Below are 72,089 nucleotides of genomic sequence, written 5' to 3'. Positions count from 1 at the left end.
AAAAGTGACTGCGGCGGATCCAGCTCAGAGGACCAGCAATGTGCAGATGCTCCCCGTCCCCGTCCCCGTGCTCCCCTCCCTGTCGGTCCTCAGGTAGTGAGTGGACTGCTGCCTGAGCCAATGCTCAGCAGCATGACGCTCCTCTGGAGTTCTACTGATGATGAGGATGAGGTGGGAGCGTCAGTTCTCACTAGAGAAATGGATCCCAGGGTGAGGCCCAAATCCAACTTATCGTCACCTTCTTAAAATAATGGCTTAAGTCACTTTTGAGGAAAATTATGTTTTTACCTAAATATCATATATTCTATATATGGTTCAGTTTATTCTGTGTTTTGCAAAACTTGAAAATAGGACTTAATATGAAAATATGACCTAAGTCATTATTTAGGCACTTATGAACTTGCCTATTGCCTATTAAACCATTATTTTAAGAAGGTGGCGATATATTGTACTTATAAATCAATCCGCCACACAGCAAGCTGCCATTCACAGCTCACTCTTGGTTCTTTGAATCAGTTCTCTGATGCATGTCAGGTGGCCAGTGGGCCTAGAGATGCACCACCTCCTCCTGCTGTTGTCCCAGAGGTCACAAGGCCACTTCAGCCAACCCACCGGTCTCCTCTGAAGGAGAGAGTCAGAAGGGCCAACAACCATCGGCCAAAAATGATTGGACTCTCTGATCACTCCACAGAGAACGAGGTGAGGGTTTTCTTTTCACTATCAGTCTTGTCAGACATGTGCCAGTGTTTGTGTTTGGTTGCCCCAAATCCAACTTTTCGTCACCTTCTTAAAATAATGGCTTAAGTCACTTTTGAGGAAAATTATGTTTTTACCTAAATATCATATATTCTATATATGGTTCAGTTTATTCTGTGTTTTGCAAAACTTGAAAATAGGACTTAATATGAAAATATGACCTAAGTCATTATTTAGGCACTTATGAACTTGCCTATTGCCTATTAAGCCATTATTTTAAGAAGGTGGCGATATATTGTACTTATAAATCAATCCGCCACACAGCAAGCTGCCATTCACAGCTCACTCTTGGTTCTTTGAATCAGTTCTCTGATGCATGTCCTTACCTCTTCCCTCTCTTAAGTATGCCCTGATGGTCCCAGCACCACAGCAATGCCACGGCTTTGCCTCAGATGTCTTTGAGACGCTGCAGGCCCCAGGGGACCAGGCCAGGCAGGTGGCCAGTGGGCCTAGAGATGCACCACCTCCTCCTGCTGTTGTCCCAGAGGTCACAAGGCCACTTCAGCCAACATTTAGGCAATTCTGTGAAGAGTTGAAGAGCTTGAGAGCAGAAAGGGAGCTCCGTAAGGCTGAAGCTGAGGCCAGGAAGGCGTTGTGCCTCTCTCTTGAAGAGAAGTTGGCTGAGAAAGACACACCGACCACACCAGGTACCTTGTTTGCTCTTCAGAAAGTGGGAAATGGCCTCGGTCCAAAACAGTGTCAGAAGAATGGCTTAATGAAAAGGTCCAATTAATTATTTAAATGGTGTTTTGATGGGCAGATAAAAGGAAGTTGGCCTTTGCAGGTGATTGCAAAACACATTTACCTGGAGAAGAAATTAACAGGTGTGTAAGACATAGACACTGTGAATAACCTTACCCATACAGACAAAAGTGACTGCGGCGGATCCAGCTCAGAGGACCAGCAATGTGAAGATGCTCCCCGTCCCCGTCCCCCTGCTCCCCTCCCTGTCGGTCCTCAGGTAGTGAGTGGACTGCTGCCTGAGCCAATGCTCAGCAGCATGACGCTCCTCTGGAGTTCTACTGATGATGAGGATGAGGTGGGAGCGTCAGTTCTCACTAGAGAAATGGATCCCAGGGTGAGGCCCAAATTCAACTTATCGTCACCTTCTTAAAATAATGGCTTAAGTCACTTTTGAGGAAAATTATGTTTTTACCTAAATATCATATATTCTATATATGGTTCAGTTTATTCTGTGTTTTGCAAAACTTGAAAATAGGACTTAATATGAAAATATGACTTAAGTCATTATTTAGGCACTTATGAACTTGCCTATTGCCTATTAAGCCATTATTTTAAGAAGGTGGCGATATATTGTACTTATAAATCAATCCGCCACACAGCAAGCTGCCATTCACAGCTCACTCTTGGTTCTTTGAATCAGTTCTCTGATGCATGTCCTTACCTCTTCCCTCTCTTAAGTATGCCCTGATGGTCCCAGCACCACAGCAATGCCACGGCTTTGCCTCAGATGTCTTTGAGACGCTGCAGGCCCCAGGGGACCAGGCCAGGCAGGTGGCCAGTGGGCCTAGAGATGCACCACCTCCTCCTGCTGTTGTCCCAGAGGTCACAAGGCCACTTCAGCCAACATTTAGGCAATTCTGTGAAGAGTTGAAGAGCTTGAGAGCAGAAAGGGAGCTCCGTAAGGCTGAAGCTGAGGCCAGGAAGGCGTTGTGCCTCTCTCTTGAAGAGAAGTTGGCTGAGAAAGACACACCGACCACACCAGGTACCTTGTTTGCTCTTCAGAAAGTGGGAAATGGCCTCGGTCCAAAACAGTGTCAGAAGAATGGCTTAATGAAAAGGTCCAATTAATTATTTAAATGGTGTTTTGATGGGCAGATAAAAGGAAGTTGGCCTTTGCAGGTGATTGCAAAACACATTTACCTGGAGAAGAAATTAACAGGTGTGTAAGACATAGACACTGTGAATAACCTTACCCATACAGACAAAAGTGACTGCGGCGGATCCAGCTCAGAGGACCAGCAATGTGCAGATGCTCCCCGTCCCCGTCCCCCTGCTCCCCTCCCTGTCGGTCCTCAGGTAGTGAGTGGACTGCTGCCTGAGCCAATGCTCAGCAGCATGACGCTCCTCTGGAGTTCTACTGATGATGAGGATGAGGTGGGAGCGTCAGTTCTCACTAGAGAAATGGATCCCAGGGTGAGGCCCAAATTCAACTTATCGTCACCTTCTTAAAATAATGGCTTAAGTCACTTTTGAGGAAAATTATGTTTTTACCTAAATATCATATATTCTATATATGGTTCAGTTTATTCTGTGTTTTGCAAAACTTGAAAATAGGACTTAATATGAAAATATGACTTAAGTCATTATTTAGGCACTTATGAAGTTGCCTATTGCCTATTAAGCCATTATTTTAAGAAGGTGCCGATATATTGTACTTATAAATCAATCCGCCACACAGCAAGCTGCCATTCACAGCTCACTCTTGGTTCTTTGAATCAGTTCTCTGATGCATGTCCTTACCTCTTCCCTCTCTTAAGTATGCCCTGATGGTCCCAGCACCACAGCAATGCCACGGCTTTGCCTCAGATGTCTTTGAGACGCTGCAGGCCCCAGGGGACCAGGCCAGGCAGGTGGCCAGTGGGCCTAGAGATGCACCACCTCCTCCTGCTGTTGTCCCAGAGGTCACAAGGCCACTTCAGCCAACATTTAGGCAATTCTGTGAAGAGTTGAAGAGCTTGAGAGCAGAAAGGGAGCTCCGTAAGGCTGAAGCTGAGGCCAGGAAGGCGTTGTGCCTCTCTCTTGAAGAGAAGTTGGCTGAGAAAGACACACCGACCACACCAGGTACCTTGTTTGCTCATCAGAAAGTGGGAAATGGCCTCGGTCCAAAACAGTGTCAGAAGAATGGCTTAATGAAAAGGTCCAATTAATTATTTAAATGGTGTTTTGATGGGCAGATAAAAGGAAGTTGGCCTTTGCAGGTGATTGCAAAACACATTTACCTGGAGAAGAAATTAACAGGTGTGTAAGACATAGACACTGTGAATAACCTTACCCATACAGACAAAAGTGACTGCGGCGGATCCAGCTCAGAGGACCAGCAATGTGCAGATGCTCCCCCTCCCCCTGCTCCCCTCCCTGTCGGTCCTCAGGTAGTGAGTGGACTGCTGAGCAAGACGCTCCTCTGGAGTTCTACTGATGATGAGGATGAGGTGGGAGCGTCAGTTCTCACTAGAGAAATGGATCCCAGGGTGAGGCCCAAATCTTGCCTATTGCCTATTAAGCCATTATTTTAAGAAGGTGGCGATATATTGTACTTATAAATCAATCCGCCACACAGCAAGCTGCCATTCACAGCTCACTCTTGGTTCTTTGAATCAGTTCTCTGATGCATGTCAGGTGGCCAGTGGGCCTAGAGATGCACCACCTCCTCCTGCTGTTGTCCCAGAGGTCACAAGGCCACTTCAGCCAACCCACCGGTCTCCTCTGAAGGAGAGAGTCAGAAGGGCCAACAACCATCGGCCAAAAATGATTGGACTCTCTGATCACTCCACAGAGAACGAGGTGAGGGTTTTCTTTTCACTATCAGTCTTGTCAGACATGTGCCAGTGTTTGTGTTTGGTTGCCCCAAATCCAACTTTTCGTCACCTTCTTAAAATAATGGCTTAAGTCACTTTTGAGGAAAATTATGTTTTTACCTAAATATCATATATTCTATATATGGTTCAGTTTATTCTGTGTTTTGCAAAACTTGAAAATAGGACTTAATATGAAAATATGACTTAAGTCATTATTTAGGCACTTATGAACTTGCCTATTGCCTATTAAGCCATTATTTTAAGAAGGTGCCGATATATTGTACTTATAAATCAATCCGCCACACAGCAAGCTGCCATTCACAGCTCACTCTTGGTTCTTTGAATCAGTTCTCTGATGCATGTCCTTACCTCTTCCCTCTCTTAAGTATGCCCTGATGGTCCCAGCACCACAGCAATGCCACGGCTTTGCCTCAGATGTCTTTGAGACGCTGCAGGCCCCAGGGGACCAGGCCAGGCAGGTGGCCAGTGGGCCTAGAGATGCACCACCTCCTCCTGCTGTTGTCCCAGAGGTCACAAGGCCACTTCAGCCAACATTTAGGCAATTCTGTGAAGAGTTGAAGAGCTTGAGAGCAGAAAGGGAGCTCCGTAAGGCTGAAGCTGAGGCCAGGAAGGCGTTGTGCCTCTCTCTTGAAGAGAAGTTGGCTGAGAAAGACACACCGACCACACCAGGTACCTTGTTTGCTCATCAGAAAGTGGGAAATGGCCTCGGTCCAAAACAGTGTCAGAAGAATGGCTTAATGAAAAGGTCCAATTAATTATTTAAATGGTGTTTTGATGGGCAGATAAAAGGAAGTTGGCCTTTGCAGGTGATTGCAAAACACATTTACCTGGAGAAGAAATTAACAGGTGTGTAAGACATAGACACTGTGAATAACCTTACCCATACAGACAAAAGTGACTGCGGCGGATCCAGCTCAGAGGACCAGCAATGTGCAGATGCTCCCCCTCCCCCTGCTCCCCTCCCTGTCGGTCCTCAGGTAGTGAGTGGACTGCTGAGCAAGACGCTCCTCTGGAGTTCTACTGATGATGAGGATGAGGTGGGAGCGTCAGTTCTCACTAGAGAAATGGATCCCAGGGTGAGGCCCAAATCTTGCCTATTGCCTATTAAGCCATTATTTTAAGAAGGTGGCGATATATTGTACTTATAAATCAATCCGCCACACAGCAAGCTGCCATTCACAGCTCACTCTTGGTTCTTTGAATCAGTTCTCTGATGCATGTCAGGTGGCCAGTGGGCCTAGAGATGCACCACCTCCTCCTGCTGTTGTCCCAGAGGTCACAAGGCCACTTCAGCCAACCCACCGGTCTCCTCTGAAGGAGAGAGTCAGAAGGGCCAACAACCATCGGCCAAAAATGATTGGACTCACTGATCACTCCACAGAGAACGAGGTGAGGGTTTTCTTTTCACTATCAGTCTTGTCAGACATGTGCCAGTGTTTGTGTTTGGTTGCCCCAAATCCAACTTTTCGTCACCTTCTTAAAATAATGGCTTAAGTCACTTTTGAGGAAAATTATGTTTTTACCTAAATATCATATATTCTATATATGGTTCAGTTTATTCTGTGTTTTGCAAAACTTGAAAATAGGACTTAATATGAAAATATGACCTAAGTCATTATTTAGGCACTTATGAACTTGCCTATTGCCTATTAAGCCATTATTTTAAGAAGGTGGCGATATATTGTACTTATAAATCAATCCGCCACACAGCAAGCTGCCATTCACAGCTCACTCTTGGTTCTTTGAATCAGTTCTCTGATGCATGTCCTTACCTCTTCCCTCTCTTAAGTATGCCCTGATGGTCCCAGCACCACAGCAATGCCACGGCTTTGCCTCAGATGTCTTTGAGACGCTGCAGGCCCCAGGGGACCAGGCCAGGCAGGTGGCCAGTGGGCCTAGAGATGCACCACCTCCTCCTGCTGTTGTCCCAGAGGTCACAAGGCCACTTCAGCCAACCCACCAGTCTGCTCTGAAGGAGAGAGTCAGAAGGGCCAACAACCATCGTCCAAAAATGATTGGACTCTCTGATCACTCCACAGAGAACGAGGTGAGGGTTTTCTTTTCACTATCAGTCTTGTCAGACATGTGCCAGTGTTTGTGTTTGGTTGCCCCAAATCCAACTTATCAATGGCTTAAGTCACTTTTGAGGAAAATTATGTTTTTACCTAAATATCATATATTCTATATATGGTTCAGTTTATTCTGTGTTTTGCAAAACTTGAAAATAGGACTTAATATGAAAATATGACTTCAGTCATTATTTAGGCACTTATGAACTTGCCTATTGCCTATTAAGCCATTATTTTAAGAAGGTGGCGATATATTGTACTTATAAATCAATCCGCCACACAGCAAGCTGCCATTCACAGCTCACTCTTGGTTCTTTGAATCAGTTCTCTGATGCATGTCCTTACCTCTTCCCTCTCTTAAGTATGCCCTGATGGTCCCAGCACCACAGCAATGCCACGGCTTTGCCTCAGATGTCTTTGAGACGCTGCAGGCCCCAGGGGACCAGGCCAGGCAGGTGGCCAGTGGGCCTAGAGATGCACCACCTCCTCCTGCTGTTGTCCCAGAGGTCACAAGGCCACTTCAGCCAACCCACCGGTCTCCTCTGAAGGAGGGAGTCAGAAGGGCCAACAACCATCGGCCAAAAATGATTGGACTCTCTGATCACTCCACAGAGAACGAGGTGAGGGTTTTCTTTTCACTATCAGTCTTGTCAGACATGTGCCAGTGTTTGTGTTTGGTTGCCCCAAATCCAACTTATCGTCACCTTCTTAAAATAATGGCTTAAGTCACTTTTGAGGAAAATTATGTTTTTACCTAAATATCATATATTCTATATATGGTTCAGTTTATTCTGTGTTTTGCAAAACTTGAAAATAGGACTTAATATGAAAATATGACTTCAGTCATTATTTAGGCACTTATGAACTTGCCTATTGCCTATTAAGCCATTATTTTAAGAAGGTGGCGATATATTGTACTTATAAATCAATCCGCCACACAGCAAGCTGCCATTCACAGCTCACTCTTGGTTCTTTGAATCAGTTCTCTGATGCATGTCCTTACCTCTTCCCTCTCTTAAGTATGCCCTGATGGTCCCAGCACCACAGCAATGCCACGGCTTTGCCTCAGCTGTCCTTGAGACACTGCAGGCCCCAGGGGACCAGGCCAGGCAGGTGGCCAGTGGGCCTAGAGATGAACCACCTCCTCCTGCTGTTGTCCCAGAGGTCACAAGGCCACTTCTGCCAACCCACCGGTCTCCTCCGAAGGAGAGAGTCAGAAGGGCCAACAACCATCGGCCAAAAATGATTGGACTCTCTGATCACTCCACAGAGAACGAGGTGAGGGTTTTCTTTTCACTATCAGTCTTGTCAGACATGTGCCAGTGTTTGTGTTTGGTTGGCCCAAATCCAACTTATCGTCACCTTCTTAAAATAATGGCTTAAGTAACTTTTGAGGAAAATTATGTTTTTACCTAAATATCATATATTCTATATATGGTTCAGTTTATTCTGTGTTTTGCAAAACTTGAAAATAGGACTTAATATGAAAATATGACTTAAGTCATTATTTAGGCACTTATGAACTTGCCTATTGCCTATTAAGCCATTATTTTAAGAAGGTGGCGATATATTGTACTTATAAATCAATCCGCCACACAGCAAGCTGCCATTCACAGCTCACTCTTGGTTCTTTGAATCCGTTCTCTGATGCATGTCCTTACCTCTTCCCCCTCTTAAGTATGCCCGGATGGTCCCAGCACCACAGCAATGCCACGGCTTTGCCTCAGCTGTCCTTGAGACGCTGAAGACCACCCTCCTGAAGACCACCCTCCTGCAGTCAACCCACTGGCCAGGCCAGAGGGAGAAGGGGCAGTCATGTCTCTACAACTACCAGCCACATTCCCCAGGTGAGTGTTGCCCCCTGGGCCTTGAACTGGAATGAAAGTGTCATCATTATGACTCTGACTTGATCTAACATCACTGTCATGTTTATACCACAGGGGGATCTGACACTGGCTTAGAGATTACTAAACAATATGAACAAACATGCATAACTAAGTACAGATTTGTTTTTAATAAAAAACAAAAAAACAAATTGCTTCCTGTAGAGACTTTTGTGTCATTTCAAAGTCTAATCACTAATCTATTGTAATGTTTTGTCTGAAAGTATCACAGACCCGTCAGATGGAAGACCCGACAGTGATCAAAAAGCGAAGGACATAAACCAGGTGAGTTCATACGTTTTGTAGTTTCATTTTGAGGTATTTTCATCAATCTTATTATGCCAAACAACAAGTTGCAACAACAAGTTTCCAGCGCACTGTATCAGCCCTAGATGAGTTCATTGATGTACTGATGTATTGATGTATGTCCTTACTTTGTCGTCTCTTAGGGTTGAGCTGTTTACTATGGCATCCCCAAACATGGAGAACAGCTGACTTTCAGAGTCACCAATAAACATTATATTTCAGAGTCCTTTTTGGTGAGCTGACTTGTAATGTTAAGAGTTAACACTAGAACAGCCATGAGGGGTCATTTGTGAGTAAAGAAACATTTTATATCTTTGCACTACAAATTTCAGGAACCTCCTTTCATGAATTTTCCTAGATATGTGCCTTCCACTAGCCAGTATCCTTACATTTTCAAAATCACATCAGGATAAGCTAATATAAAGCTATTTTGCCGTTTTTCTGTGTAGGAAGCAGGCTAATTTACAAACGGCCAACTAGTGGTCGTTGTGTGTAAATCGCAGCTTGAGCATTGTAAAGAGTAGGTATAGTAGGTAAAAAAGGCACGGCTGTTCTAGTTAAGAGGTAGGACACAGAAACTACAGCTGAAGATGGTTAATGTGTAAATGATATTCAGTTTATTTGGAATACATTGACCATTCACACAACAAAATGTGCAGGTAGACAAAGATTTACATACAACCATTAGATGGAAAACATGCAAACTATCAGAGGTCGATCACATTATTGTTGTTAACGCCATCTAACAAAACATATGAGTTATGATCGCATGTCTACCGTGCTGCCTTCAATCAATGTAATGATTAAGCAATGCTGCAGGAGTTTATTAGTAGTGCAAAAGTGGATCACTCCAGCAGGTACCTCCCTTTCAGACCCGACTTATACTTCAATGTGTTGCTGAATCTATCGGAAATGTCTTTGGTTTATCTACAGAACCCAAGGCACAGAACAAGATCTCATGCATCATAGACCCTTAGTCTAAAGTGTACCCTCTCACTTCAACTCACATGCTTTAAATGGAGATCCTTCATCCTGATCATGACAATATCTGGTGATAATAACGTCGCTCATGTCTGTGTTCTGTTGCCTGTCCCCGTGTCTGTGTGGCGGCCTCAAGCATGGCCTCCTTAGGGGTGTACAGGACCACACTGCCCTCTAGTGGCGATCAGTAGCAAACACGCACTAACGCGACGAGCAGGAACATGACGCTGACGATGGTCACGGCTGAGAACAAGAAGATGAGACCACCGAACACGGAGTTGGCCATGGGGAGAACGACCAGCTTGGCGTCAGCAGGAATCATGTTGGAGAGATCCAGCATGTAGCCCAGACTCCAGCCTATGGAGGTGTTGTTCACCTAGAAAGAAGGTCAAGAGGCAGTATGACGCATGGCTGGAGGTTTCACTAGGCTCTGGGCTTCCACATTTTAAAATAACATATTTTTTTCTCCAATGATGTGGCTAGGTATTGGTCAAGCAACCTTTTGATACAAAATGTTGAAACTACACAGAATTCCACAAAATACGCTTCCAAAAAGCAACCATTTCCTTCGAAGATTTCCTCATGCACACAGCCTCTGCCCAAGGATTGTGCATCTCAGCATTACTGTCCCCCCCCCACATGTAGAATCAAACCCCTGCCCGTGGTACAGTATGAGGTCACTAGAACATCCTTCCCCTACATTCCATCTTACTTTACATCAACATTACTGTACTGTGCATCTTTTGGACATCTTTACACAGTTTACAACATCAAATGAATATCAATGTGAATAGGCTACAGTGCATACAGACTACAATGCACAATGCATTTTCAAGTTGAGACAAAGTTGTAAAGAACTGTGGTTATATAATAAATAATTGAGGCAAACTGGCCCCACGGCAGTTTGAATCCGTCTTGCATGTCTTCCATGGGAGAGGCCAACTCTGAGAGCACCAGTTTGACACCAGCCACCAGGCAGATGACAGACAGTAGGTCACTTGTTGATGGTATGGACGATTCGTCGCCATGCGAGAGAAATCCCCTATTTTTCATAATTTTTAAAAGGCTAACCACAGTCTCGGTGCTTAGGAAGATCCTTTCTGTAAACCAAAATGAGTTCCATATCCTGTTGTCAGGGAGGGTTTGGCCTTTTCTGTGTTTTGATCTTGATCATTAGATCATGACTCATGAGGTCTGGCAGACTCAGAATGTGTCCATGCTCTTTTCTTTTTTCAAACAAATTTGATTTGGATGTCTTTTCCCCCTTTTTTATCATTGCAAATATGTAACTATGATACAGTCTAAATGTTATGAATCGTGATGCACTTCGATGCACCTACCTCTTTTTGGAACATTATGTTTTTCCATGTCTCATCATCGAAGTTATAGCCTTCCACAAGAATAGACTGAACATAAAGTGCTGAGTAGCAGTAAGCCTTCAAGAATTGATCACGTATCCAGGTCCTTTCTTTCTTCAGCTAAAGAAAAGAAAAAAAACATAATTGCATTAAAGGTCAGAAAATCTGCAATTCAAACAACAACAAAGCACTCTCCGCACCACAGACACAGTCTGTTGAAAAGGTCTGGATGTCGCGCAAATGAAGTGTTTTACATCTTTTTGCATAATTACGAAAGTTGAAGTGTTGAAGAGCTCACTCAATATAACAAACAACAGTTTTAGGATCACTAAATACTTATCATTTGTGAATTGGATTCACTGTATAGTCTGCCGTAGCGTAGGCTACTGGGTAAGTGATACATGGCTTGTACAAACAAACGTTTTAGGACGTGTTCAAAAGAAAGGACTGTGTGATCATCTAGTTATGTGTAGTTATGTGTTTATTGCATGTTGATGTTCTCTCAGCATGTTGTGACGTGCTAAACATGCAGTTAGATGTTGATAGCGATGTTATTTCTTAGCTCCTACTCAGCTACCAAGGTGATGATAGCAAATGCGATTCAGAGCATTTTTCTCCAGTATTTGGTTTGAGGGGTACCAACATTCAAATAAGAATATCTTCAACTATTTTCAGATTGTATCAATGTATGACTTATCATTTGAAAACTTACAATCTACACTTTTTCTCTCACTCCTAATCTGAAAACCCCCCAGAAAAATTACCTTGCCCTACTTGGGGACTTTTTCACCAGATCCTGTCTCAATTTCATTGACATAATGTATCTATGGATGGAAGGATTGACCATCCGTGAGATCAAAATGATAGTTTTAACCATGTTTTGAACCGATACAACGTTTGTTTACAATTGCATTGTTTACTAACAATGGAGTAAAACAATCTTATATTTTGAGTTCTGATAGGCTAAGAGAGTTAAACTAAGCTCATGAGGCATTTCTAAATTACATTCTTCAATAATCGATGGCTATAATTAATTTAAAGGTCCAATATGGTACCAATCCCAGATTGTCCCTTGGAAAACATGTCACTTGTCACATTTGATTGTCTTGTTGAGGTTAATCCCGAATATGAATAGATGCAATCTGTTGAAAGCATCCATGTCTAACGATGGATCTGTCTGTGTAGACTGTACATCCATTTAAAACGTGGAAGACAACACAACAGAGATCAGAGTCAGAACCTCACATCACAGTATACAGTTTACCAGTTCATATTATTTTTATATACTGTACCTGCAGATCCTATTCTTTTTATACACCTGCACTGTGTACTGTGCAGTGCCGCGTAGCCCCTGCTTCTGTGGTTAAGTAGCTGATGAGTACAGAGTGTACATCTATCTTAGCTGACATCAAATCGTGAGCTTAGAATTATACGGTTCTATCTCCGTTTAGGGGAGTTCAGAGATATTGAGCGTAAAAGTTTTTACATTCCATTATGTTTTGTGAGATGGAACCTTTGTATTTTATTAATTACTAACAAAAACATTTCAACATTTTAAAAATAACACCACACAGGCATTAATAAACACCTAATGGATCAGATTATGTAAAAAACAAAATTTTGACAAACATGGAGATAGAACCTTATAATTCTAACGTCACGAAATACTGCTGTCATCTGTTTGTGCACCAGTCTAGCTCACTGTCTGCTCACCGTTGGCCAGTCCCATGAGCAGAATTGGTCCGTGTGGTTCCTCCACTGCTGAAGGGTGGACCTGCCTTTCAGGTAGAGAGCTGCAGAGGAGTAATAGAATCCAGCGTAGGCCTGAGGGGACAACATGTGCTTTATCAGGGTTTCTGATCACAAACACACAATCACTTTATTTTGCCATGCAAGACATTGCTCAACACACGTACGTGCTTGTGTGTGTGTGTGTGTGTGTGTGTGTGTGTGTGTGTGTGTGCGTGCATGTGTAGTGTAGGTGTGTGTGTGGGTGGATGGATGAGTTGGGTGGTGTGGTGCATTACCATAAAGTCCCCAGAGACAGGTGGTTGGTGGACACAGTTAAAGGAGATGTTTCCTTTGCACGTCAGGTTAAATAAGCTGTGTACGGCGTCCCTACAGAGAGCTGCGTCTGACGTCCCCACCAGGGTGAAGGTCTTCTCAGGGTCGTAGCTGGCAGGGGTCTTTGTACACTCAGTCCCATAGATGAACTGGGCCGTCACAGTGGAGTTGAAACCACGAGGGTAGCAGGGATAAGACACCGCTGTGTGGTCCATGGATTTCTGAGAGGAGAGAGTATGTAAGATACCACATACAGTACAGGTACTGGGGCGGCTGTGGCGCAGGGGTTAGAGCCGGCGTCTAATGATCGCAAGGTTGTGTGAAGAAAATATCTAAATATAGAATCAAAAGGCAGCCTGCTTCATTTCAAATTGCATAGGAAAAGGTATTTAATAATATACGTACTCTTGCAAGAGGAGAACCGTTTTACAAGCATGTCAGAGCAAACGTAACAGTGAAAAATGTTCTCACCAGAAAGTCGAGATACCTGGTCACATCACTTTTTATCCACTTAGATTACAAATCCGCCCTTAGGTGAGGTCAAACCAATCACTAACAAGGGGTGTGGTATTGTACTTTGAGGAAGATGAAGAGGGATGAAGGAAAGAAAATCAGTTCCTAGAACTTGCTCTAGACAGTCATTTTACTGTTGTGAGTTTTTAGTCTTAAATGTAGAAAAAAATTCTTATTGAAATAATAATTTTCTCCTACAGTTGGCAGATCGGCGGTTCGAGCCCTGGCTGGCCACATGTCGAAGTGTCCTTGGGGAAGACACTGAACCCCAAATTGCACCCAATGAACGGGTCGGCGCCTCGCATGGTAGCTTGCTGCCATTGGTGTGTGAATGTGTGTGTGAATGGGTGAATGAGAGGCCATTGTAAAGCGCTTTGGAACAAGGCGCTATATAAGTCAGTCCATTTACAATATGTACCGCATACAGTACAATATATTGCATACAGTACAATATGTTCAATGATTGGGACAGTTTCTCATAAAAAAAGACAATCTGAAGGATTAATATCGGATTAGCTTGTTTAGTGACTTTAGGAGCAGGGTTGGGGAGATTTCCTTTAAAATTCCATCAATGCCATAAGTGAATTGAATTAAATTCGGCGATCAAAAAAAGGGCCTTCATTTCCAATACATTTTCAATACATTGAAACAATCACAATCTCAATCTCACAATCTTTAACTGTGTGTGTTCTTTACATTCTTCTGTAAATTGAAAAGAAACATTTTTGAATTTGGAATTGTATTGGAGTTTTAACATACTTCCTGAATTGAAGGAATTGAAAAGGAATTCACCCCAACCCAGGTTAGTTAGCATAGATATTTCAGCACCATTAGCTGTAGTTAGGCTGCAAACTTATTCTCTAGATGTCAATGCTTTTGCTACTGTTGTTTCTTTCCTAATTAATGGCATGAGTTCGAAAAGCATTTTCTACAAAGCTAGCTTAACAGTACATTTCCTACCAAGCAAAATAACTGAAATGGTTTGATCAATACGTTAATACCATTATGTACTGTATCCTGCCTAAGCTCTCAGAGCCAATCAATGAAGTTCAATCAAGTCACATTTAAAATGCAACTTTCACTTACCGTACTGTAGGTCTCAACAAATTTAACATGAAAACACAATAAAATCGCTGCACTGGCTATCGGTTAGTTGTAGAATTGATTTTAAGATTATTGGTTTACAAAGCACTAATGCTCTCGCTCCCGACTACATGTCTGACATGGTTTTAAGATAATGTACCCACTAGATCCCTCAGGTCCTCTGGTACTGGTCTCTTGGTTGTTCCAGGGGTCCGGTCTAAGACCCATGGCGAGGCGGCTTTTTGCCACTACGGCCCCAGACTATGGAACGGCTTGCCGGAGGACGTGATGGAGGCAAAGAGTGGATATCCTTAAAAGAAAGCTTTAAACACACCTAGCCTTAGCCTGGCTTTTATCTAGTGTTTATCTCAACTTGCATTTTTACTCCTATTTCTTATCTCCTATTTCCTGGTTTGATTGTGTTTTTATGTTCAGCACTTGGAGTGGCATTCAATGTATGACTTGTGCTATATAAATAAAGTTTGATTGATTGATTGAATAAACTCAATGAGGAAGTAAGCCTTGTGCCAGATCAGCCCATAAGGTAGGAGCCAGAAGGGTTAACAGGGCAGGAGTCGATCCCTGTTTTTGTGGCGTGAGGCAGCTTGATGTATTGTGTCCACTGGACAAGACGCAGCCTGTCACCTGGCCCCAAACCATCTCCTTTAATGCTATGTGATTATCAGAGAGGCATTGGGTCATGTGTTTGGTGTTACTCGGACAGGTAACGAACCCGTTAACCCTCTGATTTCAGGGACCATAAGACCAATGAGGTGGTAAATAGAACAGTTAACGAATAAAACTGGTTGAGAAGCGGAGAGGGTGAGGGAGGTGCAGGGTAGTGCAGGAGAGGGTGAGGGAGGAGCAGGGTAGTGGAGGAGAGGGTGAGGGAGGGAGGCGCAGGGTAGTGCAGGAGAGGGTGAGGGAGGTGCAGGGTAGTGGAGGAGAGGGGGAGGGAGGTGCAGGGTAGTGCAGGAGAGGGTGAGGGAGGTGCAGGGTAGTGGAGGAGAGGATGAGGGAGGTGCAGGGTAGTGCAGGAGAGGGGGAGGGAGGTGCAGGGTAGTGGAGGAGAGGGGGAGGGAGGAGCAGGGTAGTGGAGGAGAGGGGGAGGGAGGTGCAGGGTAGTGGAGGAGAGGGGGAGGGAGGTGCAGGGTAGTGGAGGAGAGGGTGAGGGAGGAGCAGGGTAGTGGAGGAGAGGGAGAGGGAGGAGCAGGGTAGTGCAGGAGAGGGTGAGGGAGGAGCAGGGTAGTGGAGGAGAGGGGGAGGGAGGTGCAGGGTAGTGGAGGAGAGGGTGAGGGAGGTGCAGGGTAGTGGAGGAGAGGGGGAGGGAGGAGCAGAGTAGTGGAGGAGAGAGGGAGGGAGGAGCAGGGTAGTGGAGGAGAGGGGGAGGGAGGAGCAGGGTAGTGCAGGAGAGGGTGAGGGAGGTGCAGAGTAGTGGAGGAGAGGGTGAGGGAGGTGCAGGGTAGTGCAGGAGAGGGTGAGGGAGGAGCAGGGTAGTGGAGGAGAGGGGGAGGGAGGTGCAGGGTAGTGCAGGAGAGGGAGAGGGAGGTGCAGGGTAGTGGAGGAGAGGGGGAGGGAGGAGCAGGGTAGTGGAGGAGAGGGGGAGGGAGGAGCAGGGTAGTGGAGGAGAGGGGGAGGGAGGAGCAGGGTAGTGCAGGAGAGGGGGAGGGAGGTGCAGGGTAGTGGAGGAGAGGGTGAGGGAGGGAGGTGCAGGGTAGTGGAGGAGAGGGGGAGGGAGGAGCAGGGTAGTGGAGGAGAGGGGGAGGGAGGTGCAGGGTAGTGGAGGAGAGGGGGAGGGAGGTGCAGGGTAGTGCAGGAGAGGGTGAGGGAGGTGCAGGGTAGTGGAGGAGAGGGGGAGGGAGGAGCAGGGTAGTGGAGGAGAGGGGGAGGGAGGAGCAGGGTAGTGGAGGAGAGGGGGAGGGAGGTGCAGGGTAGTGGAGGAGAGGGTGAGGGAGGAGCAGGGTAGTGGAGGAGAGGGTGAGGGAGGTGCAGGGTAGTGGAGGAGAGGGGGAGGGAGGTGCAGGGTAGTGGAGGAGAGGGGGAGGGAGGTGCAGGGTAGTGGAGGAGAGGGGGAGGGAGGTGCAGGGTAGTGGAGGAGAGGGTGAGGGAGGTGCAGGGTAGTGGAGGAGAGGGGGAGGGAGGAGCAGGGTAGTGGAGGAGAGGGGGAGGGAGGGAGGAGCAGGGTAGTGGAGGAGAGGGGGGGGAGGTGCAGGGTAGTGGAGGAGAGGGTGAGGGAGGTGCAGGGTAGTGGAGGAGAGGGGGAGGGAGGGAGGTGCAGGGTAGTGGAGGAGAGGGGGAGGGAGGGAGGTGCAGGGTAGTGGAGGAGAGGGGGAGGGAGGAGCAGGGTAGTGGAGGAGAGGGGGAGGGAGGAGCAGGGTAGTGGAGGAGAGGGGGAGGGAGGAGCAGGGTAGTGGAGGAGAGGGGGAGGGAGGTGCAGGGTAGTGGAGGAGAGGGGGAGGGAGGAGCAGGGTAGTGGAGGAGAGGGGGAGGGAGGAGCAGGGTAGTGGAGGAGAGGGGGAGGGAGGAGCAGGGTAGTGGAGGAGAGGGGGAGGGAGGTGCAGGGTAGTGGAGGAGAGGGAGAGGGAGGTGCAGGGTAGTGGAGGAGAGGGGGAGGGAGGAGCAGGGTAGTGGAGGAGAGGGGGAGGGAGGTGCAGGGTAGTGGAGGAGAGGGGGAGGGAGGTGCAGGGTAGTGGAGGAGAGGGTGAGGGAGGAGCAGGGTAGTGGAGGAGAGGGGGAGGGAGGTGCATGGTAGTGGAGGAGAGGGGGAGGGAGGAGCAGGGTAGTGGAGGAGAGGGGGAGGGAGGAGCAGGGTAGTGGAGGAGAGGGGGAGGGAGGTGCAGGGTAGTGGAGGAGAGGGTGAGGGAGGTGCAGGGTAGTGGAGGAGAGGGGGAGGGAGGGAGGAGCAGGGTAGTGGAGGAGAGGGGGAGGGAGGAGCAGGGTAGTGGAGGAGAGGGGGAGGGAGGGAGGAGCAGGGTAGTGGAGGAGAGGGGGAGGGAGGTGCAGGGTAGTGGAGGAGAGGGTGAGGGAGGTGCAGGGTAGTGGAGGAGAGGGGGAGGGAGGGAGGAGCAGGGTAGTGGAGGAGAGGGGGAGGGAGGAGCAGGGTAGTGGAGGAGAGGGGGAGGGAGGGAGGAGCAGGGTAGTGGAGGAGAGGGGGAGGGAGGTGCAGGGTAGTGGAGGAGAGGGTGAGGGAGGAGCAGGGTAGTGGAGGAGAGGGGGAGGGAGGAGCAGGGTAGTGGAGGAGAGGGGGAGGGAGGGAGGTGCAGGGTAGTGGAGGAGAGGGGGAGGGAGGGAGGTGCAGGGTAGTGGAGGAGAGGGGGAGGGAGGGAGGTGCAGGGTAGTGGAGGAGAGGGGGAGGGAGGGAGGAGCAGGGTAGTGGAGGAGAGGGTGAGGGAGGGAGGAGCAGGGTAGTGGAGGAGAGGGTGAGGGAGGGAGGAGCAGGGTAGTGGAGGAGAGGGGGAGGGAGGAGCAGGGTAGTGGAGGAGAGGGGGAGGGAGGTGCAGAGTAGTGGAGGAGAGGGGGAGGGAGGTGCAGAGTAGTGGAGGAGAGGGGGAGGGAGGTGCAGAGTAGTGGAGGAGAGGGGGAGGGAGGTGCAGGGTAGTGGAGGAGAGGGGGAGGGAGGTGCAGGGTAGTGGAGGAGAGGGGGAGGGAGGTGCAGGGTAGTGGAGGAGAGGGGGAGGGAGGTGCAGGGTAGTGGAGGAGAGGGGGAGGGAGGAGCAGGGTAGTGGAGGAGAGGGGGAGGGAGGAGCAGGGTAGTGGAGGAGAGGGTGAGGGAGGTGCAGAGTAGTGGAGGAGAGGGGGAGGGAGGTGCAGGGTAGTGGAGGAGAGGGGGAGGGAGGTGCAGGGTAGTGGAGGAGAGGGGGAGGGAGGTGCAGGGTAGTGGAGGAGAGGGAGAGGGAGGAGCAGGGTAGTGGAGGAGAGGGGGAGGGAGGTGCAGGGTAGTGGAGGAGAGGGGGAGGGAGGTGCAGGGTAGTGGAGGAGAGGGTGAGGGAGGAGCAGGGTAGTGGAGGAGAGGGTGAGGGAGGTGCAGGGTAGTGGAGGAGAGGGTGAGGGAGGAGCAGGGTAGTGGAGGAGAGGGGGAGGGAGGTGCAGGGTAGTGGAGGAGAGGGGGAGGGAGGAGCAGGGTAGTGGAGGAGAGGGGGAGGGAGGGAGGTGCAGGGTAGTGGAGGAGAGGGTGAGGGAGGAGCAGGGTAGTGGAGGAGAGGGGGAGGGAGGTGGAGGGTAGTGGAGGAGAGGGGGAGGGAGGTGCAGGGTAGTGGAGGAGAGGGTGAGGGAGGAGCAGGGTAGTGGAGGAGATGGGGAGGGAGGGAGGTGCAGGGTAGTGGAGGAGAGGGTGAGGGAGGAGCAGGGTAGTGGAGGAGAGGGTGAGGGAGGTGCAGGGTAGTGGAGGAGAGGGTGAGGGAGGGAGGTGCAGGGTAGTGGAGGAGAGGGGGAGGGAGGAGCAGGGTAGTGGAGGAGAGGGGGAGGGAGGTGCAGGGTAGTGGAGGAGAGGGGGAGGGAGGGAGGAGCAGGGTAGTGGAGGAGAGGGGGAGGGAGGAGCAGGGTAGTGGAGGAGAGGGAGAGGGAGGTGCAGGGTAGTGGAGGAGAGGGTGAGGGAGGTGCAGGGTAGTGGAGGAGAGGGGGAGGGAGGAGCAGGGTAGTGGAGGAGAGGGGGAGGGAGGTGCAGGGTAGTGGAGGAGAGGGGGAGGGAGGTGCAGGGTAGTGGAGGAGAGAGGGAGGGAGGAGCAGGGTAGTGGAGGAGAGGGTGAGGGAGGGAGGTGCAGGGTAGTGGAGGAGAGGGGGAGGGAGGTGCAGGGTAGTGGAGGAGAGGGGGAGGGAGGAGCAGGGTAGTGGAGGAGAGGGTGAGGGAGGGAGGTGCAAAACACACTACACTACCACAGGCTTTAATTCATATCATTCAACATATCCAGAAAAAAAAGAAAGTAGGTTGGTTGCAGTTATTATTGGCCTCCATGCAGCAGTAGTAGTAGTTCAAAGAGCAGTTGACATACAGTATGGAACCAGTTAAGGAATGTGAGACTGTAGGGACTAGGTGGAAAACAGATTATGTCTTGAAGCAGTCTTTTGACTTCCTTTCTTAACTTATATTACGTTTGCCTTAAATAAAAATGCATACCTACTGTACATAATTTCAATCAGTTTAATACTCAACTTGAAGTTCTCATAATTTCTCATCTGGTAGCAGATGGTTGATGTATTTCTTCTAGTAGTCAAGACTTTCCATTCATTCTAGTGATATCACTGTATCCCTTTGTGTGAATAGAGTAGATCAAAGTCGAATGAGGTCTTATTTGATCGCAGATCCGCGCGTTGTTGCAGATACTTAAGAGTGGAAACAATAGTGCAATTGGAAAAACAACACAGCGTGTTCAGCACAGAAAAGTGTGAATGCATCCGCAGTCTGGCTGTATTCTTTAGAAAATTCAGCACTTTCTTGTGGACGCTTGACATAAAGTTAAACTGCCCTTATCCTGCTGCGTAAAAAGTGTGAATGTTGGTTTAGAAAAAACGAGCCACACTCACCATCGTTTATCCCATTCGGGTGCATTCCACAAGGAAGCTTGACAGTTTCTTATTGTGTAAGTTTCCCGCAGATCAGACACCACGTAGGCTGATTTAGATGGTATCAGGTCCGATCAAAGACTGGACAGCAATGGTCCTGAAGAGGTGTGAACAATATGATTTGTCCTGTCACTTGCGCATTTGAATTTCTGTGACATTTAAATCCATACTTTGATGATGTATTTTGCCCCTTGATAGATAAAACTATCAAGCGCAACGATATTCTCATATATAGTAGCCTCTCTAACTTCATCCGAGGAAATAAAGTTTGCTATACCGCAAAGTAAGTAGCCTCCATCCTATGCAGCCGTCCCTCCCGAGGGACCATGCGTTTGGGAAAGTTTATTTCACAGTAAAAGTCCTCTCGTGTTGGGCTGGATGGGTATTGGGTAGTAGACCGAAGGAATGCACTGAAATAGGAGAGCAGTCGGCGCGCTTCCTAACGTGGTATACAGATGCCAAATCGTGACGTTAGAATTATAAGGTTCTATCTCCATTTTTGTCAAAATTGAGTTTTTTTACATGATCTGATCCATTAGGTGTTTATTAATGCCTGTGTGGTGTTATTTTTTTAAATGTTGACATTTTTTTGTTAGTAATTCATAAATTACAAAGGTTCCATCTCACAAAACATAATGGAATGTAAAAACTTTGACGCTCAATATCTCTGAACCTCCCTAAACGGAGATAGAACCTTATCATTCTAAGCTCACCAAATAATGAAGACACCTTGAAATGGCAGATGGATAGAACTAGTCTTCAACGGATGTTTTCTTTTCCCTTGGGTCTGGTTTAAGGTGTCCTACATCCACCCTAAGATATAGTCAATATTTTTTATTTTACCCCCTTAGTTGTCAAGTTACTCCAGATGTCCTATTCTATTGTGTTCATAGCTGAAGGCAGCGGATTTCCATAGACTATAGAACTTGCTCTGTCAATTTTTGGCTAAATTATGCGGGTCAAGACTGCCCTCTTTTGGCAGCTGTCTACACAGGCACACAGTTGAATTGTATTACAAAATTACAATAACAGTGAATCATTCTAATATAGACGAACAGACTAAACAGTTAAGAGAATCTAGATTTCATTGAATATATCCAGAGAGTATATCTTATAACCAGGCAAATGTTGTTAATGTGGAATTATTAACTTTATGAATGTACTGTATGTATTCCTTTATTTGGACTTGTATCAATTTATCAATGCTATTGTGTGTAGCTTCTACCCCAGGGTCATTCAGGCCCTGAACACAGCAAAGACCTAGGTTCTAGGCCCTGGACAATCTAGACAAATTGATGGCAGCTACTAGATTGAAATCAAGTGTAATACTGAAACACAACTGTGAACATTTCAAACCTGCAAACTGCGACACTTTAAATGAATGTGCAATAACACTATGTGCAATATGACAACCCTAGGGTACATAAGGTTCAGAGAATAGGAAATGTTAGAATAGGTATAGCATAGCATAGAGTACAGCACAGTGTTTTATTTGTATAGTATAGTATAGTGGATAGTGTACATAGCCTTTATTTATGTAAACCAGATCTTTTCCCTTCTTGTTTTTTGTTTTTTTTCCTAGCACCAGGGGAGCCCCCCCTCCCAAATTTCGTTGTTTGGTACCTGTACTATATCAATGACAATAAAGACCATTCATTCATTCATTCATTCATTCATTCATGCTACCTATGCTGCCATTTGTCATTGATTTCAGTTGTTGACTGCTACTGTATGTGGGTGTAAATAAACAAACACACAAGATAAACAGACCCTGCAAGACTTCCTGTGAGATGAGACAGAACTTTCAGAACGGTTCTCTCATGGAATGTGATGTCACAATGTTCTCCTGAAGCTGAAGATTCCATTAACCAAGGTGTTCAAGTCATTGTCAAGCGATTCTTTGAGCAGAGCAGCTGGAGAGTACATTGGAGAGTAACCAGGAGAGTAAATAAGATATACGTGATAAGTATGTGTTCTATCTCATTTACTCATATTCATTCAGTCAGTGTTTGTTAAATGACATTTAAAAATGACATTTTACTGTAAGATACAGGATGAGATATACAAGGATTGTTTTGTCTGATATTGTATTTCATACAAGGTTCTTCGGCCTCAAGGACACAGCATGGATCCTTTTTCCAGTCGTCACTGGATCGATAGCAGAAATGTAGGTCACATCAGAAATGTCTTCTTTTTCTCTTCAGATTTAATTAAGCAATATCACACGAGAGGGATGACACGGCTGTGATTCGGTCGTAGGTACGAGGCCGCAGTATAACACACGACGAGGCCGCAGTATAACACACGACCTCGAGTGTGATATTGCTTTTATACAACAGTTCTACAGCGCAATTGATTAATTAACAGTAATAAGTGACAACAGATTATTATTTGTTTGTTTATGTAATAATTTATTTTGGCTCCGTCAAGAAAAAATTGTTCCGCAACGGGACTGTTCAACTGGACTGTTGCCTAGTAACCAAACCAAACAAACTAGCTACTTTGTATCGTGTACATTTACACGACGAGGCCGCAGTATAACACATGACCTCGAGTGTGATATTGCTTTTATACAACAGTTCTACAGCGCAATTGATTAATTAACAGTAATAAGTGACAACAGATTATTATTAGTTTGTTTATTTAATCATTTATTTTGGCTCCGTCAACAAAAAATAGTTCCGCAACGGGACTGTTCAACTGGACTGTTGCCTAGTAACCAAACCAAACAAACTAGCTACTTTGTATCGTGTACATTTACACGACGAGGCCGCAGTATAACACATGACCTCGAGTGTGATATTGCTTTTATACAACAGTTCTACAGCGCAATTGATTAATTAACAGTAATAAGTGACAACAGATTATTATTAGTTTGTTTATTTAATCATTTATTTTGGCTCCGTCAACAAAAAATAGTTCCGCAACTGGACTGTTGCCTAGTAACCTGAACACAAACATCTGCAGGCTAGCTACTTTGAATTAACGGTCATTTCGGAGTGATACATATAGTTAAAAGTCCCAGTGCTGTTATACTGTATATCAGCACTCATGGAATGCCTTTTGTCCAATCAAATTACTTGGTCGGAACTAACTGTTGTATGCCACCACTGTCCTCTAGGGGCGCAATTACACACAAATCTCCCAATACCTACACATTACAATGAACAATACCAGATTTTGGTTAAATAAAACTTACCTAACCACAAAATATAAAATGAAAGGTTACAAAAATATGACTCCTTCCTTAACCTGTTACATATGCATGAGTTAAAATGTGATTCATTTAAATGTTCTATTCACGTGCTGTGATTTTATTCAGTTACCGATACAATGACTGACAGAGGTAAAATAGTAGGTTGGTATCAAAAAGACACTAGTAGAACATGATAGAATGTGTCTTACTGGGGTAAGCCTGTCCTCGTCACACAGGTAGGCTACTCTGGAGGGAGGGACAGGGGTCAAAGGTTAAAGGGGTCACCCACACAGGTAGGGTACTCTGGAGGGAGGGACAGGGGTCAAAGGTTAAAGGGGGTCACCCACACAGGTAGGGTACTCTGGAGGGAGGGACAGGGGTCAAAGGTTAAAGGGGGTCACCCACACAGGTAGGGTACTCTGGAGGGAGGGACAGGGGTCAAAGGTTAAAGGGGGTCACCCACACATATAGGGAGGGAGAGAGGTGTGTGTGTATGTGTGTGTAAGAGTGTGTGTGTGAGAGAGGTTTGTGCATGTGTGTGTGAGAGAGACTGCCTTAAAATACGAGTATTTACTTGTATTTTGGGGGAGAGAATGTCGGAATAAAGAAATGCATGACAAACTGGTTAGAGGAATCTGAATTGTTTTAAACTTTATTTGTCTGACGTCAAACGTGACGTTTAGAAATGTCCGGGTCCAAACCAGAAATTCCCTGGACCAGAGTACCAGTGTACTACAGCGGTAATGACAGTTCAATTGTTGACCAAACTGGATTATGACACATTTTAGAATTAGAATCATATTTTTGTTATATTGTAGCCTACACACATGCTGTGATCATTCTTGTGAATAACTCGAACATTCAATGTTGACTATTGCTAACAGTTTAAATAGAAAACTACTACCGTCTCATTACACAGGCCCAAGACAAGAGAGAGTATTAATGGATACCTATACACCTGTGAGTATTTAAATACCTTTTAGTTACCTAATAATAATAATAATAACTTTTTTTTTTTTTTTACAAATAACTTTTATTTGTATAGCGTTTTTCCTGCAAACGTTGCAACTCAAAGTGCTCCAATCATTATAGAATCATAATTTAATTATTTAGTCATTTAAAGGCAATATAAAAAATGCAATCATAAGAATAATAATCATAATAATACATTAGACTTAGATAGCGCTTTTCTAGACACTCAAAGATGCTTTACAAACTGTGATATCTTCCTAATATAATCATGATGAGCGGACAGCGGGTAAACATTAACTGGTTTATATTAATAAATGCAGAGCATTACAGAGCATGGCCGTTCCCCACATTAGACTAACCCGGAAGCTATACTGCCCCCCCACGGGACCTTCCTGACCCGGCAGATAACCTCTACTACACAAACTGAAAAGATCTAGTACTAATAATAAAAAGAAACAAACAAACAAAAATATTGTATCTGTCATTGTGTCAAAGGACGATGCTGCTGCGTTGGATCCCAGCACAGATGAGGGAGGCCCGAACGCAGAGCAGAACAGCTCCGTGGTAAAGTCAACTCTCTGGATCCAGCTACTACAGGAGGGCGGACATGGACATCCCACTGTACACAAGGTACGTAGCCTTGACAACCGATGATCCTTGAGCCTAATGGACCTTAGGACCTTAAAAGACTATAAAATAGTATTAATGCATTTAAACATTGAGACAAGAAGCTGTCTTTTGTACCCGCTCTCCCAATATCTCAAACTGTGACCCCCCCTCCCCAAGAAAAAGTTTCAGGCGCAGCATTTCCCCCCATTTTAAGCCCTGATGCTGGTGCTGCTGAGTAGCCAGTCAGTTTCCCTATCCCCAACCCCCCCTTGTTCCCAGTTATCCTGTGTCTCAGACACCTGACCCTCCCAGCCTGCTTATCTGGGGTTCCCCATCTCTTGCAAGTCTTTCTCCTGCTCCTATTCCTAGCCAATGTGTTCCTCCCTTAGGTGTATCACAACCAATATGGTAAGGGCATTCAACTGCAATCCTTAAGGGCCACAGTCTCTGCTGGTTTTCTTTTTTCAATTGATGTAATGAATCACTGAGAGTGTACACGTCTGGGTTTCCAGATCTAATTCGAAGTATGAAAACCAGGAGACACTGCAGCTCCTGGGGGGTGAAGTTCAAAACACCAGAGGTGTGCTGTGTGAGAACTGATATGGTACCACCAAACTATATCCACTAGAGGGCAGCGCAATACATTAGGAACAGGCATCCTATATTACAAATGTGGGATTAGAGTGTCATTTGATGTACTTATACTACTGCTATGATGGACCTCTCTGCCACGTGTTTGTATAGGGCCCTATCTAAACTCAATACAGACCCTTCCTCAAAGACTTGCGCGATGCCAGGGATATTCAGCAGTTACCTTGTCTTGCAAGTGTATACAGAACACACTCTTTTTGAGCCAGAGTTGTCCTGTCCTATAGGTTGCCACGGTGTCCGAGAAGTCCCGCATCATGGAGCTGGAGAGGGACCTCTCTCTGCGGACAAGGGAAGTGGCCGACTTGCGGCTGCGTCTGGAGTCCCAACAGGTCTCTGAGGGTGCTGACTCCACTGCCTCACCTCTTCTTGAGGAGGTGATCACACTAAGAGCTCAGCTGGCCTCTCAGGAAGCCAATCAACAGGGTGAGCTGACTGAGCTAAAGGAGAGGATGGGGGCTGAAGAGAAAGCCCACCGTGAAGCACTGGCCCAGCTTCAGGCTTCATCCGGGAGGCTCTCCGGTGACAACGAGCAGTTGCGAATGCGCCTGAGCCAAGGTGAGAAGGAAAATGCAGACATCATAGAGTTGTGGCGCTCTAAGCTGGAATCTGCCATTGCCTCTCACCAACAAGCAATGGAGGGGTTGAAGGTGTCCTTCAGCAAAGGGGAAGGTGCCCAGGCGACAGAGCTAGTAGAGACCAAGAGTGCCTTGGAGAGGCTGAAGGTGGACCACAAGTTAGCGCTGGAGGAGGCAGGGGCCAGGCACAGGGCAGGGGCTGCAGTCTTGGCACAGGAGACAGAGGAGCTAAAATCACAGCTGCTGATTGTGTCAGAAGAGAAGGAGCATCTGGATGAGTCTCTGCGGACCAGTGTGGAGAGCGCTGAGGAGCAGCACCCGGTGGAGATGGAGGATGTGCTGGGCAGGATAGTTGCTAAATTAAAGTAGGTCTCACCATATTTCTATCTTGGTTTATCAGGTCTTACTGAGGTTAATTTTGTCTCCATATGTGACATGGTCTGGTGAAAAAGTCCCCAAGTAGGGCAAGGTAATTTTTCAGTTCAGAGATTATGAAAGTGCAGATTGTAAGCTTTCAAAGGATGTGTCATACATTGAAAAATAGTTGAAGAAGATTTGCTTATTTGAATGTTGGTATCATCTCGTTGAGCTACCTAGCAGCTAAAAAGAAAACATCGCTATACTGACATGTAACTGCATGTTTAGCACATCAGAACACGCTGATAGAACATCAACATAACTACACATAATTAGATGATCACACAGTCCTTGCTTTTGAACATGAACATTTTAAAACATGTTTGTTTAAAAGCCATGTATCTCTAACCCAGTAGCCTAGGAACAGGACGGCTGGCGATACAGTGAATCCAATTCATAAATTATAAGTATTTAGTGATTCTAAAACTGTTATTTGTTATATTGAGTGGGTTTTTCAACACTTCAGACCTTCTATCTGCAAAATTCACTTTTTCACAGACAGACTTATCATGTGCAGCCTGAAGGCCGATTTAAACTTCTGCGTAAAATCGTCGCTGTAGCCTTGCGTCGGCCCGCGTGGGCCCGCCTTGCCTACGGAGAGGCTTGACGCGCACGTCTCAAAAAATTTGAGAACGCGTCAGTTTCTACGCAACCATAAGCTCTGTGATTGGTCCGCTTGGTAGCACATGATTCCGACTCTCTCGTCGGCCAAAATGCGGAAGCCATGACAGAAATGTCAATTACTTTTTCTGTAATTACTCATTAATAAAGATTTGAAAAATTATGATAACCATCGTATTATCTTAGTTTAGTGTCATTTCAATGGATCATAGAACTTTTATTTACAACAAGCATAACAACAAAAAGATCGCTATTATGCCGCTTTGAGCTTTGAGCTCCGTTGAGTTCCTAACCGGAAGAGGCACAGCACAGGGGCATAGAAAACACACTGCCACCTAGCGATGTGATGGTGTAATTGCAGCGCGGCCTACGCAGAAGTGTAAAGTGCGAGACCCCTTACGTAGATTACGTAAGCTACGCACGTAAATTCGACGCAGAACTTTAAATCGGCCTTTACTTTAATTTAAAGTGAAAACCGCAAATCAGAACATTTTGCAGATAGGAGGTTTTGCGTTTCGGCCATCGATATGATCGATATGATCAATATTCAGTCTATCATTCTTTAAAACTGTCCCATAGAATGAGCCTCTAGTTTGTAGTAGTAGTTTAGTTATCCCCCTCTCCCCCTCCTTTTCCTAGGCAGTTAGAGGAGTTACAGACCCAACTGGCAGAGGAGAAGGAACGGATGGCACGTTCTGAAGAGCAACAACAGCAGGAACTGGGCCGGAAGGTCCAGGAGCTGAAGGAGATCACAGACAAACATCAGGGTCAGCTAAACAGCCTGCAGAAGAAAATTGTTGACCTGGTGAGTGATGATCTGGATAAAACATTGAAAGTCAGGGACAATAAGAGGTTGGTGAAGACTACCGAAATGGCTTTGAATGTTATTAGAAATGCCTTTTCTTGAGTGCTGCCACATATTAACCTATAACACATAAATTATAGGGACTTGACCAGACCTTTTCCTGATCATTCTCTCCCTCCCTGTCCCTTTCCTAACAATTGGTGATGTAATTAGTTAAAATGTCTCTCTTCTTATGCATTGTATAGGAAAAGCATGTGCAGCAGTGTGAGACCCAGGCCAAGGAGCTTGAGGTCTCTCAGGAGAAGGGCCTGTCTGAGGCCTCAGAGCGCCATGCACAGGAGCTTCAGGGTCAAGCTAACAAGGCGAGGCAGGAACTGAGCATCTCCAGGGAGAAAACCCAGGAGCTGGAGAGGCTGGTATCTGACTTGCAATCTTATAAGGAGAAGGCCCAGGTAAGCACCAACTTATCATAGCATCTTGTTTGTCTCCAGTGTATTAGAATCACAGATTCTGTGGAGGTGCTGCCTTTTAGTACCAAATATCCACCAATGCAGTGTTTCCTCTATATGCATTTATTCGTAGCGGGCCGCCACGAATGAATTTCCTCCGCCACTAATTGATTCAGACAGTCCACTTTGATTCAGGCTGCGCAGAAAGGCAGCGAGTTATTATGACCGGAGAACAGAAAAAAAGCAGATTGAAGCTAGATTTAGGCCGCTTCCAGACCTACATTTCGTTACGATTTAGGGCGTAGTTAGTTACAATATGTTACAATGTTGCAATTAACCTCGTCGTTTGTGTTCGCACTGCAATCGAGACTGAATCGCTCTCAACAGGCGCGCGGCGCGAGGCGACGCGCTTTCAAAACAGTTTTGTGATTGGTCCGAATTTAGCGGGACATTTGGATTTCTCTTTTAGCCCGTCGCCGGTGCCTTTAATCCCGTATCCTAATCGAAAATGCAACATCATCAGCGACGACTGTGGGTTATTGCATTTACTGCTGTTCTCTGGTTCATGTTCTTATACCAGTGCTCAGTATAGAGTATTTTAAATGAACATTCGTAATGTATGTCTCTGATGTTCATGGTCAACTAAATCAGCCTATTTTGTGAAACAAATAATGTTCCCGCTAATGGGTTAACCGAGCATTCTCGCATCTAACGTGCAAGCACCTAGCTTCGAACTATTCATAGTAATATGCGCGGGGCAAAAATAATCTATTGCCTCTAAAATCACCACGAACAGAACGGCGGAGGTACGGGTAAGCAGGGCTCATGTTGGTGTCCTCAAAGGTAAGAGTTGGTTTTCTTTAACTCAACTGATAGCATTACCTTGCTGTTGTTGTTTACCGAATGCTCCATCTGACTGTCACACTGTGATTTTACTTGTGTAAACAGTTAATGAGTAACGTTAGCCGGTTTTGTGCGTGTACTCTCAGGTAGGCCTACTTCGTATTGATCTTTCTCTGTGTGTGTGTGTGTGTAATGCGCCTTCTGCATGTTCCGCTGCAGCTGTAGGATATATTGGTATTTGATCACCTTCTATATAAAATCACCTGCTCGGCTTTAATGACTTAACCGCTATTTAAGAAATTATAATTGTTGCCACCTTCTAGTTTTTGGTGAAATTACGTCTTTGTTTTGAGCGCCAGTGCGCACCGCGCGCGAAAAATGAGCGCTCTGCCACTAATATGAAAAATCCTCGAGGAAACACTGCAATGGCCATGTTTTGTGCTGTTAAGTGATGTTTGATTGTTGTAATGCAAACTGTGATTCCCACATGTAGTGGCTATAGACATACAGGATGTTCACATTTTGTTGCCTCAGAGCCTGGAATCTGATTTTATTGTCTTTGTTTCACTGATCTAGACAGCAATACAGAAATACAAATTCTAAATATTTGTAGTAGTAATTTATAAAAAAAAATAAAAAAAATACCTGTTTGTAAAAGACCCCCCTCGCTGTGGCTCAAATGCAAATCAATAATTGTGTTTGCAACCAGCAGTTAGATAGAGAGAAGGCTTCACTGTCCGAAGAGGTGGAGAATCTGAGAGCTGTTGTTCAGGAGGCACAGGTCAAAAACACAAGCCTGAAGAATGCTGAAGCTGAGCACCAAGCCCAAATTGAAGAGCTTCAAAAGGTCAATACAGAGAAGAATGAGGTCCTCCTGAAGTACCAGCAAGAGATTCAGCAGCAGGAGACTAAGAGGGAGGAGCTATCAAAAACTAAGAGGGAGGAGCTTGAAAAAGACAAAACCGATCTTGCAGAGGAGCACAGCAAACTAAAAGTTGAAGCTGAATCTGTAAGTTTGGAGCTTGTTCAACAGAGGAATAACCTAACAAAAGAGAGGGAGCTCCTGCTGTCCCAGCAGGCAGAGCTTCACAAGAGCCTACAGCTCCTGCAGAAGGGCAAAGATGATCTACTTCTGCAGGTTAAGGAGCTCAAAGGCCAGGCAGAATCATCTGCAGAGGCAAAGAAGCTTCTTGAATCTCAGCTGCAGGCTAAAGCCAATGAGCAAAATACACTGACCTCTGCTAAGGATGCCCTCTCTAAAGAAGTACAGGACTTACAGACAAAACTGTCAACTGTGACACATGAAAGGACTACTCTCCTGAAGTCTGAACTGAAGCAGAGAGACCAGGCAAAGGGGGACTTGGCTGGAGAAAAAGAGTGTCTGTCTACCAAGCTGGAAGAGCTTGGCAAAGAGGCCTCCTCCCTGGCTAAGGAGAAAATGGACCTCCTAGCTGTACAGTCAAGGCTGGAGCAGGACATTTCCTCTCTCCGCAGCAGCCAGGCCCTCACCTCCAGCCAGGCCCTCACCCCCAGCCAGGCCCTCACCTCCAGCCAGTGCATGCAGAGGACGGACAGCATTGACGCCGTGCCCAACCCAGTCATCAACCCCAACCAGCCTGCAGCTCTGCCATTCTGCATCCCCAAGGCCCAGACCTGTGCTGCCCCCCACCTCATGAACGGCACGCTCAATGACAAGGACGTTTTTGTTGAAAAGTTCACTAACGTCTACATCAAGAACTTTGGAGAGGACATGGACAACCGCAGGCTGGCGAAGAGGTTCGAGAAATATGGCCCGACCCTGAGAGTCAAGGTCATGACTGATGACAGCGGGAAGTCCAAAGGTTTCGGCTTTGTCGACTTCCAAAGGCACGAGGACGCCCAGAAGGCCGTTGATGACATGAATGGTAAAACAGTCAATGGGAGGCGGGTCTATGTGGGCCGCGCCCAGAAGAGAGGAGAGCGCCAGACTGAGCTGAAGCGCCAGTTTGACAGCGAGAAGCTGGACCGCATGACCAGAGACAAGGTTTGTGAATTTATTAATACTAACATAGAAGTTGATGTACTTTGTAATTATTGTCTATGTATTTGAGGGGTTGAAAAATCATCTCACTAAACAGGGTCTCTCTCTACCAGGGTGTAAATCTGTATGTGAAGAACCTGGACGACAGCATGGATGACGAGGCCCTGCGCAAGGTGTTCGCCCCCTTCGGAACAATCACCAGTGCAACGGTGGCGATGGAGGGCGGACGCAGCCAGGGCTATGGCTTTGTGTGCTTCTCCTCCCCTGAGGCGGCCACCAAAGCCATGGCTGGCATGAACGGCCGCATCGTGGCCACCAAGCCGCTGTCAGTGGCTCTGGACAATGGCAGGGAGAGAGCAAGGCCCTCACCACCAGCCAGCGCAGGGCGAGCCAGGCCCTCACCACTAGCCAGTGCATACAGAGGACGGCCAGCGCCCACGCCACGCCATTCTGCATCCCTAAGGCCCAGACACTGAGAAGTGTGTGAGGGGTTGGATTGGACTCTCATGGCCAAACACACACACACACACACACACACACACAGTCACACACACAGACAGTCACACAATACACAGAAGACACAATAAAATTATTTAAATTGAGATTCTCTCCTATTGACTTATTGTTTGCCCCAAATACACCTATCGCACTAAAGACACCTAACTTGGCTATATGACAAGCTCTTTTGGAGTCGGTGTGTGTACACAGGTGAAATAGGATGCTGACATCCTGATAGATATATTTACCTGATAGTGAGCCTGAGAGGTATTCCAAGAGCTTTCCACGGAACCTCATCGGATATGCTATCAGATATATGCTACACAATTACCATCATGGCATGGATCAAAATAAAGCTTCTGCAAAGCTTCTCTGGACTTCATGAAATGCATTTATGCAACGAAGTGTGTCTATAGGTTCTAAACTTTATGTCCACTATCGCAGCGAGTAGGACTGGGGCACTCAATACACACACACACACACACACACACACACACACACACACATGTCTGACATGGGGAATTAGCCTCCTGTGTTTGTGTGTAAAGTCTTTCTAATCTCTGATCTCTTGGATTAGAGCTCAGATGTGCCAGAGTTAACCTGTAGCGGGGCGTCCGGTGTCCTGGTGTCATTTTACGCACACATTTTCAGGTCGGTTCAAGGCGGTTGCATATTGTCCCACTCACATTTCATTTTATTGGACAGATATAGTAAAGACAGACAGGAAAGTAAGGAGAGAGGACATGTTAGCAGGGCATGGGCCAGACTCGAACCCATGCCAACATGGGCACATGTGTGCACTGTAGACAGCGGTGCCAGACCACTGGACCACCACAGGCCACGGTTGCATATTTTCTGACTTATATATCTTCTTCACTACATTTGTTTTCCCCTTTGCTTCTGGGTTTGGATATCGTGTCTGGACATGTGTGTGTGTGTGCGTGTGTGCGTGTGTCTGTGTGTGCATGTGCGCGTGTGTCTGTGTGTGTCTATGTGTGTGTGTGTGTGCGCTTTCATGTATGTATGTACTTTTTTTTACTGTCTAGCCTGGGGAGCTGTGACCAAGGTCTCTTTTACAAGGGAGCCATGCAAACAGAAGAGTAGATCATGGAGAGAGACACGGACAGTACAAACACGCAGACAATGAAGACAGTAACAGCCATGTCACAGTCAGAAACAGACAAAACACAGACAGCAAGACAAGACACAGAGTGAAAAGAGGACAGATGGAGAGAGAACAGAAGTGGGTTGATAGTACAGGGGCCTCATTTATAGAACGTGCTTGGATCAAATTTTGATCTTACCCGTGTCGTACGCAGAAATCCACGTCAACGTAGTGATTTATACAATTTCAACGTGAGTCAATTTGAACTTGGAAACAATTAAATCTCTACGTCATGTTTTCGACTTGCGTACGCACATTACCTACTGGTTATGCGGAGTTATTACAGGCATGTGAGCCGCACTGCCTAGTGTAATTCATGCAAGTGGCTCGTAATAAAATTAACGATGTTGTTATCAGCCGAGAAAATGAGTTTAATTCAAGATTTAAAAGGAACTGATGTTTATGATTGTATTTCAGTCTTTCTTTATATCCCTCCGGAGCTGTCTATCTCTCTTCAACATGCCTATATATTAGCACTATAATAATTTAATATAATATAGGATATGATATATTATATAACACTATAGTGCGCTCCACAACGGACCTTGCCCGGCCACGCGCTAAATGATACTGGATTTCGAGTTGAGTCGGGATGAGGGGGAATGGCACCCCCCCCCTGAAATAAAAACAGTCCAAATCATCCCCCTTCTAAAACTGCCATCCCCCCTTTCCATCCCTTATGTCATTGTATCAATGAACGTGGTATTACTGCCCTCTCCCGCTTCCAGGCGCACGCCTACCCTATAATATAGTATTAACGCCCTGTGATAGCGGCTCAAATAGCGGCTGAATGAAGCCAAGTGCTATAATATAATATAATACAGACAGTAGGCCTACATAATATTGTCTGTATTATATTATATTATAGCACTTGGCTTCATTCAGCCGCTATAATTGAGCCGCTATCACAGGGCGTTAATACAAACCTCATTCACCTGCATTCAATTCCAAGTATGTTTGGTATTTATAGAAGGAAGCACGTACGCAACTTTAAACCATCTCAGCCCGTTTTATAAATAATGCTTACGTCCGTTTAGAAAAATGTGCTTACGTGAAAGTCAAAGATGACGTTCAAGTACTTTTTTTTTTATAAATGAGGCCTCAGTACTCAAGTTGTAAAAGAAAATCAGGGGGGGATGGTGGATTTTATCTTATGAGGACAATTTTAGCATCCCCACAGTGACTTGGTAAAAATGTCAGTGTGTTCCCCCCTCTCCCCACAGTATTTTACTCAATATGCGCAGAACTAAATGTTGAAATAGCAGTAATACCACGTTCATTGATAAAATGACATAAGGGATGGAAAGGGGGGATGGCAGTTTTAGAAGGGGGATGATTTGGACTGTTTTTATTTCAGGGGGGATGCCATCCCCCCTCAACTTGAGTGCTGATGACAACTAACCAGCAAATGCTTATACTGTAATAATATAATGGTCTTATTCTTATCAGGTGACATTGAAAATATGGCTGCTCACTCCTAGACACCGGAGAAAAATCCAGTATAATTTAGCGCACTAGGCATGTTGAAGGGGAGATGGCGTTGCCTTGACAGCTCCGGAGGAATATAAAGGAAGACTGAAATACAATCATAAACATCAGTACTCTTGAAATCTTGAATTAAAGTCATTTTCTCGGCTGATAACAACATCGTTAATTTTATTACGAGTCACGTTCACTTGGCATGAATTACACTAGGCAACGTTTTTCCAGTGCGGCTCACATGCCTGTAATAACTCCGCATAACCAGTAGGTAATGCGCGTACGCAAGGTAATACTCGACGTAGAGCTACGATCGTTTCCACGGTCAAATTGACTCAAGTTGAAATTGTATAAATCACTACGTTGACGTGGTTTTCTACGTACGACACGGGTAAGATCAACATTTGATCTGAGTACTCTCTATAAATGAGGCCCCTGATCTCAACCCAATCGAGCATGCATTTCACTTGCTGAAGACAAAACTAAAGGCAGAAAGACCCACGAACAAACAACAACTGAAGACAGCTGCAGTAAAGGCCTGGGGCCTCATTCATAAAGAAGTACTTGAACGTCATCTTTGACTTTCACGTAAGCACAGTTTTCTAAACGGACGTAAGCATTATTTATAAAACGGGCTGAGATGGTTTAAAGTTGCGTACGTGCTTCCTTCTATAAATACCAACGCAGGTAAAAATGAACGCAGGTGAATGAGGTTTGTATTAACACCCTGTGATAGAGGCTGAATTATAGCGGCTGAATTAAGACAAGTGCTATAATATAGGGTAGGCGTTCGTCTGGAAGTGGGAGAGGGCAGAGAAGGGTGGCTTCTCTGTAAGTTGCATTTATAACGTTTGATCATGACAACTAACCAGGCACACAGGCACATGCTTATACTCTACTCAAGTTGTAAAAGAAAATCAGGGGAGGTGGTGGATTTTATAAGAGGACAATTTTAGCATCCCCTCGCCAGTGACTTCAGTGTCAGTAACTGTCATTGCATGTGTGCGTGCCCCCTCGCACCTTGAATTAGCAGTAATACCACGTTCATTGATAAAATGACATTAAGTATGGAAAGAGGGGGGTGATTTTGACTGTTTTTATTTCAGGGGGGATACCATCCCCCCTCAACTCGAGTGCTGCTTATACTGTAATAATATAATGGTCTTATTCTTATCAGGTGGTCTTATTCTTATATGGCTGCTCACTCCCTGACACCAGAGAAAATCCAGTATAATTTAGAGCTTGGCCGGGCAAGGTCCGTTGTGGAACGCACTAGGCATGTTGAAGGGGAGATAGACAGCTCCGGAGGGATATAAAGGAAGACTAAAATACAATCAGAAACATCAGTTCCTTTTAAATCTTGAATTAAACTCATTTTCTCGGCTGATAACAACATCGTTAATTTTATTACGAGCCACTTGCATGAATTACACTAGGCAGTGCGGCTCACATGCCTGTAATAACTCCGCATAACCAGTAGGTAATGTGCGTAAGCAAGTTGAATACTCGACGTCGAGCTACGATCGTTTCCACGATCAAATTGACTCACGTTGAAATTGTATAAATCACTATGTTGACGTGGTTTTCTACGTACGACACGGGTAAGATCAACATTTGATCTAAGCACCCGTTATGAATGAGGCCCCTGGCATCACAAAGGAGGAAACCCAGCATTTGGTGATGTCCATGTGTTCCAGACTTCAGGCAGTCATTGCCTGCAAAGGATTCTTGACAAAGTATTAAAAATGAACATTTTATTTATGATTATGTTAATTTGTCCAATTACTTTTGAGCTCCTGAAAATAGGGGACTGTGTATAAAAATGGTTGCAATTCCTAAACGTTTCATACAATATTTTGTTCAACCCCTTGAATTAAAGCTGAAAGTATGCACTTCAATTTCATCTTGATTGTCTCATTTCAAATCCATTGTGGTGGCATACAGAGCCAAAATTATGGAAATTGTGTCACTGTCCAAATACTTCCGGACCTAACTGTATATAAATAAATGAATGTCAATGAACCCAGGTGTGGGACTTTATTAGGTCAAACAGGTTTGAGGGGTCAGGCAAAGGACTTGGTAGAGTCAGGCAAGGGTCAGGCGATCATCGTTGTAATCCATGGAGCAGGGCAGGAACCGTGGTGCAAGGTGCTGGGCTGGAGGTGTCCATGGTGCTGAGTGCCCACTGATGAGCTAAATAAAACATTATATTTCTGATGAGTCAACAGCACTAGGGCTCCTTCACAAAACCCTTACTGGAATCTTCATACACTCTGTGAATTAGTCTTTACTTTCTGATGAGTCAACAGCACTAACCCCATCCAGTGAGAAGTGGGATTTAAATGACGAGGGAGGCCTTTCGAGTTCTTCTGCGCCGCCAACGTTACTACTAGCACTCGCCATAATACACTTGTTGCTATGGATTGTAGTGAGTAAACGGATTTAAATGTTTAAAATAAGTAAAACAAAGCACGCAACTATCGCGTCTATCTTTTCATGGCAACTCTACATTGTGATTTACAAGAGATATTAACTAATATTAAGTAATATTATTACTTGGTTAAATATTGCAATTGATACGCGGTACACATGCGTGCCGAACCGTGGAGGGTGATCCGTTACACCCCTAGTAGGGGTAGGACCCGTATCTGCCGTCCTGTGTGACGCTCCAGCGGCATGGCTTGTCACCGCAGCTTCGCCCGTGGCGTGGGGTTTTATTGACTTGCTGCAGGCAAGGCATAGGGCCATATGGATGCCCAGTAAATCTTTAAGAACCCATTCTTTGTAGATCTCTGAGCCACACATCCTGACATTTCCATTTGCCAGACATATCTGAAGGTTCATTTAAGCTAGTTACAGCTGCTTGCTGCCGTTTAACCTGCAACTTCACCGGAACTTTCTTGAGGCAAGTGGCGCGACTCAGCTGGTGGGAGACACGCAGACAGCATAACGTAGCCGTCTCAAATTCACAAACATTCAAGGATTTCAAGGACCCGTGGGAACCCTGCTATAGGTCACAATATCAGGATTTCCCGATTTATCAAATTCATCAAATGACAAATCCAGGCATGTTTGAGGGTACATTTTCTTTTTTATTACATGAAACTGGGTGGTGTTCAACCAAGCTTGGTAGCCAGCTCCTTGGCCTTCTCAAGCTTTGTGATGCGGGCTGTGGACTTGGGGCCCATGATACCACCTCCCTAGTGACGACGGGTCTGGAAGATAAAGTCAGGAGTCAATACAGTGGAAAATGGGACATTAGGAGAAGTCCGTTTGTGGAGTGAGGGAGACTTGAGTGCAAACAGGACAACTGAAGCAAACGACAGACGGTGAAAAGCGGCTCTCCAGACGACCACCACCATGACTAACAACCAAAGCTGGGAACTCATCTCCTCGTATCTGTCGTTGTAGTTGGTCTTGATGGCTTCCACCAGCTTGGCAAGTGCACCTTTGTCCTCACTGAAAAAGGACAAATATGTTCAGTCCATTATCACCAACTTGGCACCGACACATCACTGATTTACACTCAAACCTTTGGCTCAGGGTTAAAAAGCTCATGGAACCACATGGTTGTTCAGTTGAAGAAATTCAAACATCATTGCCAGAGGGTTGAGTTAGCTTCTAGTTTCTACAGGTATTAATAAATGTAACTGTTGACATGCATCTTTACCATTCTACCCAGACTGTTCCTACACCATGGCTGTGATCCAAAAATGCAGTCTTGCACCCTATCTAGTGCTTATACTGTACTTGGTGCACACTCTAGACTGAGTTTAAGAAGGCATTTTGGAACACAGCCCATGTTTCCTCTTCAGGGATTGCGGTGTGTACGTACGGGTTTGTCTGTGTGATGGCAACTGAAGTGCAGGTGTTTCTGTGCACCAGTCTGCCCAGCCTGGCCTGGCCCTTCACGATGCAGTAAGGGACACCCATCTTACGGCACAAAGCCGTCAGGAAGACCACCAGCTATAGGGGGTGGGGGGGGAAATGACAGGAAGCATCAATACTTGTTTTTGGGATATAAATATGTCATATTGGTTGTGCTTGATCTCAATTCAAATACATAAAATGGCTGTGGTCTCTGCTCAGAATTAAAAAGCTCGTGTTTTCATCCACACAGTTGATTCAGGTGAAGAAATTCAAACATCATTGCAATTGACCTCATATTTGCCCATTAACAGACGTTCTGACACTTGACATGATTCAGACATAGTTCAGGTTCATTAAGGGGAGTTGACATCACAGGTAGTATTCAGGACTTTGCTAGTCTTTAGACTTACCTCGATGGGGTCCACATCATGAGCGATGATCACCAGTTGGGCCTTCTTGCTCTCCACCAGAGTGGTGACTGTGTTCACACCTTTAGGAAAACACCACGGTTCCCATTACAATTGGCCAACTCTTCCATGGTACTCCTAACAATGCCCATGGCTGATGCTCAGGGTTAAAAAGCTCAAAAACTACATGATTTGTTTCAGGTGAAGAAATTCAAACATCATTGCACCAGGGCCAAAAATGTCTTGCCATGAAATGTATACTTAATCCAAACAGGCCAATAGTTTCCCAGCATGCATCACCTGCACGGAGGACAGGTGACCTCTTGGTTGGGGTGTCTCCCTTCCCAGCAGCCTTCTGCTCAGCACGGGCCAGCAGTCTCTGCTTCTTCTCCTGCTTAGTCTCGGGCCTGTACTTGTGAGCCAGCTTGAACATCTGCGTGGCTACAAGGGGAATAGAAAGTATTATAATACAATCATGTTTGAAAAATACACATTTCAACATTGGACAGCACTGAAGTGGACTAGACTGATTGCAAGTTAAAAAGACAGCTTGTAAGTCTTTGGGCAGGGTGCATCAGTGATCTTGGTGGGAGTCAGCATTGCACTTCAGTTAGCAAATATTCTTTCACATCATCTGCAGAGCCCATAAACTAACCTTGCAATAGGCTATATGCACACTCTCACCGATGTGGGTCGATTTATCCAGGAATCTTGCGCTACCGCAGCAAGTAAAAAGGAAAAGGGCTTTAAACTATATGTTTCAAGCTACATCGGAAATAAAGTACATGGCAGTCAGAATGCGGAAGAGAGTGTGCATATAGCCTATTGAGAAGAATAGTCAAAAATATAAACCCCAAGTCTCCCTGGCTTACCGGTCTGCCGGTCCAGCGCCTGTGTGAACTGGTTGATTGCTGGGGGAACCTTCAGACGCTTGTACAGGATGGAGCTCTGCCTCTGCAGGCGGATTTAACGTGGCCATTTCACAAAGCGCGTCAGATCACGCTTGGGCTGGATGTCTTGACCTGTAACAGACCATGGGATGGTTCAGTACCCCAAGTCAATTCAGTGTGAACAAAAGGCACTGAAGAATATTGACAGGAACCCTGTAATCACAGGAAGTGCATCAACAATCTTGGTGGAGTTGTCTGCATCGTTGTTAAGATAGCAAATATTCGTTTACATCCTCTGCACAAACTTATGGAGGAAGATGTGAAACCCATTCTCTTGGGAATCAAACAAACATCCCCATAGCGGTCACATTAGCAGCTGTGCCACGTTGGGCTACTCACCAATGCCGTAGTTCTTGGGCCTCTTCTCGAAGAGAGGGTTGACCACTTTCTTGGCCTCATGTTTCTTGGCCACTGAAGGGGCAGGTGCCACCTTCTTCCCCTTAGCCTTCTTTCCTTTAGGCTGTCATGGAAAAAGTCACATTAATATACAGGTTAGTAGCTGGGGGCTATAAGACATCAGCAGGTGATCAAAACGGTATTATGGTTTTAGCTCAGGGTTAAAAAGCTTGTATACAGAATCCACATGGAAGATTCAGGTGAATAATGTAAATCATCATTGCGAAAGCCAGGGGTTCAACTTCAATTAGTTCAATACTAGAAGATGCTTGTTAGCATTCTTGCTATGGAACACTGGTGCCGCATCAATATGCCGACGTACCACGATGCCGACAGTTTATTAGCGGATTTCTGCGAGAGCTGACAAGACACATGTGGGAAAACTAGGGTTAGGGTTAGGTGCTATGTCGACTTGGTACATGCTGGCATGTCTAACCCTAAACCTTAACCCTAACCGTCCTTAACCGTAGCACCCTAGCACCTAACCCTAACCCTAGTTTTCCCACATGTACCGTCTTGTCAGCTCTCGCAGAAATCAGCTAATAAACTGTCGGCATCGTAGTCCGTCGGCACAGCGGGTGGGCCCCGGAACACTACGGTCAATCTGGTCAGCTAGCTACTAGACTACCAATTTGTCTAATTCGCTGTCAAACAGGCATGCAAACCCTAACGAACATTGCGCTTATCATCTTCTACTGCTTTTCAGTGGTAGCCAACATGGTTGGGCTCCAGCATAGTCGACTCAGACAAGTTCGGGCCTTCGAAACTAACGTTAGCTAGCAAGCTAGACTTGTCTACCAGCGGAACAAACAACCTACACCCTAACGATTTTCTAAATACACAAGTGACTTACACGAGTATACACTGCATTTCAGCAGCACACATTCAAAAAACTACGAATACATGTTACTAAAGTAAACACGCTGCAGATGGGAGTGCTCCCGTGTTGTTCAGTTGCTGATAGTTTCTACAGGTATTAATAAATGTAACTGTTGACATGCATCTTTACCATTCTACCCAGACTGTTCCGACACTATGGCTGTGATCAAAAAAGCATTCTTGCACCCTATCTAGTGCTTATACTGTACTTGGTGCACACTCTAGACTGAGTGCAAGAAGGCATTTTGGAACACAGCCCATGTTTCGTCTTCAGGGATTGCGGGTTTGTCTGTGTGATGGCAACTGAAGTGCAGGTGTTTCTGTGCACCAGTCTGCCCAGCCTGGCCCTTCACGATGCAGTAAGGGACACCCATCTTACGGCACAAAGACGGCAGGAAGACCACCAGCTAAAGGGGGTGGGGGGGGAAATGACAGGAAGCATCAATACATGTTTTTGGGATACAAATATGTCATATTGGTTGTGCTTGATCTCATTTCAAATACATAAAATGGCTATGGTCTCTGCTCAGAATTAAAAAGCTTGTGTTTTCATCCACACAGTTGATTCAGGTGAAGAAATTCAAACATCATTGCAATTGACCTCATATTTGCCCATTAATAGACGTTCTGACACTTGACATGATTCAGACATAGATCAGGTTCATTAAGGGGAGTTGACATCACAGGTAGTATTCAGGACTTTGCTAGTCTTTAGACTTACCTCGATGGGGTCCACATCATGAGCGATGATCACCAGTTGGGCCTTCTTGCTCTCCACCAGAGTGGTGACTGTGTTCACACCTTTAGGAAAACACCACGGCTCCCATTACAATTGGCCAACTCTTCCATGGTACTCCTAACAATGCCCATGGCTGATGCTCAGGGTTAAAAAGCTCAAAAACGACATGATTTGTTTCAGGTGAAGAAATTCAAACATCATTGCACCAGGGCCAAAAATGTCTTGCCATGAAATGTATACTTAATCCAAACAGGCCACATATTTCCCAGCATGCCTCACCTGCACGGAGGACAGGTGGCCTCTTGGTTGGGGTGTCTCCCTTCCCAGCAGCCTTCTGCTCAGCACGGGCCAGCAGTCTCTGCTTCTTCTCCTGCTTAGTCTCAGGCCTGTACTTGTGAGCCAGCTTGAACAGCTGCGTGGCTACAAGGGGAATAGAAAGTATTATAATACAATCATGTTTGAAAGACACACATTTCAACATTGGACAGCACTGAAGTGGACTAGACTGATTGCAAGTTAAAAAGACAGCTTGTAAGTCTTTGGGCAGGGTGCATCAGTGATCTTGGTGGGAGTCAGCATTGCACTTCAGTTAGCAAATATTCTTTCACATCATCTGCAGAGCCCATAAACTAACCTTGCAATAGGCTATATGCACACTCTCACCGATGTGGGTCGATTTATCCAGGAATCTTGCGGTACCGCAGCAAGTATAAAGGAAAAGGGCTTTGAACTATATGTTTCAAGCTACGTCGGAAATAAAGTACATGGCAGTCAGAATGCGGAAGAGAGTGTGCATATAGCCAGGCAAGAAGCTCACGTCCAACATCAGGTTCCGATGGACGACTTTGATCTTCCCACTCTCATCCCTAATTCGGTAAACGTGAGTCTGAGGCTTCCGGTCTATGATGGTATACATGGTGGGCTCCCACTTGTCCGCTAGTTTCCTCTTCCCTCTCTCCGTTTTATTGGCCAACAAAACTCGGTCGCCAACGTTCAAGTGGGTTCCACGGACTCTCTTGTTGTAGCCATCAGCTTGATGTTGCTGTTCTTTCCTCGCATGCTGCTGAGCTATGCCGGCAGCCACATGGAGGTTCGCCATCAGCTTCTCTGCATAAGTCTTGTAATTCACCACGACTGGATCTTTCAGGACTTGTTTAAAGACCATATCTACCGGGAGTCTAGGGACTCGACCGTACATCAAGTAGAATGGAGGATATCCAGTCGTTTCATGAATGGTGGCGTTGTAAGCAAAGGTCAAGGTCTGTATCTGTTGGGCCCAGTGTTGTTTGGCTGCTAGCGGTAGGGCACGCAGCATACTGCCAAGCGTCCTATTGAACCTTTCGGTTTGCCCATTTCCCATGGGATGGTATGCTGTTGTGTGTGTCTTTGTAATCCCTGTGAGGCTGAGGAGTTCGGCAATGAGTTTACTTTCAAAATTGGCTCCCTGATCGGAATGTATTCGCTCTGGAAAACCGTAGATGCAGAACACATTATCCCATAACTTCTTCGCTATTTGCTTCGCAGTTTGGTTGACGCAGGGGAACGCATGAGCCAATTTTGTGAAGTGGTCTGTTATTACCAACACATCTACAGATCTTTGTTTACTGTCCTCAGCACTCCAAAAATCAATGCACACTAGTTCCATGGGTGCCGATGTGCGAATGCTCTCCAAGGGAGCCCGGGCAGCTGGTTCAGGGGTCTTTGCAAGGATACAGCGTTGGCAGCATTTCACATACTCCTTGATGTCTCTTCCCATCTGCGGCCAGAAGAAGCGCTGTCGGGCGAGATGTGCTGTTCTAGCTTGCCCTTGATGCCCAGCAAGATCATGCACACCAGCGAGAGCCTTGACCTTCAAGCTATTAGGCAGCACAAACTGAAACCTCTTTTCTCCGCTTAATGGTTCTTTGGTCACCCTATATAAAACTCCGTCCTGGACCTTTAGGTGATGCCACTGCTTGCACAGTGTCTGGGCTGTAGGAGCTAACCTACTTCTCCCTCGCCTAGGTGGTGGCTCACCCCTCTGAATGAGCGGCAGGACCTCCTTGATGACTGGATCAATTTCCTGGCTTTGCCTAAGCTCGCCGATGGAGAGGGCTGGAAGTGTGTCCTGTTCTGAGGGCACCGCCTGGGGAAAAGCCTTGAGAAACTGCGTCGCTCTTATCTCTGCTCCCTTTTCCCACTCTATGTGAGCTTCACACGCAGATCTCACATGCGATGGCTCTTGACTGCCGGTCAGCCCATCTTGAGTGGTGTCCTTGGTCACACAGCAACCTGCATCTTCTGCCCGGAGACACTGGACCTTTAAACGGAAGAGATCCTGGACTTTCTCCTCCTTTGTTCCCTCTGCTTCAGCCAAAAGACCTTCATACGGCTCACTGATCAGCCTTTGGCTCACTGACTTAGCAAAAGGATCTCTACTTAGGGCATCCGCCACAATGTTCTTCACTCCAGGAATGTGTTTGATACAGAATGTGTATGGGGAAAGCTTTGCCACCCACCTTTGTTCGCAAGCGTCACGTTTTGGTTTTGTCATTATATAAGTTAAAGGATTATTGTCGGTCCACACTGTAAAAGTGTGTCCCTTTAACCAGTGGCTGAATTTTTCACAGACACTCAACTTGAGTGCCAAGAATTCTAGGCGGTGGGCAGGATACCTTTTTTGTGAGCCAGAAAGGGTCTTGCTCGCAAAGGCGATCGGGCGTGCCTTCGTCTCCCCTTCTGGTATCTGCGACAGAACTGCCCCAAGGCCGTCAAGAGACGCATCAATGGACAGAACCAGGGGCTTAGAGAAGTCTGGATGGGTGAGGACCGCACAGTTCAGGAGCTTCTCCTTAAGGCTGGCGAAGGCAGAGTCGCAGTCAGGGGTCCAGTCTGCAGGTCTGAGCTTTCTGTAGACTCCTGGATTCTGAGTGTACTTTCCGGCCTTTCCTCTCCGTTTCTGCCCAGCTGTGAGGGCGAACAGGGGTTTTGCGATGGAGGAGCAATTTGGTATGAAGTGCTGGTAATAAAATACCATTCCCAGGAACGACTTCACTCTGCGAACTGAAGGAGTGCAGCAATCATCTTCCATCAAAGCCCCCTTCGACATGTTGGCGATGAGCTCAACCTTCTCCGGGTCAACTGCAACACCGTCGCCGCCAACAATGTGTCTGAGGAACTTCACGGACTTCCTTAACAGATGGCACTTCTTCGGACTCAACTTCAGGTTGTGCTCCCGCAATCTCTGGAAAACAACTTCCAACCTGCTGAGGGCCTGCTGTTCATCGGGGGCAAAAATCAGGAGGTCATCCAAGTAGCACAAGAGACTACTAAAGTTTAGATCACCAAAAATACTCAGCATCATCCTCATGAAAGACGCCGGACTGTTGCAAAGTCCCTGTGGCATTCTATTATACTCGTGCAGGCCTAGCGGTGTTGTGAAGGCAGTATATTTCTTGTCCTCCTCGTGCATGGACATGTTATAAAAACCCGATGTGAGGTCCATGGTGCTGAAAACAGCGTTACCGCTAAGGGCAGCCAAGCAGTCCGATTGATGAGGCAAAGGATGAGCATCCTTGGTGGTTCTCGCATTCAGCCATCGAAAATCTGTGCATATACGAAGATCTCCATTCTTCTTCCAAACCATCACGAGTGGGGAAGCATATTCGCTCATTGATTTCCGTATGATTCCCTGCTCTTCCATCTCTGTGAGAACTTGGCGCAGCTTTTGATAGTGTGCCGGCGGCACTCTACGATACGGAAGACGAAAGGGACGGTCGTCAGTGAGGTGGATTCTATGCACAAATCCCTTGGCTTCTCCACAGTCTAGATTGTGCTTTGAGAATATATCTTGATACTTCTCAAGCAATGCCACGAGTTGGAGCTTGGTGGTGGGGCTCGCTTCACATTTGTCAATGTCGACGTTTCCAAGCCCAGACTTTTGCAGCCTGTCTTTCAGGTCAGTGTTGTTGTCCTTCTTCACATCAGTTACTTTGACAGAGCCATTGTCAATCTGAGAGGAACCCTGGAACAGTGTGAAGTCTTCAGCCGCGACACAAGGAGAGACGTCTGCCAGCTTGCTGTTCCTTCTAAGGGTGAGTGGTTTGTCGGAGATGTTCGTGATTTTCATCGGGGTCCAGCCATCTCCCCACATTGGTGTGACCACTCTCCCCACCATAATGCCCCGAGGCACACACCTGGAGGTGGTAGGCTCCACAATAACCGTGCTCCCAGGTGACTTGGGCACATTACTCGGCAGTCTACCCCACAGTAGGTACTCTTGTTTGGGGAGGAGAGTCACCGCCTGGGTTAGCTTCACTGTCCCTACTTTTTCCGGCACATCTTCACCCCTCCATCTCGTGAGACTTGCCATCATCTCCAAAAACTGTTCGCCATCTGAAGACTCCTGTGTGTTTCGCGAGATAAGTGTCCAGTAGTTGTTCTCATTTTTCAGCTGGTGCAGCACATATTTCAGCATGTTGGTGCCTACGATGATATCGTCTTTCTGGCCAGCGACCACGAGGACTGGGACCGTGCACTTCACCCCATATAGCATCAATTCCATGTCGAACATGCACTTAGGGCTCACCTGTACTCCTCCACAGCCAACAAGGATGATGCGCTGTGGGAGTTCTTGCTGTTGGGTCAGGACGCTGTCTGACAACAGTCTCTCCTCTGCCTCTTCACTTATGGTGCAGGCCATTGACCCTGTATCGAGGAGCCCTTGCAACTGAGAGCGGCCATTAACTGTCACTGGTGCGTTGAATAACTCACTGAAGATCTCAACTGTGTGAATATTCTGAACAATTACTGTACAATCATCAGACCTTGCTTTACAAACATTTACATACATCTCCTTTAATTCTTCACCTTCTTCAAGGGTCGATTCTTTAACGCTCACACATCCCCTCTCCATATGTGAGCCATCTAGTTTAAACCTGCTCCACTTCGCTCTTGTTCAGGCCGTGCTTGAGCTAGCTGTGGCTATGGTTGTGGATGAGTGTTAAATCTTGGCCGGCGCTGTTGGCACTCCCTCTTCCAGTGGCCGGGTTGGTAACAGCCCATACAGAGGTTTGCCTGTCTACAGTGCACAGTAGTTGAGTGTTCCGCAGACTGACAGACTCTGCATCTACTCTGAACAATGGCTACTGGCCCCCTGCTGGGTGGAGCGACTGCTTCTGTCTGGGCCTTCTGCTCCAGCACACGGTTCAACAAGCCAATGAGAGACTGGACGCAGACGCTCTCGGCCTGTGGAGAGGATGAGGGCCCCATTGACTTCGGGTAGCAGATAAGGTCGGTTGTGTTAGCAGTGACTGTCTCTATCGCTGAAGTCTGAGCATGTGCACCAATGTTCTTTGGCTGGTAAGATTTGGCTTGGGACTTTGTTCTGACCTCTCTCTGATGTTCGATGAGGTGTTCCTGAACCTCATTTGCTGTCCACTTCTCTGACGTTTTGTACTTTAGGACACTTGCAAGAGCGGGGTCAGGGCAGTGTTTCACCAGCATCATTGTGACTTCATGAGAGGGGTCCTCAATGTTTCGCCCCTGCCTTCTCAGACACTCATCCGCGACATCCACAGCCTTATTCAAGCGTATCCAGTAGTCCATGGGACTTTCTCCAGCTAGAGGAAGAGTGTTATAAAAATCTGCTAGAGGCATTGAGGAGTAGGTTATCTCACTGAAATGTTGTTTCAGGATATCAAAGATGAGCTCGGTGTTTTCAGCTGGCCGCAGCGATGGCATGCTACGCAGGGTAACTTTAACAACGTCTCTAGCCTTTCCCATTAGTCTTGACATTATCTCCTGGGAGTACTCTTGTGGGGGGACACCCCTCTTATTCAGGTAGACGCTCATCATTTCTTCCCACTCATGTACTGTGTGTTTGTCTGTTCCATCTCCCCTGAAGTACGGTGGGTCTCTGACATCTGTCTTCATCACTAACTTTACTCCAGTCATGTTCAAGTCAGAATGTCTATGTCCTAAATTCAGGCTAGGTGTAGGAGTAGGAGTTGTTTGGCTATCTGCGCTACCAATAGACCTGTTTAGTTGACTAGCATTGTTCTGTCCTATTTCATATGCTAATTGTGTAATGAGATTCCCTAGGTCTGAGGAACTCGCATCAGGACTAGACATTGGCTGATGTGGAGAATGTTCATCTGTGTGCATGTGAGTGTATGAGGATACAGGGCCGCGCACTGGACTAACACCGCTCCCAATGTCTGGAAAATCCTCTAACCTAGGCATGTGCGGTGCGTCAGTGTGTAAGTGTGTGGACGAGAGTACAGGTTTGCCTAGTGCACCAGCACCTTTAACTGGTGTGCACTCCAACCGACTCATTAGCCTGCCCCTTCCTAGGGTTACCAGAGCAGCGTTTCCACGGCTAAGAGGTGTCTGCACATCCTTACCATCAGTCATTTTTGTAAAAGTTGTGATATATTAGACTATGGTAATAATATAGGAATTACTAACAAATGCTAATATAAAAATAAAAAAAATCACAATGTGAAATTATACTAAGTGAGATAGAGGCATTTAAGAGTTACACGATATACACATCAACAGTGGGCCAAGTACTCATCAACGTTCCGAAGAGGTTCCAACTTTTCACAGCAACCACCGGCGATCACCCTGGCGATGATCTGGAGCGAAGATATCCGGGTCACGGCACCACTGTAACCGGCTCGGTCTGTCTCGAGTCGACTACCTGCGTTGTGTTCTGTGCTGACCGATGACAGGACGCTGATGTGTACTTTAGGCACTTTTAATCTGTACAATGCACACAAAAATAATGTTGGAATGAAACGTCAAAACATGTAGGTGTCTTCTCAGCACGAGTCAACCTCTCTCCGTCTCATAGAATGCAGACCGAGCTCTAATAGTAATAATAATAATAAACCGAAAATATTTAGATTTGGGCTATTACACTTTACAACACCAAATAAACCACCCTCTCTTCACCAATCACCTTCCCCTCGCATACAGTGACATGCATGATACAAAATGCCCGCCCCACATCTATAGCAGCTCAGTGCCACTGAACATCGAACAAAAGAAAACACCTCAACACATTACATTTTGAACCTGGTATTGGGAGTAGCAACATACCTGTACAATGCACACAAAAATTATGTTGGAATGAAACATCAAAACATGTAGGTGTCTTCTCAGCACGAGTCAACCTAGCACAAAAGAAACATTTCAGCTAACTGACACAGAGAACAGTGACGAACGCTAGCCGACACAGTGATGAGCGCTAGCATACAGAAAAATGAACCACGAGGTTAGCTAAATTAAAGTCTCTAAAACGCTCAAAACACCAATGTTTTTGATACAACATGACAGCATTTATGTGCACTCATCCTTAAATGCATGTACAACTTCTCATGTGCACTCAAATTAAAGTTATGATAGGTATGTTATAAGTTTACATTGCACTGCTGTAGACACGTACCTCTCTCCGTCTCATAGAATGCAGACTGAGAGAGAAACGCGGAAAATGCAGCCTATTCATAGCTTTCATGTGACGTCACAGCATAGTGGAAACGCCCACCTGACGGGCAAAAGGCACTTTTTGCGGGCAAAACCCACTTTTTGCGGGTTAATAACTTTGATTTCCCGTGGCTTAGGAAAATAATTCCAACGTGTCCGGAAAGAGGAGAAGCCAGGGAATCCAAAAGTTTTTGAATGGAGTCGATCCTCCACTCCTATCACTGTGGACACAGCAAGGAGCGAATTCCCGGATATAAATATTCCCTCGCCCGCTAACAGCGGGAGTTGGGAGTTTCGTCCAGCAGCGGTAGAACTCCCGGTTGATCGAGTTTCATATTAAAAGTATATCTTCTCGGGGTGTCAGCGAGGTGGTTAAGGGCTCAAAATGACCGTATAATGATGGTGAATTTAGCAATAATAGTCTTGTGGTTGTACCACCTCCATAACCGGTGTTATTCACGGACAAAGCCGGTCAAGGAAGCACCTTTTGCGGGTTAATAACTTTGATTCTCCGGGGGTTAGGAAAATAATTCCAACGTGTCCGGATAGAGGAGAAGCCAGGGAATTCAAAACCATTTGAATGGTGTCAATCCTACTCTCCTATCACCGTCGTGTATCTTGATAGTTCTTCATGGGTGAGGTGGTCTAAATAGTAGGCAGCCGGTAAATTGCGTCCACTCGCCATTTTGAGCGATGTTGCTATGATACTTTTTGCCCGTCAGGTTGGTGGTTGCTAGGGAAGAAACCACGTGACTGAAAGCTATGAATTGACTATAATGTGCACACTAGAAAACGATGGAGCAGCGTGCTGTCTGATGTCAACTGGTCTGACTCTGAATCACATTCACACATGCCACCAAAGCGACTGTCAACCGAGTCATATTTCACTGGTTGCACAATACATGGAAATCAGGGGCGGCGCTAGGGGGTGGCTACTGGGGCTCAAGCCCCGGATGTTTTCTGAAAAGCCCCGAATGTTTTACTTAAAAAATAAAAATAAAAAATAAAAAATAAAAAAAACTCGTGAGTAACGTGCAGTACCGGAGTCCAACAGAGAGGCAGCAGCTGCGCGACATTAGCCTGCATACTGCGTAGCCTGCCCTGCCCTGAAGAAGAAGTGATCTCAATCAGTGCCTGACTTGCACAATTGTAAGGATGGATATCCCAAAGTTGTTTTCAACAAAACAAGCGCCAAGAACTGTTGCAGCAGCCGTATCAGCAGCTGACAACAATGACTTCACCAGCAGTGATGACATAGATGATGTTTCAGGTTTGTGAATCTTATTAGAAAGGTGACTGACTCACTGACACTACTTTTCCGGTTTGCTAATGCTAGCTGGCTATCATAACATAAGACTCTAAATACAATATAAGTGGTGAGCACAGAGTCTGCCCTGATATACATACTGTAACATAACTAGCCTCAGCCCATCAATTATGTAATTCTATACAAATATAAATGATGGTGACTGACAGGGGGAGCTACGTGTGCTGACCTCCCTCTGTGCCCAGAACCACCACAATTAGTTTGCTTCATTAAAGGGTGTGAATGTATATGTGTTCTCCAGTGCCTTTTGTCCGCTTTAAGGTGGTGGTAAGTTGAAGGTTGAAGGCAAAAAATTTCGGCGCGCTCTGCGCGCACATTATATTCTCCCTCTGGGCTAAGCCCCGGATCTCCTACGATCCTAAATCCGCCCCTGATGGAAATGTACAAATAAATGTACACGATACAAAGTAGCTAGTTTGTTTGGTTTGGTTACTAGGCAACAGTCCAGTTGAACAGTCCCGTTGCGGAACAATTTTTTCTTGACGGAGCCAAAATAAATGATTAAATAAACAAACAAATAATAATCTGTTGTCACTTATTACTGTTAATTAATCAATTGCGCTGTAGAACTGTTGTATAAAAGCAATATCACACTCGAGGTCGTGTGTTATACTGCGGCCTCGTCGTGTGTTATACTGCGGCCTCGTACCTACGACCGAATCACAGCCGTGCTGATATTCAGTATAAAACACTCCCTCTCGTGTGATATTGCTTAATTATACAACAGTTAGTTCCGACCAAGTAATTTGATTGGACAAAAGGCATTCCATGAGTGCTGATATACAGTATAACAGCACTGGGACTTTTAACTATATGTATCACTCCGAAATGAACGTTAATTCAAAGTAGCTAGCCTGCAGATGTTTGTGTTCAGGTTACTAGGCAACAGTCCAGTTGCGGAACTATTTTTTGTTGACGGAGCCAAAATAAATGATTAAATAAACAAACGAATCATAATCTGTTGTCACTTATTACTGTTAACTAATAAATTGCGCTGTAGAGCTGTTGTATAAAAGCAATATCACACTCGAGGTCGTGCTGTTATACTGAATATCAGCAAGGCTGTGATTCGTCGTAGGTACGTACACTCCCTCTCGTGTGATATTGCTTAAATATCAACATGAGTCAACTCTCTAACAATGAATACGGTGAGGTATCCAGTAGTACACAGTCTATTCTAGCACAAGCAATTGAATCAGACGCGCCTCTTGAACTCTCACTTACAAATGTCCGGAGGTTAGAACAGCAGTACGATGGCGCAGGTGCGCTCTACAATGTAGTCTAATTAACGGTCATTTAAGCGGCGGAGTGATACATATAGTTAAAAGTCCCAGTACTGTTATACTGTATAATCGTAACTCATGGAATGCCTCTTGTCCAATCAAATTACTTGGTCGGAACTAACTGTTGTATAAATGTTTGATAAACTCTGTAAACTCAACAGCATAAGCATATTCATTTAACTTTCAGCTAATTTCTGAGCTGAAGAAGGAGAACTTCAACCTGAAGCTCAGGATCTATTATGCAGAGGAAGGCAGTCAGAATGGAGAGTGCCCTGATGTCCTCTCAATGGTGAGTATATATAAATATAAGGAATTATTATTAGTAGTATACTCTTGAATGAATTGGGAGAAAGTCTGCAGTTTGCTTATGGTTGCAGATAATGTTGCTTTTCCTCTTTGAATCAGAAACAGCGAATTGAAGAACTTCTCAGCAGTCTAAATGGACAGCAGACGCTGATAACAAACCTGCAGACTCATTTGGCTGAGAAGATTCAACAGAACAAAGGCACCAAAAAGAGGCTTAATCTAAGGAAGTCCCAGGTGAAGAGCTTGAGAGCAGAAAGGAAGCTCCGTAAGGCTGAAGCTGAGGCCAGGAAGGCGTTGTGCCTCTCTCTTGAAGAGAAGTTGGCTGAGAAAGACACACCGACCACACCAGGTACCTTGTTTGCTCATCAGAAAGTGGGAAATGGCCTCGGTCCAAAACAGTGTCAGAAGAATGGCTTAATGAAAAGGTCCAATTAATTATTTAAATGGTGTTTTGATGGGCAGATAAAAGGAAGTTGGCCTTTGCAGGTGATTGCAAAACACATTTACCTGGAGAAGAAATTAACAGGTGTGTAAGACATAGACACTGTGAATAACCTTACCCATACAGACAAAAGTGACTGCGGCGGATCCAGCTCAGAGGACCAGCAATGTGCAGATGCTCCCCGTCCCCCTGCTCCCCTCCCTGTCGGTCCTCAGGTAGTGAGTGGACTGCTGCCTGAGCCAATGCTCAGCAGCATGACGCTCCTCTGGAGTTCTACTGATGATGAGGATGAGGTGGGAGCGTCAGTTCTCACTAGAGAAATGGATCCCAGGGTGAGGCCCAAATCCAACTTATCGTCACCTTCTTAAAATAATGGCTTAAGTCACTTTTGAGGAAAATTATGTTTTTACCTAAATATCATATATTCTATATATGGTTCAGTTTATTCTGTGTTTTGCAAAACTTGAAAATAGGACTTAATATGAAAATATGACCTAAGTCATTATTTAGGCACTTATGAACTTGCCTATTGCCTATTAAGCCATTATTTTAAGAAGGTGGCGATATATTGTACTTATAAATCAATCCGCCACACAGCAAGCTGCCATTCACAGCTCACTCTTGGTTCTTTGAATCAGTTCTCTGATGCATGTCCTTACCTCTTCCCTCTCTTAAGTATGCCCTGATGGTCCCAGCACCACAGCAATGCCACGGCTTTGCCTCAGCTGTCTTTGAGACGCTGCAGGCCCCAGGGGACCAGGCCAGGCAGGTGGCCAGTGGGCCTAGAGATGCACCACCTCCTCCTGCTGTTGTCCCAGAGGTCACAAGGCCACTTCAGCCAACCCACCGGTCTCCTCTGAAGGAGGGAGTCAGAAGGGCCAACAACCATCGGCCAAAAATGATTGGACTCTCTGATCACTCCACAGAGAACGAGGTGAGGGTTTTCTTTTCACTATCAGTCTTGTCAGACATGTGCCAGTGTTTGTGTTTGGTTGCCCCAAATCCAACTTATCGTCACCTTCTTAAAATAATGGCTTACGTCACTTTTGAGGAAAATTATGTTTTTACCTAAATATCATATATTCTATATATGGTTCAGTTTATTCTGTGTTTTGCAAAACTTGAAAATAGGACTTAATATGAAAATATGACTTCAGTCATTATTTAGGCACTTATGAAATTGCCTATTGCCTATTAAGCCATTATTTTAAGAAGGTGGCGATATATTGTACTTATAAATCAATCCGCCACACAGCAAGCTGCCATTCACAGCTCACTCTTGGTTCTTTGAATCAGTTCTCTGATGCATGTCCTTACCTCTTCCCTCTCTTAAGTATGCCCTGATGGTCCCAGCACCACAGCAATGCCACGGCTTTGCCTCAGCTGTCTTTGAGACACTGCAGGCCCCAGGGGACCAGGCCAGGCAGGTGGCCAGTGGGCGTAGAGATGCACCACCTCCTCCTGCTGTTGTCCCAGAGGTCACAAGGCCACTTCAGCCAACCCACCGGTCTCCTCTGAAGGAGAGAGTCAGAAGGGCCGACAACCATCGGCCAAAAATGATTGGACTCTCTGATCACTCCACAGAGAACGAGGTGAGGGTTTTCTTTTCACTATCAGTCTTGTCAGACATGTGCCAGTGTTTGTGTTTGGTTGCCCCAAATCCAACTTATCGTCACCTTCTTAAAATAATGGCTTACGTCACTTTTGAGGAAAATTATGTTTTTACCTAAATATCATATATTCTATATATGGTTCAGTTTATTCTGTGTTTTGCAAAACTTGAAAATAGGACTTAATATGAAAATATGACTTCAGTCATTATTTAGGCACTTATGAAATTGCCTATTGCCTATTAAGCCATTATTTTAAGAAGGTGGCGATATATTGTACTTATAAATCAATCCGCCACACAGCAAGCTGCCATTCACAGCTCACTCTTGGTTCTTTGAATCAGTTCTCTGATGCATGTCCTTACCTCTTCCCTCTCTTAAGTATGCCCTGATGGTCCCAGCACCACAGCAATGCCACGGCTTTGCCTCAGCTGTCTTTGAGACGCTGCAGGCCCCAGGGGACCAGGCCAGGCAGGTGGCCAGTCGGCCTAGAGATGCACCACCTCCTCCTGCTGTTGTCCCAGAGGTCACAAGGCCACTTCAGCCAACCCACCGGTCTCCTCTGAAGAAGAGAGTCAGAAGGGCCAACAACCATCGGCCAAAAATGATTGGACTCTCTGATCACTCCACAGAGAACGAGGTGAGGGTTTTCTTTTCACTATCAGTCTTGTCAGACATGTGCCAGTGTTTGTGTTTGGTTGCCCCAAATCCAACTTATCGTCACCTTCTTAAAATAATGGCTTAAGTCACTTTTGAGGAAAATTATGTTTTTACCTAAATATCATATATTCTATATATGGTTCAGTTTATTCTGTGTTTTGCAAAACTTGAAAATAGGACTTAATATGAAAATATGACTTCAGTCATTATTTAGGCACTTATGAACTTGCCTATTGCCTATTAAGCCATTATTTTAAGAAGGTGGCGATATATTGTACTTATAAATCAATCCGCCACACAGCAAGCTGCCATTCACAGCTCACTCTTGGTTCTTTGAATCAGTTCTCTGATGCATGTCCTTACCTCTTCCCCCTCTTAAGTATGCCCTGATGGTCCCAGCACCACAGCAATGCCACGGCTTTGCCTCAGCTGTCCTTGAGACACTGCAGGCCCCAGGGGACCAGGCCAGGCAGGTGGCCAGTGGGCCTAGAGATGAACCACCTCCTCCTGCTGTTGTCCCAGAGGTCACAAGGCCACTTCAGCCAACCCACCGGTCTCCTCTGAAGGAGAGAGTCAGAAGGGCCAACAACCATCGGCCAAAAATGATTGGACTCTCTGATCACTCCACAGAGAACGAGGTGAGGGTTTTCTTTTCACTATCAGTCTTGTCAGACATGTGCCAGTGTTTGTGTTTGGTTGCCCCAAATCCAACTTATCGTCACCTTCTTAAAATAATGGCTTACGTCACTTTTGAGGAAAATTATGTTTTTACCTAAATATCATATATTCTATATATGGTTCAGTTTATTCTGTGTTTTGCAAAACTTGAAAATATGACTTAATATGAAAATATGACTTCAGTCAATATTTAGGCACTTATGAACTTGCCTATTGCCTATTAAGCCATTATTTTAAGAAGGTGGCGATATATTGTACTTATAAATCAATCCGCCACACAGCAAGCTGCCATTCACAGCTCACTCTTGGTTCTTTGAATCAGTTCTCTGATGCATGTCCTTACCTCTTCCCCCTCTTAAGTATGCCCTGATGGTCCCAGCACCACAGCAATGCCACGGCTTTGCCTCAGCTGTCCTTGAGACGCTGAAGACCACCCTCCTGAAGACCACCCTCCTGCAGTCAACCCACTGGCCAGGCCAGAGGGAGAAGGGGCAGTCATGTCTCTACAACTACCAGCCACATTCCCCAGGTGAGTGTTGCCCCCTGGGCCTTGAACTGGAATGAAAGTGTCATCATTATGACTCTGACTTGATCTAACATCACTGTCATGTTTATACCACAGGGGGATCTGACACTGGCTTAGAGATTACTAAACAATATGAACAAACATGCATAACTAAGTACAGATTTGTTTTTAATAAAAAAACAAAAAAACAAATTGCTTCCTGTAGAGACTTTTGTGTCATTTCAAAGTCTAATCACTAATCTATTGTAATGTTTTGTCTGAAAGTATCACAGACCCGTCAGATGGAAGACCCGACAGTGATCAAAAAGCGAAGGACATAAACCAGGTGAGTTCATACGTTTTGTAGTTTCATTTTGAGGTATTTTCATCAATCTTATTATGCCAAACAACAAGTTGCAACAACAAGTTTCCAGCGCACTGTATTAGCCCTAGATGAGTTCATTGATGTACTGATGTATTGATGTATGTCCTTACTTTGTCGTCTCTTAGGGTTGAGCTGTTTACTATGGCATCCCCAAACATGGAGAACAGCTGACTTTCAGAGTCACCAATAAACATTATATTTCCTTGAGTCCTTTTTGGTGAGCTGACTTGTAATGTTAAGAGTTAACACTAGAACAGCCATGAGGGGTCATTTGTGAGTAAAGAAACATTTTATATCTTTGCACTACAAATTTCAGGAACCTCCTTTCATGAATTTTCCTAGATATGTGCCTTCCACTAGCCAGTATCCTTACATTTTCAAAATCACATCAGGATAAGCTAATATAAAGCTATTTTGCCGTTTTTCTGTGTAGGAAGCAGGCTAATTTACAAACGGCCAACTAGTGGTCGTTGTGTGTAAATCGCAGCTTGAGCATTGTAAAGAGTAGGTATAGTAGGTAAAAAAGGCACGGCTGTTCTAGTTAAGAGGTAGGACACAGAAACTACAGCTGAAGATGGTTAATGTGTAAATGATATTCTGTTTATTTGGAATACATTGACCATTCACACAACAAAATTTGCAGTTAGACAAGGATTTACATACAACCATTAGATGGAAAACATGCAAACTATCAGAGGTCGATCACATTATTGTTAACGCCATCTAACAAAACATATGAGTTATGATCGCATGTCTACCATGCTGCCTTCAATCAATGTAATGACTAAGCAATGCTGCAGGAGTTTATTAGTAGTGCAAAAGTGGATCACTCCAGCAGGTACCTCCCTTTCAGACCCGACTTATACTTCAATGTGTTGCTGAATCTATCGGAAATGTCTTTGGTTTATCTACAGAACCCAAGGCACAGAACAAGATCTCATGCATCATAGACCCTTAGTCTAAAGTGTACCCTCTCACTTCAACTCACATGCTTTAAATGGAGATCCTTCATCCTGATCATGACAATATCTGGTGATAATAACGTCGCTCATGTCTGTGTTCTGTTGCCTGTCCCCGTGTCTGTGTGGCGGCCTCAAGCATGGCCTCCTTAGGGGTGTACAGGACCACACTGCCCTCTAGTGGCGATCAGTAGCAAACACGCACTAACGCGACGAGCAGGAACATGACGCTGACGATGGTCACGGCTGAGAACAAGAAGATGAGACCACCGAACACGGAGTTGGCCATGGGGAGAACGACCAGCTTGGCGTCAGCAGGAATCATGTTGGAGAGATCCAGCATGTAGCCCAGACTCCAGCCTATGGAGGTGTTGTTCACCTAGAAAGAAGGTCAAGAGGCAGTATGACGCATGGCTGGAGGTTTCACTAGGCTCTGGGCTTCCACATTTTAAAATAACATATTTTTTTCTCCAATGATGTGGCTAGGTATTGGTCAAGCAACCTTTTGATACAAAATGTTGAAACTACACAGAATTCCACAAAATACGCTTCCAAAAAGCAACCATTTCCTTCGAAGATTTCCTCATGCACACAGCCTCTGCCCAAGGATTGTGCATCTCAGCATTACTGTCCCCCCCCCACATGTAGAATCAAACCCCTGCCCGTGGTACAGTATGAGGTCACTAGAACATCCTTCCCCTACATTCCATCTTACTTTACATCAACATTACTGTACTGTGCATCTTTTGGACATCTTTACACAGTTTACAACATCAAATGAATATCAATGTGAATAGGCTACAGTGCATACAGACTACAATGCACAATGCATTTTCAAGTTGAGACAAAGTTGTAAAGAACTGTGGTTATATAATAAATAATTGAGGCAAACTGGCCCCACGGCAGTTTGAATCCGTCTTGCATGTCTTCCATGGGAGAGGCCAACTCTGAGAGCACCAGTTTGACACCAGCCACCAGGCAGATGACAGACAGTAGGTCACTTGTTGATGGTATGGACGATTCGTCACCATGCGAGAGAAATCCCCTATTTTTCATAATTTTTAAAAGGCTAACCACAGTCTCGGTGCTTAGGAAGATCCTTTCTGTAAACCAAAATGAGTTCCATATCCTGTTGTCAGGGAGGGTTTGGCCTTTTCTGTGTTTTGATCTTGATCATTAGATCATGACTCATGAGGTCTGGCAGACTCAGAATGTGTCCACGCTCTTTTCTTTTTTCAAACAAATTTGATTTGGATGTCTTTTCCCCCTTTTTTATCATTGCAAATATGTAACTATGATACAGTATAAATGTTATGAATCGTGATGCACTTCGATGCACCTACCTCTTTTTGGAACATTATGTTTTTCCATGTCTCATCATCGAAGTTATAGCCTTCCACAAGAATAGACTGAACATAAAGTGCTGAGTAGCAGTAAGCCTTCAAGAATTGATCACGTATCCAGGTCCTTTCTTTCTTCAGCTAAAGAAAAGAAAAAAAACATAATTGCATTAAAGGTCAGAAAATCTGCAATTCAAACAACAACAAAGCACTCTCCGTACCACAGACACAGTCTGTTGAAAAGGTCTGGATGTCGCGCAAATGAAGTGTTTTACATCTTTTTGCATAATTACGAAAGTTGAAGTGTTGAAGAGCTCACTCAATATAACAAACAACAGTTTTAGGATCACTAAATACTTATCATTTGTGAATTGGATTCACTGTATAGTCTGCCGTAGCGTAGGCTACTGGGTAAGTGATACATGGCTTGTACAAACAAACGTTTTAGGACGTGTTCAAAAGAAAGGACTGTGTGATCATCTAGTTATGTGTAGTTATGTGTTTATTGCATGTTGATGTTCTCTCAGCATGTTGTGACGTGCTAAACATGCAGTTAGATGTTGATAGCGATGTTATTTCTTAGCTCCTACTCAGCTACCAAGGTGATGATAGCAAATGCGATTCAGAGCATTTTTCTCCAGTATTTGGTTTGAGGGGTACCAACATTCAAATAAGAATATCTTCAACTATTTTCAGATTGTATCAATGTATGACTTATCATTTGAAAACTTACAATCTACACTTTTTCTCTCACTCCTAATCTGAAAACCCCCCAGAAAAATTACCTTGCCCTACTTGGGGACTTTTTCACCAGATCCTGTCTCAATTTCATTGACATAATGTATCTATGGATGGAAGGATTGACCATCCGTGAGATCAAAATGATAGTTTTAACCATGTTTTGAACCGATACAACGTTTGTTTACAATTGCATTGTTTACTAACAATGGAGTAAAACAATCTTATATTTTGAGTTCTGATAGGCTAAGAGAGTTAAACTAAGCTCATGAGGCATTTCTAAATTACATTCTTCAATAATCGATGGCTATAATTAATTTAAAGGTCCAATATGGTACCAATCCCAGATTGTCCCTTGGAAAACATGTCACTTGTCACATTTGATTGTCTTGTTGAGGTTAATCCCGAATATGAATAGATGCAATCTGTTGAAAGCATCCATGTCTAACGATGGATCTGTCTGTGTAGACTGTACATCCATTTAAAACGTGGAAGACAACACAACAGAGATCAGAGTCAGAACCTCACATCACAGTATACAGTTTACCAGTTCATATTATTTTTATATACTGTACCTGCAGATCCTATTCTTTTTATACACCTGCACTGTGTACTGTGCAGTGCCGCGTAGCCCCTGCTTCTGTGGTTAAGTAGCTGATGAGTACAGAGTGTACATCTATCTTAGCTGACATCAAATCGTGAGCTTAGAATTATACGGTTCTATCTCCGTTTAGGGGAGTTCAGAGATATTGAGCGTAAAAGTTTTTACATTCCATTATGTTTTGTGAGATGGAACCTTTGTATTTTATTAATTACTAACAAAAACATTTCAACATTTTAAAAATAACACCACACAGGCATTAATAAACACCTAATGGATCAGATTATGTAAAAAACAAAATTTTGACAAACATGGAGATAGAACCTTATAATTCTAACGTCACGAAATACTGCTGTCATCTGTTTGTGCACCAGTCTAGCTCACTGTCTGCTCACCGTTGGCCAGTCCCATGAGCAGAATTGGTCCGTGTGGTTCCTCCACTGCTGAAGGGTGGACCTGCCTTTCAGGTAGAGAGCTGCAGAGGAGTAATAGAATCCAGCGTAGGCCTGAGGGGACAACATGTGCTTTATCAGGGTTTCTGATCACAAACACACAATCACTTTATTTTGCCATGCAAGACATTGCTCAACACACGTACGTGCTTGTGTGTGTGTGTGTGTGTGTGTGTGTGTGTGTGTGTGTGTGTGTGCGTGCATGTGTAGTGTAGGTGTGTGTGTGGGTGGATGGATGAGTTGGGTGGTGTGGTGCATTACCATAAAGTCCCCAGAGACAGGTGGTTGGTGGACACAGTTAAAGGAGATGTTTCCTTTGCACGTCAGGTTAAATAAGCTGTGTACGGCGTCCCTACAGAGAGCTGCGTCTGACGTCCCCACCAGGGTGAAGGTCTTCTCAGGGTCGTAGCTGGCAGGGGTCTTTGTACACTCAGTCCCATAGATGAACTGGGCCGTCACAGTGGAGTTGAAACCACGAGGGTAGCAGGGATAAGACACCGCTGTGTGGTCCATGGATTTCTGAGAGGAGAGAGTATGTAAGATACCACATACAGTACAGGTACTGGGGCGGCTGTGGCGCAGGGGTTAGAGCCGGCGTCTAATGATCGCAAGGTTGTGTGAAGAAAATATCTAAATATAGAATCAAAAGGCAGCCTGCTTCATTTCAAATTGCATAGGAAAAGGTATTTAATAATATACGTACTCTTGCAAGAGGAGAACCGTTTTACAAGCATGTCAGAGCAAACGTAACAGTGAAAAATGTTCTCACCAGAAAGTCGAGATACCTGGTCACATCACTTTTTATCCACTTAGATTACAAATCCGCCCTTAGGTGAGGTCAAACCAATCACTAACAAGGGGTGTGGTATTGTACTTTGAGGAAGATGAAGAGGGATGAAGGAAAGAAAATCAGTTCCTAGAACTTGCTCTAGACAGTCATTTTACTGTTGTGAGTTTTTAGTCTTAAATGTAGAAAAAAATTCTTATTGAAATAATAATTTTCTCCTACAGTTGGCAGATCGGCGGTTCGAGCCCTGGCTGGCCACATGTCGAAGTGTCCTTGGGGAAGACACTGAACCCCAAATTGCACCCAATGAACGGGTCGGCGCCTCGCATGGTAGCTTGCTGCCATTGGTGTGTGAATGTGTGTGTGAATGGGTGAATGAGAGGCCATTGTAAAGCGCTTTGGAACAAGGCGCTATATAAGTCAGTCCATTTACAATATGTACCGCATACAGTACAATATATTGCATACAGTACAATATGTTCAATGATTGGGACAGTTTCTCATAAAAAAAGACAATCTGAAGGATTAATATCGGATTAGCTTGTTTAGTGACTTTAGGAGCAGGGTTGGGGAGATTTCCTTTAAAATTCCATCAATGCCATAAGTGAATTGAATTAAATTCGGCGATCAAAAAAAGGGCCTTCATTTCCAATACATTTTCAATACATTGAAACAATCACAATCTCAATCTCACAATCTTTAACTGTGTGTGTTCTTTACATTCTTCTGTAAATTGAAAAGAAACATTTTTGAATTTGGAATTGTATTGGAGTTTTAACATACTTCCTGAATTGAAGGAATTGAAAAGGAATTCACCCCAACCCAGGTTAGTTAGCATAGATATTTCAGCACCATTAGCTGTAGTTAGGCTGCAAACTTATTCTCTAGATGTCAATGCTTTTGCTACTGTTGTTTCTTTCCTAATTAATGGCATGAGTTCGAAAAGCATTTTCTACAAAGCTAGCTTAACAGTACATTTCCTACCAAGCAAAATAACTGAAATGGTTTGATCAATACGTTAATACCATTATGTACTGTATCCTGCCTAAGCTCTCAGAGCCAATCAATGAAGTTCAATCAAGTCACATTTAAAATGCAACTTTCACTTACCGTACTGTAGGTCTCAACAAATTTAACATGAAAACACAATAAAATCGCTGCACTGGCTATCGGTTAGTTGTAGAATTGATTTTAAGATTATTGGTTTACAAAGCACTAATGCTCTCGCTCCCGACTACATGTCTGACATGGTTTTAAGATAATGTACCCACTAGATCCCTCAGGTCCTCTGGTACTGGTCTCTTGGTTGTTCCAGGGGTCCGGTCTAAGACCCATGGCGAGGCGGCTTTTTGACACTACGGCCCCAGACTATGGAACGGCTTGCCGGAGGACGTGATGGAGGCAAAGAGTGGATATCCTTAAAAGAAAGCTTTAAACACACCTAGCCTTAGCCTGGCTTTTATCTAGTGTTTATCTCAACTTGCATTTTTACTCCTATTTCTTATCTCCTATTTCCTGGTTTGATTGTGTTTTTATGTTCAGCACTTGGAGTGGCATTCAATGTATGACTTGTGCTATATAAATAAAGTTTGATTGATTGATTGAATAAACTCAATGAGGAAGTAAGCCTTGTGCCAGATCAGCCCATAAGGTAGGAGCCAGAAGGGTTAACAGGGCAGGAGTCGATCCCTGTTTTTGTGGCGTGAGGCAGCTTGATGTATTGTGTCCACTGGACAAGACGCAGCCTGTCACCTGGCCCCAAACCATCTCCTTTAATGCTATGTGATTATCAGAGAGGCATTGGGTCATGTGTTTGGTGTTACTCGGACAGGTAACGAACCCGTTAACCCTCTGATTTCAGGGACCATAAGACCAATGAGGTGGTAAATAGAACAGTTAACGAATAAAACTGGTTGAGAAGCGGAGAGGGTGAGGGAGGTGCAGGGTAGTGCAGGAGAGGGTGAGGGAGGAGCAGGGTAGTGGAGGAGAGGGTGAGGGAGGGAGGCGCAGGGTAGTGCAGGAGAGGGTGAGGGAGGTGCAGGGTAGTGGAGGAGAGGGGGAGGGAGGTGCAGGGTAGTGCAGGAGAGGGTGAGGGAGGTGCAGGGTAGTGGAGGAGAGGATGAGGGAGGTGCAGGGTAGTGCAGGAGAGGGGGAGGGAGGTGCAGGGTAGTGGAGGAGAGGGGGAGGGAGGAGCAGGGTAGTGGAGGAGAGGGGGAGGGAGGTGCAGGGTAGTGGAGGAGAGGGGGAGGGAGGTGCAGGGTAGTGGAGGAGAGGGGGAGGGAGGTGCAGGGTAGTGGAGGAGAGGGTGAGGGAGGAGCAGGGTAGTGGAGGAGAGGGAGAGGGAGGAGCAGGGTAGTGCAGGAGAGGGTGAGGGAGGAGCAGGGTAGTGGAGGAGAGGGGGAGGGAGGTGCAGGGTAGTGGAGGAGAGGGTGAGGGAGGTGCAGTGTAGTGGAGGAGAGGGGGAGGGAGGAGCAGAGTAGTGGAGGAGAGAGGGAGGGAGGAGCAGGGTAGTGGAGGAGAGGGGGAGGGAGGAGCAGGGTAGTGCAGGAGAGGGTGAGGGAGGTGCAGAGTAGTGGAGGAGAGGGTGAGGGATGTGCAGGGTAGTGCAGGAGAGGGTGAGGGAGGAGCAGGGTAGTGGAGGAGAGGGGGAGGGAGGTGCAGGGTAGTGCAGGAGAGGGAGAGGGAGGTGCAGGGTAGTGGAGGAGAGGGGGAGGGAGGAGCAGGGTAGTGGAGGAGAGGGGGAGGGAGGAGCAGGGTAGTGGAGGAGAGGGGGAGGGAGGAGCAGGGTAGTGCAGGAGAGGGGGAGGGAGGTGCAGGGTAGTGGAGGAGAGGGTGAGGGAGGGAGGTGCAGGGTAGTGGAGAAGAGGGGGAGGGAGGAGCAGGGTAGTGGAGGAGAGGGGGAGGGAGGTGCAGGGTAGTGGAGGAGAGGGGGAGGGAGGTGCAGGGTAGTGCAGGAGAGGGTGAGGGAGGTGCAGGGTAGTGGAGGAGAGGGGGAGGGAGGAGCAGGGTAGTGGAGGAGAGGGGGAGGGAGGAGCAGGGTAGTGGAGGAGAGGGGGAGGGAGGTGCAGGGTAGTGGAGGAGAGGGTGAGGGAGGAGCAGGGTAGTGGAGGAGAGGGTGAGGGAGGTGCAGGGTAGTGGAGGAGAGGGGGAGGGAGGTGCAGGGTAGTGGAGGAGAGGGGGAGGGAGGTGCAGGGTAGTGGAGGAGAGGGGGAGGGAGGTGCAGGGTAGTGGAGGAGAGGGTGAGGGAGGTGCAGGGTAGTGGAGGAGAGGGGGAGGGAGGAGCAGGGTAGTGGAGGAGAGGGGGAGGGAGGGAGGAGCAGGGTAGTGGAGGAGAGGGGGGGGAGGTGCAGGGTAGTGGAGGAGAGGGTGAGGGAGGTGCAGGGTAGTGGAGGAGAGGGGGAGGGAGGGAGGTGCAGGGTAGTGGAGGAGAGGGGGGGGAGGTGCAGGGTAGTGGAGGAGAGGGTGAGGGAGGTGCAGGGTAGTGGAGGAGAGGGTGAGGGAGGAGCAGGGTAGTGGAGGAGAGGGGGAGGGAGGTGCATGGTAGTGGAGGAGAGGGGGAGGGAGGAGCAGGGTAGTGGAGGAGAGGGGGAGGGAGGAGCAGGGTAGTGGAGGAGAGGGGGAGGGAGGTGCAGGGTAGTGGAGGAGAGGGTGAGGGAGGTGCAGGGTAGTGGAGGAGAGGGGGAGGGAGGGAGGAGCAGGGTAGTGGAGGAGAGGGGGAGGGAGGAGCAGGGTAGTGGAGGAGAGGGGGAGGGAGGGAGGAGCAGGGTAGTGGAGGAGAGGGGGAGGGAGGTGCAGGGTAGTGGAGGAGAGGGTGAGGGAGGTGCAGGGTAGTGGAGGAGAGGGGGAGGGAGGGAGGAGCAGGGTAGTGGAGGAGAGGGGGAGGGAGGAGCAGGGTAGTGGAGGAGAGGGGGAGGGAGGGAGGAGCAGGGTAGTGGAGGAGAGGGGGAGGGAGGTGCAGGGTAGTGGAGGAGAGGGTGAGGGAGGAGCAGGGTAGTGGAGGAGAGGGGGAGGGAGGAGCAGGGTAGTGGAGGAGAGGGGGAGGGAGGGAGGTGCAGGGTAGTGGAGGAGAGGGGGAGGGAGGGAGGTGCAGGGTAGTGGAGGAGAGGGGGAGGGAGGGAGGTGCAGGGTAGTGGAGGAGAGGGGGAGGGAGGGAGGAGCAGGGTAGTGGAGGAGAGGGTGAGGGAGGGAGGAGCAGGGTAGTGGAGGAGAGGGTGAGGGAGGGAGGAGCAGGGTAGTGGAGGAGAGGGAGAGGGAGGAGCAGGGTAGTGGAGGAGAGGGGGAGGGAGGTGCAGAGTAGTGGAGGAGAGGGGGAGGGAGGTGCAGAGTAGTGGAGGAGAGGGGGAGGGAGGTGCAGAGTAGTGGAGGAGAGGGGGAGGGAGGTGCAGGGTAGTGGAGGAGAGGGGGAGGGAGGTGCAGGGTAGTGGAGGAGAGGGGGAGGGAGGAGCAGGGTAGTGGAGGAGAGGGGGAGGGAGGAGCAGGGTAGTGGAGGAGAGGGTGAGGGAGGTGCAGAGTAGTGGAGGAGAGGGGGAGGGAGGTGCAGGGTAGTGGAGGAGAGGGGGAGGGAGGTGCAGGGTAGTGGAGGAGAGGGGGAGGGAGGTGCAGGGTAGTGGAGGAGAGGGAGAGGGAGGAGCAGGGTAGTGGAGGAGAGGGGGAGGGAGGTGCAGGGTAGTGGAGGAGAGGGGGAGGGAGGTGCAGGGTAGTGGAGGAGAGGGTGAGGGAGGAGCAGGGTAGTGGAGGAGAGGGTGAGGGAGGTGCAGGGTAGTGGAGGAGAGGGTGAGGGAGGAGCAGGGTAGTGGAGGAGAGGGGGAGGGAGGTGCAGGGTAGTGGAGGAGAGGGGGAGGGAGGAGCAGGGTAGTGGAGGAGAGGGGGAGGGAGGGAGGTGCAGGGTAGTGGAGGAGAGGGTGAGGGAGGAGCAGGGTAGTGGAGGAGAGGGGGAGGGAGGTGGAGGGTAGTGGAGGAGAGGGGGAGGGAGGTGCAGGGTAGTGGAGGAGAGGGTGAGGGAGGAGCAGGGTAGTGGAGGAGAGGGGGAGGGAGGGAGGTGCAGGGTAGTGGAGGAGAGGGTGAGGGAGGAGCAGGGTAGTGGAGGAGAGGGTGAGGGAGGTGCAGGGTAGTGGAGGAGAGGGTGAGGGAGGGAGGTGCAGGGTAGTGGAGGAGAGGGGGAGGGAGGAGCAGGGTAGTGGAGGAGAGGGGGAGGGAGGTGCAGGGTAGTGGAGGAGAGGGGGAGGGAGGGAGGAGCAGGGTAGTGGAGGAGAGGGGGAGGGAGGAGCAGGGTAGTGGAGGAGAGGGAGAGGGAGGTGCAGGGTAGTGGAGGAGAGGGTGAGGGAGGTGCAGGGTAGTGGAGGAGAGGGGGAGGGAGGAGCAGGGTAGTGGAGGAGAGGGGGAGGGAGGTGCAGGGTAGTGGAGGAGAGGGGGAGGGAGGTGCAGGGTAGTGGAGGAGAGAGGGAGGGAGGAGCAGGGTAGTGGAGGAGAGGGTGAGGGAGGGAGGTGCAGGGTAGTGGAGGAGAGGGGGAGGGAGGTGCAGGGTAGTGGAGGAGAGGGGGAGGGAGGAGCAGGGTAGTGGAGGAGAGGGTGAGGGAGGGAGGTGCAAAACACACTACACTACCACAGGCTTTAATTCATATCATTCAACATATCCAGAAAAAAAAGAAAGTAGGTTGGTTGCAGTTATTATTGGCCTCCATGCAGCAGTAGTAGTAGTTCAAAGAGCAGTTGACATACAGTATGGAACCAGTTAAGGAATGTGAGACTGTAGGGACTAGGTGGAAAACAGATTATGTCTTGAAGCAGTCTTTTGACTTCCTTTCTTAACTTATATTACGTTTGCCTTAAATAAAAATGCATACCTACTGTACATAATTTCAATCAGTTTAATACTCAACTTGAAGTTCTCATAATTTCTCATCTGGTAGCAGATGGTTGATGTATTTCTTCTAGTAGTCAAGACTTTCCATTCATTCTAGTGATATCACTGTATCCCTTTGTGTGAATAGAGTAGATCAAAGTCGAATGAGGTCTTATTTGATCGCAGATCCGCGCGTTGTTGCAGATACTTAAGAGTGGAAACAATAGTGCAATTGGAAAAACAACACAGCGTGTTCAGCACAGAAAAGTGTGAATGCATCCGCAGTCTGGCTGTATTCTTTAGAAAATTCAGCACTTTCTTGTGGACGCTTGACATAAAGTTAAACTGCCCTTATCCTGCTGCGTAAAAAGTGTGAATGTTGGTTTAGAAAAAACGAGCCACACTCACCATCGTTTATCCCATTCGGGTGCATTCCACAAGGAAGCTTGACAGTTTCTTATTGTGTAAGTTTCCCGCAGATCAGACACCACGTAGGCTGATTTAGATGGTATCAGGTCCGATCAAAGACTGGACAGCAATGGTCCTGAAGAGGTGTGAACAATATGATTTGTCCTGTCACTTGCGCATTTGAATTTCTGTGACATTTAAATCCATACTTTGATGATGTATTTTGCCCCTTGATAGATAAAACTATCAAGCGCAACGATATTCTCATATATAGTAGCCTCTCTAACTTCATCCGAGGAAATAAAGTTTGCTATACCGCAAAGTAAGTAGCCTCCATCCTATGCAGCCGTCCCTCCCGAGGGACCATGCGTTTGGGAAAGTTTATTTCACAGTAAAAGTCCTCTCGTGTTGGGCTGGATGGGTATTGGGTAGTAGACCGAAGGAATGCACTGAAATAGGAGAGCAGTCGGCGCGCTTCCTAACGTGGTATACAGATGCCAAATCGTGACGTTAGAATTATAAGGTTCTATCTCCATTTTTGTCAAAATTGAGTTTTTTTACATGATCTGATCCATTAGGTGTTTATTAATGTCTGTGTGGTGTTATTTTTTTAAATGTTGACATTTTTTTGTTAGTAATTCATAAATTACAAAGGTTCCATCTCACAAAACATTATGGAATGTAAAAACTTTGACGCTCAATATCTCTGAACCTCCCTAAACGGAGATAGAACCTTATCATTCTAAGCTCACCAAATAATGAAGACACCTTGAAATGGCAGATGGATAGAACTAGTCTTCAACGGATGTTTTCTTTTCCCTTGGGTCTGGTTTAAGGTGTCCTACATCCACCCTAAGATATAGTCAATATTTTTTATTTTACCCCCTTAGTTGTCAAGTTACTCCAGATGTCCTATTCTATTGTGTTCATAGCTGAAGGCAGCGGATTTCCATAGACTATAGAACTTGCTCTGTCAATTTTTGGCTAAATTATGCGGGTCAAGACTGCCCTCTTTTGGCAGCTGTCTACACAGGCACACAGTTGAATTGTATTACAAAATTACAATAACAGTGAATCATTCTAATATAGACGAACAGACTAAACAGTTAAGAGAATCTAGATTTCATTGAATATATCCAGAGAGTATATCTTATAACCAGGCAAATGTTGTTAATGTGGAATTATTAACTTTATGAATGTACTGTGTATTCCTTTATTTGGACGTATCAATTTATCAATGCTATTGTGTGTAGCTTCTACCCCAGGGTCATTCAGGCCCTGAACACAGCAAAGACCTAGGTTCTAGGCCCTGGACAATCTAGACAAATTGATGGCAGCTACTAGATTGAAATCAAGTGTAATACTGAAACACAACTGTGAACATTTCAAACCTGCAAACTGCGACACTTTAAATGAATGTGCAATAACACTATGTGCAATATGACAACCCTAGGGTACATAAGGTTCAGAGAATAGGAAATGTTAGAATAGGTATAGCATAGCATAGAGTACAGCACAGTGTTTTATTTGTATAGTATAGTATAGTGGATAGTGTACATAGCCTTTATTTATGTAAACCAGATCTTTTCCCTTCTTGTTTTTTGTTTTTTTTCCTAGCACCAGGGGAGCCCCCCCTCCCAAATTTCGTTGTTTGGTACCTGTACTATATCAATGACAATAAAGACCATTCATTCATTCATTCATTCATTCATTCATTCATGCTACCTATGCTGCCATTTGTCATTGATTTCAGTTGTTGACTGCTACTGTATGTGGGTGTAAATAAACAAACACACAAGATAAACAGACCCTGCAAGACTTCCTGTGAGATGAGACAGAACTTTCAGAACGGTTCTCTCATGGAATGTGATGTCACAATGTTCTCCTGAAGCTGAAGATTCCATTAACCAAGGTGTTCAAGTCATTGTCAAGCGATTCTTTGAGCAGAGCAGCTGGAGAGTACATTGGAGAGTAACCAGGAGAGTAAATAAGATATACGTGATAAGTATGTGTTCTATCTCATTTACTCATATTCATTCAGTCAGTGTTTGTTAAATGACATTTAAAAATGACATTTTACTGTAAGATACAGGATGAGATATACAAGGATTGTTTTGTCTGATATTGTATTTCATACAAGGTTCTTCGGCCTCAAGGACACAGCATGGATCCTTTTTCCAGTCGTCACTGGATCGATAGCAGAAATGTAGGTCACATCAGAAATGTCTTCTTTTTCTCTTCAGATTTAATTAAGCAATATCACACGAGAGGGATGACACGGCTGTGATTCGGTCGTAGGTACGAGGCCGCAGTATAACACACGACGAGGCCGCAGTATAACACACGACCTCGAGTGTGATATTGCTTTTATACAACAGTTCTACAGCGCAATTGATTAATTAACAGTAATAAGTGACAACAGATTATTATTTGTTTGTTTATGTAATCATTTATTTTGGCTCCGTCAAGAAAAAATTGTTCCGCAACGGGACTGTTCAACTGGACTGTTGCCTAGTAACCAAACCAAACAAACTAGCTACTTTGTATCGTGTACATTTACACGACGAGGCCGCAGTATAACACATGACCTCGAGTGTGATATTGCTTTTATACAACAGTTCTACAGCGCAATTGATTAATTAACAGTAATAAGTGACAACAGATTATTATTAGTTTGTTTATTTAATCATTTATTTTGGCTCCGTCAACAAAAAATAGTTCCGCAACGGGACTGTTCAACTGGACTGTTGCCTAGTAACCAAACCAAACAAACTAGCTACTTTGTATCGTGTACATTTACACGACGAGGCCGCAGTATAACACATGACCTCGAGTGTGATATTGCTTTTATACAACAGTTCTACAGCGCAATTGATTAATTAACAGTAATAAGTGACAACAGATTATTATTAGTTTGTTTATTTAATCATTTATTTTGGCTCCGTCAACAAAAAATAGTTCCGCAACTGGACTGTTGCCTAGTAACCTGAACACAAACATCTGCAGGCTAGCTACTTTGAATTAACGGTCATTTCGGAGTGATACATATAGTTAAAAGTCCCAGTGCTGTTATACTGTATATCAGCACTCATGGAATGCCTTTTGTCCAATCAAATTACTTGGTCGGAACTAACTGTTGTATGCCACCACTGTCCTCTAGGGGCGCAATTACACACAAATCTCCCAATACCTACACATTACAATGAACAATACCAGATTTTGGTTAAATAAAACTTACCTAACCACAAAATATAAAATGAAAGGTTACAAAAATATGACTCCTTCCTTAACCTGTTACATATGCATGAGTTAAAATGTGATTCATTTAAATGTTCTATTCACGTGCTGTGATTTTATTCAGTTACCGATACAATGACTGACAGAGGTAAAATAGTAGGTTGGTATCAAAAAGACACTAGTAGAACATGATAGAATGTGTCTTACTGGGGTAAGCCTGTCCTCGTCACACAGGTAGGCTACTCTGGAGGGAGGGACAGGGGTCAAAGGTTAAAGGGGTCACCCACACAGGTAGGGTACTCTGGAGGGAGGGACAGGGGTCAAAGGTTAAAGGGGGTCACCCACACAGGTAGGGTACTCTGGAGGGAGGGACAGGGGTCAAAGGTTAAAGGGGGTCACCCACACAGGTAGGGTACTCTGGAGGGAGGGACAGGGGTCAAAGGTTAAAGGGGGTCACCCACACATATAGGGAGGGAGAGAGGTGTGTGTGTATGTGTGTGTAAGAGTGTGTGTGTGAGAGAGGTTTGTGCATGTGTGTGTGAGAGAGACTGCCTTAAAATACGAGTATTTACTTGTATTTTGGGGGAGAGAATGTCGGAATAAAGAAATGCATGACAAACTGGTTAGAGGAATCTGAATTGTTTTAAACTTTATTTGTCTGACGTCAAACGTGACGTTTAGAAATGTCCGGGTCCAAACCAGAAATTCCCTGGACCAGAGTACCAGTGTACTACAGCGGTAATGACAGTTCAATTGTTGACCAAACTGGATTATGACACATTTTAGAATTAGAATCATATTTTTGTTATATTGTAGCCTACACACATGCTGTGATCATTCTTGTGAATAACTCGAACATTCAATGTTGACTATTGCTAACAGTTTAAATAGAAAACTACTACCGTCTCATTACACAGGCCCAAGACAAGAGAGAGTATTAATGGATACCTATACACCTGTGAGTATTTAAATACCTTTTAGTTACCTAATAATAATAATAATAACTTTTTTTTTTTTTTTACAAATAACTTTTATTTGTATAGCGTTTTTCCTGCAAACGTTGCAACTCAAAGTGCTCCAATCATTATAGAATCATAATTTAATTATTTAGTCATTTAAAGGCAATATAAAAAATGCAATCATAAGAATAATAATCATAATAATACATTAGACTTAGATAGCGCTTTTCTAGACACTCAAAGATGCTTTACAAACTGTGATATCTTCCTAATATAATCATGATGAGCGGACAGCGGGTAAACATTAACTGGTTTATATTAATAAATGCAGAGCATTACAGAGCATGGCCGTTCCCCACATTAGACTAACCCGGAAGCTATACTGCCCCCCCACGGGACCTTCCTGACCCGGCAGATAACCTCTACTACA

The 72,089-nt window shown here is 45.8% G+C and overlaps 1 long non-coding RNA gene and 1 pseudogene across 2 annotated transcripts; both read right to left on the bottom strand.

The window, feature by feature from the left end:
- Positions 1-37,548: 37,548 nt before the first annotated feature.
- Positions 37,549-40,790, bottom strand: LOC308166738 (large ribosomal subunit protein eL8-like; annotated as a pseudogene). The gene is made up of 8 exons: positions 40,773-40,790; positions 39,999-40,119; positions 39,582-39,731; positions 39,010-39,150; positions 38,713-38,792; positions 38,268-38,398; positions 37,792-37,891; positions 37,549-37,632 (listed from the first exon to the last, which is right to left on the bottom strand). The product of its transcript is annotated as a large ribosomal subunit protein eL8-like (transcript).
- Positions 40,791-41,273: 483 nt separating this feature from the next.
- Positions 41,274-42,088, bottom strand: LOC308166598. The gene is made up of 3 exons (XR_013937696.1): positions 41,953-42,088; positions 41,656-41,735; positions 41,274-41,341 (listed from the first exon to the last, which is right to left on the bottom strand). It is a non-coding gene; the product is annotated as an uncharacterized lncRNA (long non-coding RNA).
- Between the last annotated feature and the right edge of the window lie 30,001 nt (positions 42,089-72,089).

The sequence above is a fragment of the Nansenia antarctica genome (genome assembly GCF_963989245.1).
Source record: "Nansenia antarctica genome assembly, chromosome: 10".
NCBI classification, from domain to species: Eukaryota; Metazoa; Chordata; class Actinopteri; order Argentiniformes; family Microstomatidae; genus Nansenia; species Nansenia antarctica.
The sequence above is the reverse complement of the archived record's forward strand: the minus strand, read 5'-3'. Positions and strand labels throughout refer to the sequence as shown.